Below are 72,089 nucleotides of genomic sequence, written 5' to 3'. Positions count from 1 at the left end.
ATAGTATAATTTGCACTATTACAGTGCCTCCAGCTAAGGATCCCAAAGTGCTTTTACAAACAATTCTTCTTCATCAACCCCATGTGGACTTATTGGCTAAGGTAGCTTTGTCCAACCACACTGAAGGGACACCTTTCATGAATGTACCATTCAAATAGGTTAAATTATACTATAAAAACAAACTTATGTCAGACCTCAGAAATAATGTTGGCTAACACAGCTATGGTTGCCACTAATGAGAGTATTTCTGACAGAACAAGTTCATGTATCGCAGAGTCACAAAGATGTTATGTGGAAACATTGCATCAACAAGTTACACTGAAATGTCAGTATACAGCATCAAAGGAGAAGTATATTGTTATATACTAGTAGTTTCTGACTCTGACTCTTGACTTTCATAAGTGAAATGTATTAATTTCTACACTCTGTGGTACGTGGGGCTTTCCAGAGCTTTAAAATGTGCAGCTCAGCTTTCTGAAGTGATTCTTGGCAGATACCTGCAGGAGAAGCTAAAGCAAGAAGTATGGCAGGTGGTCTGTGTGGTCCTTGGCCTATTATAATGTTTCTTTAGTCCCCTCAACATGATGCCCTGTTGGAGATAGTTTCCTGTACTGTGATATCATCCCCAAACTTCTTTACACATAAATAAAGACAACTTTGTGTATTTACAGCACAGTATCCATTACGATAGCAGTCACTCAGTCACAATCGCAATAGACATGGCTACTTCGCTGACAAACTCGTTTTCATTTTTTTCATTCCAAGGCCCTTATCCTGCAAACACTTATTGCACATGCATAGCTATTCACCTGAATAATCACACTGACTTCAATAGGGATTACTCACATGCATAAAGTTAAGAATATGAACAAAGTGGTTATATGACTGCAGCCTAAAATTGTACGTCTGTGATGGGAAAATGAGCAGTAACACTGTAAGCTACACATTCAAATACAAAAACATGAATGCAAAATACAATATTCATTACTACAGGTGCTTGAACTTTAGCAGTTCCGGACTCTTCCATTTCCACACTGCAACCTCATTATTGCATGAAGGGCCTGATCCTGCTTCACTGATATCTGTGGAAACAGTCCCATTGACTGCAATGAGTCTTCAGTTCCTAACTGAATTACCCTGTATATAAATTATATTTACAGCTGCACATATACAATTTTGCAAGCAGATTTCAGTGGTACAGTGATTAGATAAATTTGAAGGAGATCTTGAGGAGAAAACCCAGCACTTAAGAAGTAATATGTATAGACACGGAACCAAACCAGCAAACTGAACTGTGTAGCTCACCCGAGTATCAGCTCACCCTGATGTTCCTAGAAGGCTCTGCTCCATTGCTGTCTCCCCCGGTTCTCTCATATTAACTGGTAACGAAGGCAGGCATAGCCTGGAAAGACTGCTTTTTCCACAACAGACTAGTCTTTAAAGGATAGTTTGACCTCTCTTTTTAATGACTTTCTACCTCAAAGATTCTAACTTTTTCAAACTAAGGATGTAACATTGATTTTTCTATTCCTTTGTAACTCAACAGGGGTGTTATTCTGATAACAAGTAGACAGGAGATGGCCTGTCACACGAATCTCCCACTCTTTCTGCATATTGCATGGAGGTAAAGCAAGAACCTCTGAAAGCACTGAAGTTATATGATGTTGTAGTTAACGTAGTTTATGGAACACATACATTCTCTCTCAGATCAATTGTTATAAGGAATACATGTCACAAGAAAACAGACAGACATCACACATTTTCTCTGCAGACACCTGTAAAATACTACGATCTTTGCAGATTGAGATGCACCCTTTGGCTCATACTGGAGCTGGAAAGCCAAGCTATAACAAATATTGGTTCAATTGTTTGATAATTGATTATATTTTTCATTGAATTAATTCTGAGGATGCACAAAATCTGTCCATCCTTCATGAACTCCAGACCAGACCCCAACAATTGCCATGTGCCAAAGTACAGTTTTGCTTATTCAGGCTAAAACTATTGCTATAACGTATATAATTCCCTTTCTAGTGGTTACATTACTAAAAATCAAAAAGCCCTGAGACTTGAAAAGATGAGGAATAGAGAATCTAAATGATCTAACACAAAGGAAATACCTTCCATTGCCATATAAAATGTGATGCTCCTCCCTAGTTCAACATTTCTCCTTAAAGACACAAATGTATTTCAAAGTGGGTCTGTAATAATGATCAGGATAAAGCTCAACTGGAAAAGAGGTGTAAGAAGATACATACATACATACATGAGGTGTAAGAAGATATAGAAGGCTGGATGCTACTTTAATGGAGCTACATGGAGCCACCAGGTGAGGATTTGGTCCAACATCTTTTCAATCTGTCTAATTCCCAAGTATGGATGATTATGTAACACACTTTTATGAGGCTTTTAATGATAAACTATGGGTTGCTGAGTAATCTTTCAAAATAGTGTTTGTGTTTGTTTGAAAGCACTTGCAACTCCCTCAAGCGACTTCCCATATTAGTGAATAAAATACTTACTGAATTCATACAGGGATGGTAAGTAGCAAATAAAGTAAGGAGACCATTATACCTCACCTACTTGGTCCAAATGCCCATTTGATTTGAAGTTTTAAGTAATAGATTTGGGTATATATACTGCATTGCAAAAACTGCATGGTTGTCCAGTGTCTTCCATAATAAATTACCATAATAGACAACACTCCCAGAATTAATGTAGCACTTTCCCCCATACATCTTAAAGCACTTCACAAAAGTGAAAGAGCATCATTATTTCCATTTACAGGTGGGTTTAAATGACCTGTCCCAGGTCACACAGTGAGTCAGTCATAAAAGCTTAAACAGAATTAAGGGCTTGAGATCAGACCAGTTTAATTTATTTCTAGGAGGAGATAGAGTCCTTTCTCTCTGGCTGGAGTCATCTGGACTGTTAGAGGGTCCAGCAGCCCCTCTGCTTAGCCATACTTTTGCTCTTAAGATCTTCTGTTGCTCTGCCTGCATAGAATGCCTTTGAGGCCTCAGCAAGCAGGAGATCTGAATGAGCCTGGAGCTTCTGAGGTGTGTGACTGGGCTGTCGCTAAAGGAGAGTAAAAAAAAGTATGTTAATGAGCAGCAATGGGACCCTGCAGAAAGGTTGTTAGGCCTGCTTGGAGGCTGGGAGGAAAGAAATTAACTAAGGATCCTGTTATGTTTATGGGGTTGCTTGCATCTCTGTCCCCTTTCTGACTCCTCTGGGTACGTCTACACTGCAATTAGACACCTATGGCTGGCCTGTACCAGCTGACTCGGGCTGGCAGAGCTGAGGATAAAGGGCTGTTTAATTGCTGTGTAGACGTTCAGGCTTGGGCGGCAGCCTGAGTTCTGGGACTCTCCCACCCCTCAGGGTTCTAGCTCCTGGGCTCCAGCCTGAGCCCAGACATTTACACTGCAATTAAACAGCTCCGTAGCCACATAAGCCTGAGTCAGCTGGCATGGGCCATCCGTGGGTTTTTAATTGGAGTGCGCCCCTCAGGTGTTAGGCCTCTGTCTAGAGTGGAATTTCACAGTTCTCTCACTGGGATCTGGGTACAACCCACGGACTAGGTACTGTTTATTACTGACAGGATGCCTGTGTCTCTTCCCTTGGGCAGTTTGTGACCATGCAGTACCATGAGAGGCAGCACTCCTCAAACAAGTAAGTTAATCTAGTAACTAGACCACAGCTTTAGAGAATATGATTTCAGAAGGACAGAGTACACACATATCGAGACTAATCTAATCTGACTCTTACGACAAGCTAAGTTGGGCCATGTCTATCTGTACAGTAGTGCAGTTGTACTGAGGCAGCTGCACCGCTGCAGCGCGTCCGGTGAAGATGCTCTGTTCTGACAGGAGAGAGCTCTCCTCCTGGCATAAAAAAACCCCACTTCTGCAAGTGGCAGTCGCTATGTCCGTGGGAGAAGCTCTCAGTGCTGTGTGTATGAGCGCTTATGTTGGTGTAACTTCTGTCACGCTGAGGAGTGGAATAGTCACACCCCTGAGTGACATATGTTTTGTTACCCTAGGCTGTAGTGTAGACATAGCCTGAGGTGGGCTTCCCTCTTGAATTACAGGGCTAGAACAGACCCAACTTACATTCTTCCACCAAGCACTGTGTAGAGTCAGTTTTCCTTCCAGAGAATGTATTCCCTGTCTCCTTCCCCTCCCTTCAGGGAAACTTCTTTTACTCAAAGCCCACCCCGCTGTGTAAGCCTGAGTCCAGTTGCCATATATCTCAATGGCTTTTGTTACAGAGCCTAGATCTGAAGTCTGCCTTCTGCCTCAGACTGTTTTTTCCCCCGGTTGATCTGGGGGCATAATGTAGTAAAAATCTCATTGCATGGGCAAGTGTGCTTACATAAACAAACAAAAACATTGATCTTTGGTAATCCCTGGTAAATAAACCTTGACATACAGGATTGAAAACATTTATTCATCAAAGTCATCATAAGCATCATCTCTGTCTAGAGCATCACTGCTACACGTTATCACACTTATCCTCATCTGTGACCCACTTGCATATCACTGTATAAGGCAGGCTGTTAGCCAAACATTTTCAGGGTGGTGAGCAACTGGTCTTTGCACACGAACATTTGATTATCTGAAGGATTGATTTGGGAGCATATGGTATTTCACACGTAACTGGGTGTGATCAATCCATCCTCCAAGACCCATCCATGCCCAATAGGGGAGGACAGTTTTGGATGCACTTGATCATCCCAGGGCCATTCTATTATTTGATAATTTGCCCTATTGATAGCAGATATAAATGCACACCTTGTCAATGGCAATTTTTTCCATTTGTCTGCTTCTTGGAAAACATCCGCCAGCGTAGATAATGTCATAATGTTGGTCTTCAAATGATGTTCATATCCTGTGATTTATGAACTCATCAGTGACTGTCTCAGCTGTTCTGAGCACCTTCAGAGCAGGGAGATAGTATGATTGGCAGAAGGCATACACAGGTCATTTGGTTTGGCACCTTGTGTAGTGCTGAGTTAAAGGCTGACCATGCTGGAATGTACTTTTCTCCTGAAATGGTATGGTATGGTAAGCCCTGGGTGTCCCGATCATTTGAGGTACATCTTCTATCTATTCAGCTGAAGCTGTACTCAGTGATGTTTTGCTTGTGGAGTGCATCTCACTTTTGCACAATGACCAAGTGAGGTCAAGTTAGTGCACGTAGAAAACTCTATAGTTGATTTAACTGCTGCTTCACTGAAAAGTGGATGACTTCTTGGCTTTACAATTTTTGGAACTTGGTAGGAAATTGAGTGTGTCATGGGGGCAGAAAACCCCTTCAAGGAATGGCTCTTTGCTGGTCCAGACAGCATCTGAGGCTGGGACGTGTCCCCATTAATACACTTCTGATAGCAGACCATAGCAGAGGCATGAAGGGTACCTGTGCCATTTGCTGTATCTTCAAGGAAGTCTAAGTTATCGGCAAGACCTTTGAGGAGGTCTGGGGGAATCTACAACCCTTCATTCAGTTCCGTGCAGTGAAGAAGCTAATTTGTAATTGCAATCTCCACATGGAGTACTTTGTTGTAGTCAATGGAGGAGACAATGCTGTGCATAAACTGCATGAGGAATTTGCTATGGGTTTTGGAATGAATTGTTAAACCAACAGGCACCAGTAGTGGTAGATTATGCATATGCTACATAGTTGTTGTATATGTTTTGGAAACCTGTCTTTCACTCAAGCACTCATAAAATCATGGGACTGAAAGGGAGCTCAAGAAGTCATCTTGTCCAGCCCCCCAGCACTCATACATCGGGCTTTATGATAAAATGGCAGCCTTGTGCTTCACTTGCTTGCTGTTATAGGTGCTGGTGCTGAAGTCACTGCGACCACTGATGCCTCACGTAAAGTCGTAGTACAGGTCACACAGTATTTTTTTTTTTCCAGATTTGGCATCGGCTATGGAACCCTGAAACTCACATGTACTGCTGGTCAAAATGCTTTTCTGTAAAAATTTAGCAGCTGAAGAGTGTTCATCTTACGGTTGACATCAGGTTTTCTTCCACTTCTGATAGTGCCACATCTTTTGTAGCTTTTAAGGATATGTGTGTTGTGATTCATTTCTGCAGATAGGATGACTAAAAACTACACCTGATCTGACAGTTCATCTGCAATAAGTACTTTAAGAGCCCTTCTGCTAAGCATTTGTTCCTCTTCAATGCTATTCAAAGCATTTATTTCTCTGTATTTAGCCTCTGTATTGGTCATTGCCCCCACTTGCCCAATCATTAGAACTTCTTTAAGGCAATTTACAAATTCCAGCTGAGTGGCAGAATTTGCAGTAGTAAAATCAATATTGTTTCTGTTGCTTTTACCTTTTGACACATTACATACATTCTTGGTCTAGCACCCAGTGTGATATGCAATGTTGTATACAGTCCTTTGGGTAAATGCACTCCCTTTACTTTACTTTCCATGCACCAATCTCACATGTTTCATACAGTTTCTCACCTGTCTCACATGTTGACACTGTGCTTAATGGATGCCTTTGGGGTTCCAGCTTATGGCAGAAGAAGCAGGTGATTTTCTCAAAAAACATGCCATGAAACCTAGTATAAGGATAATCTTGCCCAAAGCTGGCATTTGTTCCAGCATCTTCAAATTTGTCCTGGTGCTCAATGCACTTCCTCTTCAACTTTGCCAGATTCAGCTTATGAGTGCACTTCTTACAGCATGTAAGATGCCACCAAGCATTGTGTTAAACCAGGTCCTCTGCAGTGTTGTTCTCCAAAGATTAAGCTACTAGTCAGGACTCTTTGTCTCCCCATGGTGCCTAACTATGATCAAGGCCAAACTAAAAATAAGGATTGTATGATAAATTAATTTGGGATTGTAATTCATTATGTTATGCAACTATGTGCATACTGTTTGTAGAAAGATGCCAGTAATTTCTGACTGTATGCTGATGTCTGAACTTGTGCCTCGTTACCAATGTTTTGGCATAAGAAACAAAGCTGATAATCAGTACCTCTGAATGTTTTTTTCCCCCCAATGATGACAAATCAACCTGAAGCACTCCTTCCGTTTACAGTAATCTGTAACATTAAAAAAATTAATCAGGTATCCTGTTCTGAGTATTAAATGATAACACAGTACTGGCAGTTGCGGGCACATGTGTGTTAAAATATCATTTAAAATGCGGATTTTTAAAAATTCTCAACTACATATCTACATAATTGTTCAAGGTTTGTCATGTTTGGTGCCATTGTGTTAGCTGGAGAAAGGGCTCAAACCATTTCCAACAACATTGCATTATCAAACTAGAGGGAGGACCTGGAGGTGGGATGGAGTGGGAGTGGAAGGCAGTGAGTCACCTTTGCCAGGCCACAGAGGATGATACTATTGAAATCATGATTCTGTAGATTTTTATGAATCAAATGACACCTCCCTTACCTTTCTAGCATTAACTTGCCCACGGAATTACACACATTCCCAGACTAAGTTGGCCAGCCAGGCCATCTCAGATAATGCTCCTGTAATGACTATTCAGTTGTTTGCTAGACCCATTCAGCCTTAATGTCTTGCAGTCACAGGTCTCATGGGAGAGTGAGTTGAAATGATCTTCTCCCTCTGACATTCCAACACACCACATGAGGAATTCTATGCATAATGCATTTTGGGGTCCTGATCAGTGTTCATTACCAAGCACCCCACATCCATCACAAACCCAAATCGAGAAAGTACGTAAGCACATGCCTAACTTTAAGTATATGAGTAGCCCACTGAAGTCCTCAGGGCCGATGGGGTAGGTCTTCACTAAAGCTGGGTGAACAGATTTTTAGCTTCACTGGCAATATAAAAAAGGTATAAAAAAAGAAAAGGGGGAAAAAAACAGTGTTGAACTGAATCCAAAAATTAAAAAAAAAAAAAAATGTCAGTGACTTCAAAAAATCTGTTTCAGGTTGAATGAAACATGTCCTTCAACCCAATTTTTTTTTTAGGTAGAAAAGTTTAAAAGGCTAGATTCACAAAATGGCCAGAGGAGGAGATGTCTGGTGGTCGATCTCCTTTTAACTTTTAGCCCAATGGTTAGAGAGTACTCACCTGGGATGCTGGAAATTCAGGATCAACCCCCCTCTCCCTGCTGGAGAGATTTTAAGTAGGGTCTTCCCCTTAGATGAATACCCAAACCAACTGTGGGACTATTAACTGTGGGGTGAAGGGAAGGGCTCTCTCAATCTCTCCTGTTGAAGCTGTCGTACTTTTTATAATTAAGGTTCTGTGAAAAATTGCTGAAATCATTCTATTAGCACTGTCAATGACAATGACAGCACTGTCATTTTCCCAATATTCTTTAAAAATTTAAATGAAATGGAGACCAGGGTCACATGATCTTGTCGCCTTCCTTCCATCTGCAATTTTAGGTTGGGTCTGCATTTGCACCATTTAAGTGGGAGAAAGAGGCACAGTAACCAGCGCCACCATCACCTGGAACACAAGCAGCCTCGGCGGGGAGGTGGAAGCGGGCCTCTGTGCATGCTGATCCACTGCTGCTGCTTGGAACAAAGCCACTGTGGTGTCAGCAGGAAGGTGGAAGCAGGCAACCGCATGCACCAGTCTTATGCCTGCTGTGGATCCTAGCGGGCAGCAGCGCCCTGTTAGAGCAGGAGTTTGCGGGGGGACTTGGTGACTGGTTTGATGCAAAGGAATGCAGCAGTGACCTTGCAGTGACAGCATTCCAGGCATATTCTGTGAAATTCGATAGTTAACCCAGGACAATGTTTGAATTTTTCTAAAAAAAAAAAAAAAAAAAAAGTCTGAATTTCACAAGGTCTTATTTGTAACCACTTAAACATTCGTGGGAGCTGTGATGTGAATGTGGGTCTTTCATATCCCAAATGGGTGCCATATTCACCAGGCTATAGAGCCATTCTCACTGTCTCTCTGGAGAAATTACTATTCAAGTATTTTACACACAAAGGACTAGCTTTAATAGGAGAGCTGGAGAGAGACCTGCCCCAGAATAGCCTATAACATAGGATGTGGGAGAACGAGGTTCAAACCTCAGCTGTGGAGCAGGGATTTGAACTCAGGTTTTTCTTGCTTCCTAGCAGAGTGCCCTAACCACAAGGCTGGAATTGAGCACTACCACCTCCTCTTCCTCCAGCTATTCTGTCAAAAAAATGTTTCTGGCCAAAACTATTTGGCAAATTTGCATCAAATTTGCAAATAGTTTTAGCTCAACCAAAACTGCATTCTTTGGCAAATAAACTGTTCACCTGAAAATTTTCACCCACTCTAGTACTCACTGCAGAGTAAACTAGGGTTCTTGAGTGTAGCCCCTAAATTTCTTCCCATCCTTACATAAAGTCCTCTGACCCAAAGTTCATGATGCTCTCGACCCAGGCTTGGGCTGTTTTGTAGTTAAGATGTAGGCTAAAAATCACACAAATCCTGATAATCCTCCAGTGCCTTCCCATAATTCCTCCGTGGGCACAGAGGGACAGACAAGTTCTCCCACAATTCACTGGGGAAGAAGAACAGCTCAGCTTACTGCTTACATAGGATATGCTCACAGACTAGGATATGCATAGGATATGCTCACAGAAATCTGACCCACACCAGGGTGAATGCAGCACCAGTGAGGACATAATAATTTGGGTAGGGCTTTTGCCATGTGGCTGCCCACACCTGGGGTAGTCTAACCCATGTGCTTAGATCCAGGTGCTGATCACTTTCAAGTTAACTCTGCAGTGAAGACATACCCTGTAAGTGACATGACTCTAAGTAAAGCCTGAGACTGATGCTCATTGATATGGAGGATGAGAGATGAATCAGGCCAATCCCTCCTTTACTGAGTTCTGTTTCTTCAAAAAACAAGATTTGTGATCACCACTTATATACTTCCTATCACATAAAGGTCTAATAAAACTCTCTGAACATGAAGTTCTGTTTGCTAGTTAAACTGCATCAACCCGCTTGAGTTGGTAGGGTGCGGGAAGTGGGATGTAATCAATTTGGATGTTAAAAATAAATAAATAGCACTACGAATAGATGGTTTTGTTAAGAATATTCCTGGCACTTATGGTGGTTTTTTTTTTGAGCATTGGGAAGAGAAGAGGGGAGAAGAGGGAGAGTGTGACTAAGAAACCTACATTTTTCATGGTCATTGGTAAATCTAAGATACAGGCACTTTCATGGTGATTTGCCTGTTTAATCAACTACACAGTTAATTAGGGCTCAGCAGTGAAAGTTGTAAGGGAATACCAATTAATAAGACAAGACAAGACAGAATCAGAGTCAATGACAAGACACAACAACGAAATGATTATTGTTTTCATGCCTGAAGCTTGGCCTTATAGCCTTCCAGGTTTTTTTTCTTGCCTGAAATACAGGCTCCAATCCCAAAGCCTGAACACTATGTTCTGTTTCATAGAGCATCCTGTGTCTGCAGATTCTTTTTGGTAAATCTTTCAGAAGTGGGAGGGGGAGGGAGCATATTTTATTTTATAATGCTCTGGGAAGGTTTCCAATCAGTTTCTTTTTTTCCTCCTGATGAGTCACTTATATAGTGTGGCTGTTTAAGAAGCAACTATAATAAATAGCACAGAGCTAGGATAGACTTGAACGGTGTGGAAATAGAGTGGTGTTCACCCTGTGCATCAGTTGTCACTGTTTTTAAATGCAAGACCCAAGTTCAAACCCCTAGGGACCTTTGTTCGATGGTTGATTATATCATCACAAAATCTAGTGCAAAGAAAGGAGCTGAGTTCTTTATGCCACTGTAGTTGCTAGTGATTGCAAGTGACATCAGCTATACCAGAGGAGACAAAATGTTGATGAGCCAACTGAACTGGAACTGCAGTCTTGACAGGCAAGTAAGGAGGAAATGATTATCAACAGTATGTTTTCAACTCTGTAACCTAAATGGAGACAAGGCGTCAAAAGTCAAGGCATTTTTACTACTTTCTGAAAAGAGTGAGGTGTGCAAATTGCTGATAGACCAAAACAACCAACAAGAACCTCATATTCTTAGGGTATGTCTACACTAAGAGCACGACAGTAGCACAGCTACAGCTACGGGGCTGTAGTGTAGACACTTACTCCAGTGATGGAAGAGGTTTTTCCATCATTGTAGTAAACCCACCACCTCAAGAGGGGTAGCTAAGTCAAGGGAAGAATTCTTCTGTCACCCTAGATGCACCTAATGTGCGGGCTAAGTCAACCTAACTACGTTGCACAGGATGTGAAATTTTTCACAGCTCTGAGCGATGTAGCTAGGGCAACCTAAGCTTTAATTGTAGACCAGGTCTCCGTGTCAAAGTTCAAACAACTTGAGATGGATTTGTTGAAGTCACCAAGTGGTGTTAGTTCTGAAGCAAATGTTATATGACATTTAGAAATGGAAAAGAGGACTGCAAAGGTATAACAAAACAGCATGTGTATGTGTACTAGCCAGTGGGCTGAGAAACCAGAAACAGCCAGAGCCTTAGCATTGCTACACACAGCAGGAGAGGAAGCACTAAAGATTGTAGTTCTATCCAGTGGGATCAGGAAGGTGAAGAGTTAAAAAGTGACCAAAAATTGAAATGCAGCAATTTCAGTTCCATGAAATATCTGACATGGGAGAGGCAGAAGTTCTCTAGCCGAAATAGTAAGGGTGAAACAACTGATCAACATGCAGCTGTGCTAAGAAGCAAATCAGCCTCCTGAGGGCTTGAGCAACTCAGACAGTTTAATTAGAGGCAGAATTGTTGGAGGCACAACCAATAAAAAAGTAAGAGCAAGGCTATCTGGAGGACCTAATTTAACTTTAGCGCAAGCAAATGACTACAGTAAAACTGAAGTACTAAAGCATTTGTTAAGGCTCCCAGCAACAGTCAGTGCGCTGCACTGTAAAGGAGCATTCACCAAGTTGTACAAACCAGAAAAGTCTGCACACAATGCAATCATCTGTGGTGGATATGGCAACAGCCCTATGGAAAAAAAACACATGTTGTTTGCATGTAGTTACATGAAGAACATGCTGCAAACTTAATCATTTTTTTAAAGTGTGCCATTTTACCAGTCTGTCTACACTGCATGCTTCTTTCAGTGGTGTGTAGAGTTCATACCTGCGTAGCCCCTTCAGCCTGGGTATAAATAGCCGTGTAGCTGGCTTGGGCGAGTAGAGTAGAGAGATGCCTGCAGGGCTGGGTATGTATGCATACTGCACATCACTGATGCTGACTTTCTTTCTGGGTGAGTGCTCCACCCCTGAGGCCCCACCACCACTCTGCCCCCAAAGCCCCACCCTTGCTCCACCTCTTCCCGCCCCCTCCCCTGAGGCCCTGCCCCCGTCCTGCCTCTTCCCACCTGCCCAGCATGCACCTCCCTTGCTCCACCTCTTCCCGCCCCCTCCCTCCAGCGCCTGCTGCCAAACAGCTGATCAGCAGGTGGCTGGTTTGTGCTGAGCACCCACTATTTTTGCCCCGGAGCACCCATGGAGCCAGTGACTCTGCTGCACATGCTCTCGACTCACCCAAGCTGTACCTCCCCGTCTGTCCTGCTATTTTGAGTGTCCCAATGCTTCCCACTGCTGGACCCTTTCTCCTCTCCAGTAAAAGACTCCCCCAGTGGGAAAGGTTTGAGCAGCTCTCCACTGCAAAGCTCTTCCCCCACCATGGGGAAAGGCTCTGGCAGTGGAAGGGTGCAGTGGGGGAAATGGCTCCATCGTCTGCACACTGCTGGAGCTTTCCCCTTCTGTGGGGAAAGACTCTGGAAGGGGGGGAGGCGAAAGGCTCTTCCAGCTCCCCATTGCTGAAGTCCTTCCCTGTCATTGGAAAGACTCCAGCGTTGGGGAAAGGCTCTGGCGGGGGGTAGTCAGAAGGGAAAGGCTCAGCCTTGCTTCCCTGCTCTCCCTCTGCCAGAGCCTTTTCACTGACCTGTGAAGCTACACACCACAGTGTCGACATGGCATGCTTTTCACTGCAGGGTGTAGCTATATGTACAACTACACGCTGTCACCAGTGGTGTGTAGTGTAGACATAGTGAAGGGTAAAAAGGGCTGTATCGTGCTTAGTACAATGGTGCCCTACCTTGAGGCATCACCACACCATAATAACGGAATAATAATAATTTGGTGTCACTGGTAAGAGAAGAATGACTACAAAGGCTGCTAGACTCCCAGTAAACCAGACACCTGAGAGTCTTTCCCTCCCAGTCAGGAAGGAACGCAGCTATTTTTAAATTTGGGGTTCATGAGCATAGCCAAATAAAATGCTGGTTCTTGTGCAAAAGGGCACAGGCAAAGATTTAAAATGTTATTTTCAAATTCCCTGCATCTGTCCTCTCCTTGACATGACACATTAAAAGATTATTATAAATTTAGTTTGTTCAGTTGGGGAATGGAAACAATACCACATAAATTGCATCACCAATTACATATAACAAATAAGGATAATCAATAAAGAATCAGTATTAAATCATTAGTAAAGCAGACAGATAATCATAGCACTCAATTCACAGACTATCTAGAGGCTGCCATTTGTTCACACAAATGATTCAATGAACAATAATGAATAAAGAACAGATTTTTAAAGATATCACTGTTCGTGGGCTATTCATGAACAGGAAAAAATGGCTACATTTGTCATTAATAATTCAATCAGATCCAGTTGGAAGGGTCTCCTAGAAAGGCATGTCAATTACAGTTTCTAGAAATCAGAAACTACAACCGTAGCTTAAGCTGCCATAAACACAATTATTTGGGAAAGCAGCACTGGCCTGGCAACAGAAAGGGCAATATTAGTTTGTAGAGTCTGAGATCCAAATAATCACTCACTGCCAGGATTCAACAGGTGTACAATTTATTATACTTAAGAGGTTGAAGGCACACGGTGAAAGTTGAAGATAATTCACATGAACATTCCTCTCAAGGGATATTAACATTATTTTTGCCCCAACGCCTAGAGTGCATAAAAAGAGTAGTCAGTCATATCTACATGGATCCTAAAAATCCCACCATATAAAACACCAGGACAACTTCTCATAGTTTTAAGGCAAATTATTAAGAAACAATTTGACTGCGTCTAATGAGAGTGCAGTTGAATTTAACAGACCTTACTGATTAGGTTGACAGTATAGTGACTGTGAAGAATCCTAATAAAATGTCACTCTACGCGAATCTAAAGGGCCAGATTCTACTATCAGTTTATGCTAGTGCATAATCATTGAATTCAATGGGATTGCATCGATGTAACGGAGAAGAGAATTTGGCTTTAAGAATTTAAACAGTAATTTGAAGCAAAGGGTATCCCATGAGCACTACTGAGATGTTGCTTCCATATTTCCTAAATCAATACAGTTCATGAATATAGATGCCAGTCATGGTTCTTAGCAAGTGCCAAAGTGCTGTTTTGTATATGTTTACCCACCTTGTATAGAAGTTATATGCTTAAAAACTACCATTTGGCATTGCATCATCACCAGAAATATATCAGATTATGTCAGAATTGCTGGGTGTCTGGATGAGGCAGGTGCAAGTGCAGATGCAGGCTAGAGTGGGGGCTGGCTAGCATGGAAGGGAGCATGAGCAATCTGTCAGAACTACTAGGTAACAGAAGTGTTCCTAGCCAGACAGTGACATTGACCAGACAGGAGAGACTGTTTCCCTTAGGTGCTTATATACCTGCTTTGGGATCACCGGTGGATTGGCTGAACCCTGGTTGCATGGTGTGGGGCCTATCACAAGTCCTGCAGGTAATTGCCTCTGATGATGGATCACACTCTGGCTCACGGATGACTCATCAGGCTCAAGTGGGCTCAGGTTCAGTAATAACGCAGGAATGACGCATTAGAGATTATGACTCAGATTACTTCTGATAATTTAGAGGGAGTAGAAATCATTGTGGAATACCTGCAAATATGGACAGTAAGTGACGACGCACAGAATGAAGGGCTATGCAAAAATGGACTGGGAACACAAGAAATAAAAACTGAATAAAGCATAGTGAAAAGCTGGCCTAAAGGAAGACTCCTTTGAAAGCTATAAAGAAGGGGTGAGATTCTGTACTCTGCCTCTAAGACGTGCAGCACAGAATTCACAGCCCAGGTAGGAGAAGGACTATGGTTGTTTTAAGGCACAGTTATGCCCTCCCAATCTGGGGCTGCTCTGGGCTCTGAAGAGACCCTGGCATAATTTAGACAGTCCTGGGAACTGCCTAAGTTACAGCAGCCTCCCTGGGCTGCCTTATAGGCCACAGAACTGCATTGCTGTTCTGTGCATTGCTGTATACTTTGGCCCCACCCCATATGGCTTCCATGCCTATAGCAGGGCTTGTGAAGGCTTGTCAAATGTTTCTTCTTTTTTCTCTGCATTCTGTCAACATGCTCAGCTGGCTTTTTTTTCTGCTTTTTGTGTTTTTTCTTATATGGTTTCTTTTGCTTTGCCTCGGAGTCTTCTTCACCAAGCCCAATAATAAGCCCAGAGTGGTGTTAAGAAGCCATAAAGGCCCCAGTTCCCACTAGGGGAGGATTTTCTTGGCACAGACTCTGTGGAGACTGCCATAAAGCTACCCGCCAAAGGCCCTTCCCATGTGAATTTCTGAGATGGGAACATTACAAGAAAATAGAGAACTTCAAATTTTCACAATCACATATCTTCATACATTTGTTCTAACTCTGTCACAGACAAGAATACTATTAAAAATGCTTCTTGTTATTGGGGTAAACTGGAAGAACAAGTTTCCAGGAATTTGTAAACAGCAGTGAGTACAAGTACACATGGTCTAGAAGCAGACTGAAAGTCACTGATTTCTGTGCTAACAAGTTCTATTCTACACTGTGTTCCTGTCGACTAATAAACCTTCTGTTTTACTGGGGGGGAGGGGGAAGTTACAGTAACACACCAACCCACTAGCATATGCTTCAAAAGTATTAACAAGGTCATGACAAAACCATGGCAAGAGCGAAAAAAAAATATGATTGTCTGGTTGATAAATTCTGCCAATATATTTATGGCCAAGAAAGAGCTGATGTGGAAATAGATCATAGGCTACCATAAAGGGTTTCACTAGGGTTGCTGAGGTTATAAAGAATGCTTCAGAGACTGCAGTAATAAATCCAGAATTGTTGGCTTGGAGAGGAACTAATGTTTTTAGCAATTATATTATCAAGACCTGTTTTGCCTAACACCGCTTCTGTACAGGATGACACTGATACAGACTGTGAGCTTAATGTGACAAAGATTCTATCCCTGCCTATCAAAACACACAACAAACTTAGGCATGAAACTCTTTCCCACATGGTCTTGCAATAGCTGAAAGAAATGGTTGTACATGTTTGGCTGAAATCAAGCTTTCTGAAATCAGATTTTCTGACTAGTGCGACTTCCTTTTGGATTTGCCTTGATGAAATAATTATGTACATCAGTGCAGTCATGAAACTAGAAATGAAGACTTCCAGTTGTATAGATATTCCCGGGGAAAAATGAATAGGGAGTTAGGTGAAGATGAAACAAAATGAAGGTTCTAATTCACCTGCAATGCTTTTGGTTACTGTTGGCTGGAAAATAGAAATCCCTCCCTGCAATTTTTTTTTTTTGGGTGCATTTTTCACTGGAAGGGATTTCCACAAAAATTCCATATTGGGAAAACCAAAATGGAATTTTTCAGCTTTCTGGCTGCCTACCTGGGAGACTTGTCAATTTTGCTTTCTCAGCCTCCCTGCCTTGCCTTGGGTCTCTGCACCTCTGGCAGCCAGGCTGTGGAGGGAGGTGGGGAGGCTGAACACCCTAGCTTTTTTCCTCTTCAGCAGCGATAGCTGGTAAGAAGACAGAGTTGGAGAGGCAGAGAACTGGAGTGCTCAGTCTTGGCCTGCGGGGGTGACAGGGAGACTGAAAAGGGAGAAAGTGAAATTGACAAGAGCCTTCCAGGTGGGCAGCCATCATTTTGATTCCCCCAATGGAAAATATAATTTTTTCTTCTTTTGGCAAAAGAGCAATTTTTCTGTGGAAAATTTCATTTTTGCCAAAAGGGCATTTTCCATTGAAAATCATTCCAGTTCCTCACCAGCTCTACATTTGCTATCCTTTTCCCTTGAAAGAGCACCTGACAGCTGTGCCACGTGGACACACATTCGGTTTGTTTTCATAATCTGAAGAACAAGTTTTGCTGGGGTTGTGGGGAGGGAGGAGCAGTGGCAAAAGCTTGGAAAACTGAACTGGTGAATAGAGTTCTTTTAAAAAAATGAAATAAATAAGTGGAAATATTAGTTTGCGTTACAGGATCATCTTTTGGAACAGCCCAGCTGGGACAGCCCAGCTGGGTACAGGTTGGTGGCAGAAGTGAATACCTGGAATGTGAGCCTGAATATTCTTAGACCATTCTGGAATCGAATATAATGCCATTGTAAATGAATAGGGGAGTTGGACAGTAAACTGTCCAGGGACTAAAACAAGTTATATTAGACCCTGGCATTGTAGAATAGCCTTTTACATAAAGCGCTCAAAGCACTTCGAGAACACAAATTAATTCTCAACAAACCACTGTAATATAAGTTCTACTAACTCTATTTTATAGATATGGAAACAGTTAAAGAGGGTTAAGGGCTCAGTTTTTCCTGTCTGTCTCCATAAATATGCTAGCCTGAGGAGAAGGGAAAGGAAGACCTTTACCTTAAGCACACCTATGCAGGATTACAGCCATAATCCTTGCCTTAGCCCAGGAAGTGTAAGAGATGGACCAGCTAGTACAGCCTGTATCATTCACCAGCTCCAGGGCTGAGATTGGCATGGGAAGTTATATCAGGATCTGCTCTGCCTTGTGTTGCCTTGCTCTGTGTTCAGGAGACATTATACTGCTGACATTGCTTCTCAAATTGTGAAGCTCTTCCTCTTCCAACCCTCTAACATGGCTCAGACTCACAGGAACCCTAATTGAGCTGCCCAAGGTCCCTCAGTGGGTCAGTGGAAAAGCTGGAAAAAGAACTCTGCTTTTTGACTCCCAAACCACTAAACCAACATCAAATAGAGTACATTTTACTTCATTTGCAGTGGAAAGGGAGCATGACAGGTTCCTTTGCAGATTATAGAAACATAATTTTAAAGATTGGTTTCTCTAGCAACAAGAATGAGGAGAAGATTCATGAGTTTCTCCCACCTACTCATCTTTTATGCAGTGAAGCAGATGGTTTGGATAATGCAGGTATTAGAGATTCTAATTTACTGAGCGTGGAAAGAAATATAAATACTGAAGTTTATGTGCTCCGCAGCATTCAATATCACAGTATAACAATAACTTCACATTCATGCTTCTCCAAAGTTCTGGAAGTCTGTATTGATACTCATAATACTTATACAGTGGTGAAAAAACCCCTAAACACTATATTAATGCAGAGTTAAGATTGCTTGGCAGTATGTCATCCCCTTACAGAACAGTGAATTGAGAAAAAAAAACCCTCAAGCTTCTGAAAACCAAGAAATAAACTGTTAAGGATGCCCATGCAACTTCAACTCTGCCTTCTCTCTCTCTCTCTCTCTCTCTCACACACACACACACACACTCTAAGATCCAGCAGGAGGTGAGAGGCAGACCAGTTGAAAGTCTCTGGGTAAAGCTAAGAGGGGTAAAAAATAGGGGTGACATCACAGTAGGAGTCTACTATAGGACAAAAAGAACAGGAGTACTTGTGGCACCTTAGAGACTAACAAATTTATTAGAGCATAAGCTTTCGTGGGCTACAGCCCACTTCATCGGATGCATAGAATGGAACGTATAGTAAGAAGAAATATATATACATACAGATAAGTTGGAAGTTGCCATACAAACTGTGAGAGGCTAATTAGTTAAGATGAGCTATTATCAGCAGGAGAAAAATTTTTTTGTAGTGATAATCAAGATGGCTCATTTAGACAGTGGACAAGAAGGTGTGAGGATACTTAACTTTAGGGAAATAGATTCAATAGATAGTCAAGCATGCTCAGTGTAAATATAGGATAAAGGTTACAGACCATAATACTAAACAGACCATAATATTAAAAAATGGTAAACAACAGTGACTCAGCAGTTATGTTCCAACAGTTGTGATTGGAGAACAAGAGAAGGATTAAGAAAGAAGTAGCCAATAGCATAACTGGAATGATTGGAATGCTCAGAATGGGTGTGATGGCTGGCAAAACTGTATAAAAGGGAGTGCGCCAGAAGGGATTTTTAGGTCATTAGAGAAAGAGAAGTCAAGGGCAGGAGGAGGAAAAGGAGGAGCATTTAGAAGAAGGAGAAATCAGAAGCAACAGCAGAAGAAGAAGCCACAAGGTGAGCAGCAGCAGTACGAGCTGCTGGGGCAGAGCAGAAAGAACCATGACAGAGCAGAGACTGAGAAGCCAGCAGAGAGAATAAGATTGCTGATAGATTGTTATAAGCTGGTGTGTACACATGTGTATGTCTGAGTTAATAAAGGTGTGTCTATGTATGTATGTGTTTATATTAATTGACATGTATAGAGTTTAAATTACAAGCAACTGACACCACATGCAGAACACAGCCATTTAGTATTGCTCTAACTGTATGTTATTGCGGTTCCGGTGCTTTTAGCCTGTACCCAAGGGTTGTGTTAATAAAAGGGATTTATATTTCAATTATTACATCAGAAATTACTATTTACATCAAAATAAAGAAGTGCCTTGTTTTTGAAAAATATTGGCTGGGTGTCAACCATTTCTATTTGAGGGCTGTATCCCTGACCTCTCAGGGTCTGTTTAACCCAAGATTCCTTACCAACCCTGGGAACCCATACCTGACAGAAACAGATTAGCAGACAGGTGGGCTGTCTTAGAGAGGACCCTTGGCAAACCTGGGAGGGGGCAACAAGTGAGCTATTCTGAGGGTACCATAAATCTGTTTTTGGGGTAACAATAGGAAGATTAGTAAGAGGTCAATATGGCTGCAACAGGAGCTTTTTAATGACCTGAAAAAATCCAAAAGAAATCCTACACAAAGTGGAAATATGGACTAATTGCTAAGGTGGAGTACAAAAGAATAGCACAAGCATGGAGGGACAAAATAAGAAAGGCTACGGCACAAAACATAAAGCAAGGAACATAAAAGGCAATAAGAAGAGATTCTATAAATACATGAGGAGAAAGAGAAAGAGGAAGGAAAGTGTAGGTCCTCTGCTTAGTGGGGAAGGAGAGCTAATAACTGACTACATCAAGAAGACTGAAGTTTTTAATGCCTATTTTACTTCAGTTTTCACTAAAAAAGTTAATAGTGACCAAATACTCAACACAATTAATATGAACAAGAGGAAAGAAATGCAAGCCAAAATCGGGAAATAACAGGTTAAAGAATATTTAGATAAATTAGATGCATTCAAGTCAGCAGGATTTGATTAAATCCATCCAAGGTACTTAAGGAATTACCTAAACCAATCTTGAAACTGTTAGCAGTTATCTTTGAGAACACATGGAGGATGGGTGAGGTTCCAAAGGACTGGAGAAAGGCAAACATAGTTCCTATCTTTAAAAAGGGGAACAAAGAGGACCCAGAGAATTATAGATTAATCACCTTAGCTTTGATACCTGGAAAGATACTGCAAGTTATTATTGAACAATCAATTTGTAAGCACCTTGGAGATAAGAGGGTTATAAGGAGTAGTCAATGTGGATTTGTTGAAATCAAATTATGTCAAACCAATCTAATTTCCTTCTTTGACTGGGTTACTAGTAAGGTAGATCAGGGTGGGGAAAGGAGTAGACATGATCTATCTTGGTTTTTGTAAGGTTTTTGACATAGTCCCACACAACATTCTCATAAATAAACCATGGAAATGTGATCTAGATGAAATTACTTGAAGGTGGGTGCACAACTGGTTGAAAGACCATATTCAAGGAATAGTTATCAATGGCTTACTATCAAACGGGGAGGATGTATCTAGTGGGATCAGTCAGAACTATTCAATATTTTAATTAATGACTTGGATAATGGAATGGAGAGTATGCTTATAATTTGTGGATGACACCAAGCTAGGAGACGGGTTGCAAGCACTTTGGAGGATAGGATTAGAATGCAAAATGACCTAGACAAATTGGAGAATGGGTCTGAAATCAACAAGATGAAATTCAGTGGAGACAAGTGCTAAGTACTTCACTTAGGAAAGAAAAATCAAATGCAGAACTACAAAATGAGGAATACATGGCCAAGTGGTAGTACTGCTGAAAAGAATCTGGGAGTTATAGTAGATTACAAATTGAATATGAGTCAACAGTGTGATGCAGCTGTGAGAAAAGCTAGCATCATTCTGGGTTGTATTAAGAGAAGTGTTGTATGTAAGACAGGAGGTAATTGTCCTGCTCTACTCAGCACTTGTGAGACCTCTGCTGGAATGCTGTGTCCAATTTTGGGTGCCACACTTTATGAAAGATGTGGACAGATTAAAGGTTGTTATAAAGAGGATGGTGATCAGTTGTTCTCCTTGCCCACTGAAGGTATGACAAAAGTAATAGGCTTAATCTACGGAAAGCTCTTGAATAGGCTTCCAAAGGAGGTTGTGAGAATCCCCATCATTAGAGGTTTTTAAGAACAGGTTGGACAAACACCTGCCAGGGTTGCTCTAGTTTATCTAATCCTGGCTCAGTGTAGGGGGTCTGGACTCAATGACCTCTTGAGGTCCCTTCCAGCAATACATTTCTATGATTCTGTACATTTACTTTGCCAATCCCACAGTTACTGAAATGTACAAGCTCTTCATCTCCTTTTACAACCCATTCACTTCATGTCACCTTCCCTCTACCCTCTTCAGGAATGCAGCCACTCACACTGGCCCTTGGCACTGTAAAATTCAAGATGTTCCAGATCCTGGCATACACTAATATACTTAGCCAACTCCCCAGAAAGAATACCACATGAATGATAAAATGTTACTGAAAAGTGGTTGCAAATACATCTGCCACTGGCGATTTTTGTGATTCTGTGACCTTATACTCAGGTATATTTAATTTTTTCCTCTTCCCTGTCACTGTGTGAAAGACTCACAAACACAATTAATTAACTATACAGGGGAAGCAGCATAACTCACTATGCACACAATCTTGTAAAATGCACAAGGTAACCAGATTAGAATAAATGGAAACATTTTCATTTACATTATATTAATCTTAATGTATGTCTATATCTATGGCGGCATGTAGACTTACAGACACGGCATGCCCGGCTAGCATGGGTTTAAATAGCAGCGTAGACAGTGAGGCACAGCTTAGGTGAATAGAGTAGAGTGTCCTACAGACCTGAATCCGAGTGTTTATATACCCAAGCAGTGCCTCCCACATCTACACTACTCATTTTTAGCAGTGCAGCATCCCACTGTTTCCCTGCTGCCAGAGCCTTTCCCCACCTCATTGAAAGGCTTTGACAACAAGGAAAGGCTCTGGCATTGTGGAGGCAGTGGAGAAAGGCTCCAGAAGCAGGGAAAGGCTCTATCCTCTCCCCACTCCTGGACTCTTTCACTTCTGCTGATGCCTTTTGCTGGCACCTGTAGGTACACACCGCAATGACAAGCATGGACCCAGACTGCTTTCACAGTTGCAGGTCTCTGCACTTGCAGTGCCTGTACTATACTCTGGTGTAGACAAGTCATTAAGTATTAAAATTTACTGTACTAAATACAACATGTTCAGACAGAATGTGATTTTTAAATGGACAATAACCCTTTAATCACTGTCATCATCAGTAGAAGTTAAGATCAGACCTGACCCTGTTTTTTAGATTAATGGTTTATTATATGTAATGTTTACATTCCTGCAAACCTATCCCCCAAAGAAGGATGGATACGAAAAGGATGGGAGGAGAGAACTCAACAGGAAACGTCAGTGATTTCGTTTGTTGTTTGGCACACATTCTGTTAAATGTGAGTTATGTTTTATGGTCATAAGGCTACTTGCCAGACAGTGCCTCTTTTGCCAGAGTACTTAAGTGTCTGATTCTGCGCATTGCTAAGCATTCTCAACTCCCATCAACTGTAATGGGAGATAGAGGTGCTCACATTTGGCAGGAGATAATCAGAATCTCACAGGATCCTGACCTTATGTGATCTTCCCTTGGAGAAGCAAAAAGACTCGCATCACTCTAATAATAAGTGGTCATAAAAAAATATCTGATTGCATAAATATGGAAAATGCCCAGCTCAGAGATGTCACATTGCCTAGAGTAATTGATGCCTTCACATTCTAAGCTGTCCCTATGCATCTAACCAGAAACATGTTATTACCCCTCACCAGTTATATTTATAACCTGAGCCTCATTTTCAAATGTGAACACACAAGTTATTGAAGGTGCTTGTATCCTTCATGAAAAAAAGAACCAACAGATCACTTGAAAATCAGCAAAATAAATAGATTCAGGGATATTTCAGCTTTCACCTCTGCCAGCCAGGAAAACAATTTTCGTGATTTATAACAAACTGCAAAGCAGAATGAGAGTGCACTTACACTGATGTTGCAGGAATCTCTGCAAATAGGAATGTTTTCATGCAAATGCTAAGTGACAAATAATAGAAACATCTCTGCCTTTAAAATTTCCAACAACTTTATAAATAGTTATTTTCATCTCTTTGTGTTAGGAACTGAATTGTTCAATTCACTTTCCAGTACCAAATAAGAATAATAAAAAACCTTATGATCAATAAAATATTGTCTAACTTGTGGAAATATTCAGACACAGTTAGGTGTCACAGCATGTTCCCATTAATCATAGTTGTTGCTCTAGGTTTCTAAGCAAGGCACAGTCTGTAATTTCCTTCTGATTTTACATATTATTTATTACAGGTAGGATGTTGAAACTGTGTGAAGGAGATGAGAGGATCAAGCCCATACATTAGGCTAGATTGCACACTGTACAGCTTATACCTGGTGAGCTTTTCTGAAGTCGAGTTCCTTCTAAGTGATCAATTCATTTTCTTCTAGTTACAGTAGTGAGACCCAAGATTGAAGACAAACTATTTTAAAGCTGCTCTTAACAGCAACTTCTGTAGAAAAAATGTTGCTGAAATAATATGGATGAGGATTCTTGGATTGCTTTCTGGAGATTCTTAACAAGCGATGGATGGCTATTTCTTTTCCCATGAATAAAAAATAATGCATAAGAGAATGTGATTTCTTTGCTTTGCAGATGTTCTCTAGATACCTGTACAACATGCCTAAAGGGTCTCTCTACAAATGGGAATCACAACAGCCTGATTCACATACTTGTACAAGTTCTTTACATCTTCCTAATAGAGTATTTTTTAGATATATTAAACCTCAAGAGGGAGGGAGGATATAAATACATGTTATATATGTCTGAAATGGAAAGAAGATCATGTACACATATAGAATGGCTGCAGAAAAACCAAGATAGGTTCTAATAATATTTCTGCACATAGTAAGGAGAAGAGCTAATAATAGTTTCCCACCTTATTTTCAGCAGAATGACATACAGCTAGTAAAGTCTGGGAAAGATATTTTTGGTTGATTGTTCAAGTGGCAGTATATCTGCTCTGTATAACCATCTTGTAAAATATTTATACAGACAATTGATTACTAATTTTGTGTCTGAGATTACTATGGAAAAGTTCACAAATGATAGATAAGGGATTGTTCTGCTTGATGTATCAGGGAGACTATAACCTTTCCCAGACCTATACATTGGTTTCCAAATTTAAAACAGTCTCCTTACACAATAACTCTTACTGCTGGGATACAATCCTGTTAAGTGAAGGTTGTGAATGCCTTGACAAAATCAGTATGCAGTGTAGTTGTAGCTGGGTTACTTCTAGGATATTAGAGAGGCAAGGTGGGTGAAGTAATATCTTTTATTGGACCAACTTCTGTTGGTGAACAGACAAGCTTTTGAGATCTGCAGAAGAGCTGTGTGTGGCTCAAAAGCTTGCCCCTCTCACTGACAGAAGGTGGTACAATAAAAGATATTACTTCACCTACCTTGTTCCTCAACAAAAGTTGACAGTTTTAGTGCTTAGAGCAAAATGTCTTTTGTTTATTGATATGTCAACATTTTCTAAGGTGGCCTCTGATTTTCAATTTCTCTGATTTTTATATCCAAATTGAGACATATTAGACTAGGTTTTCCAGATGTGCTGAGCAACCTCGGCTCCGATTATCTTTAAGTGGAATTATAAGCAGAACACATCCAAAAAACAACATTCTGTTTGGACACTCAAAAATGGAGACACCCAAAATGTGATTTCACATTGCAAAATTTTGACCTATGGGGCCTTGTGGATAAGACTCTACAGTGGGAGCCTGGAGATCTCATTTCTCTTTCTGGTTCTACCTACTGTGTGACGTTGAACAAGTCACTTTATTCTCCCACCCATTGTCTGTTTTGTCTACTTACTTAGGCCTTGTCTTTTATTCTTAACTCAAGTTAACCAACTTGAGATAAAGTCCTAATGAAGACAAGGCAGTTTGTAGTTTTCATATGAATTAGTGAGTCAAGTTAAGACCCAGGCTCAACCATGGTTTTTAAACTCGATCTACAAACTTGTGTGAAAATTGCAAACAGCCTTGTCTTCACTAGGGTTTTATCATGAGTGAGTTAACTTAAGTTATCAAACTCATGTTAAAAATACATGTTCTTTTCCCTAGAGAAGACACAGCCTTAAGCTATCAGTTTTCCAGGACCGCAACTGTCTCCTATTATGTATTATACAGTGCCTAATACCAAGAGGGTTTATCTCAGCTGGGACCTTTGGTGCTACTGCAATACAAGCAGTATGTCCAAAGTTACAGAGGACTTCTGAGTCAGAGCTGGAGCAAAACCCAGGTCTCTTTACTCCAGTCCATTAACCACAAGACCATACTCTCCATGTAGTAATGAGATCAAAGGACAACATTTTCAAACCTGGTTGCCTAAAACTTTGCCTCCTTAATCCATTCTTACGTATTTAAGATGGAATTATGCTCCTAAATCACTTAGATCATTTTGAAAATTCTACCCTGGATGCATAAGCATGTATTCAGGAAGCTAATTTTTAGGCACCCACATCTAAATATTCTGGCCAAAAGATCCATGAGAGTGTATTATGCAATGAGTTGTAACCTGAGAGGATATCTCATAAAAGATATTTACTACCTATTCTTTTATACACACCTGCTAATGATACAAAGAAACTTCAATGCCCCCCTTCTCCATTTTAAATTCCTGTGATTTATTTTTTAATTTAAAAAGTTTCTTATAAAAGCCATTAGTAAAAATGGTCCTGTGAAGTAGAGAAAAGAATTGGAGCTTCAGAATTCAACCTTCTGCAATTTGTACAGTTAGTCATTATGAAATGTATCTGAGTAACTGTGCAAAGTGCATTTCTCAGCTTCAGATATCTGGGCATGTAATTGGATTCACAAAAGAGGGGGATGGGAATGGAGGGATAGTAAAACTGACATAATGAAATTACTACAAAGAGCTACACTGATACAAGTATCCTTTTTGCTCATCCAGTCCCCTGAAGAGAATGAATTTAGAATCTTGCATTGTTGGGTTGTACAACTCTACAGCTAGAATGTGTCAGTTTTGACCTGGAAACATTAAACAATAAAACTATGTGGGTTGAACAAAATGTATGTTTCTGCAGACCAAAAATAGCACTACTGATTAGGCTGGTTTTAAAATGTTTCATTTAGCCTTGGGATGTGTTTTGCATTCTAATGTAATACCACTAGGCCTTTAAAAATGCTTCAGCCTTGAAATTTGCTACAGATCAATAAACACAAAATTTGGGGAGAGGGGTGTCAGCCTTAACCTTTTTATCAAAGATACCATGGATGAAATCCTGGCCTTATTGACGTCAGTGGGAGTTTTGCCATTGACTTTTATGGAGACAGGATTTCATACCTAGCCTTTTCACTTGTTTGTTAGTTGCAAAACAGGATACTTGCCAACTCTCCAGGGATTTTCTCAGAACCTCCCTTTTGGTGCTTGTAGCCCATACTTCTATCCATTTTCACATGATTTCCAGGAACACTGGTCTCTGCACTAAAAAACCCAAATAAAATCTCTTTAGATGCAGCAATTTAATATATATATATATGTTTTTATAAAATGTTTAAACTCTAATGTATCTTTATAGATGCAGGAGAAAATGCAGGGTGCAAGAGAAAATGCTCTCTTCAGAAAATTTTTATACAGATCCACAACTTTTCAAACCAACTGAGATCTATTGCTTGTATGTGTCGTATTTTTGACAAAGTAATATCTACAGAACTGGATATTGGCATGATACACGATGGAACAATGTGTCAGCAGGCAAGTATGAGGAAATGTCTGTAGAGACATAACATTGTTCCAAAACAAAACAAACAACAGCCTGTATTTTTAATGTATTTTAAAATTTACTCAGAATAGCTTAGTCCCATGGATTCTTCAGAGTGTTACTATGTGAGTGAACTGAGTTTAGGTGCATGATATCTGTTACTCACAAGATCAAAGAAGCTCACTAGGATGGATGCTTGAGCTTTAGGGTAGGATGGATGTAGGAAAGAGGCTGACTCCTGTTGATCAGTAGAAGAGTCCTAATGGTTTGGGTGTAACGGGGAATGATACAGCCTTGCCCAGGGTAGCTATGTAACATCATTCATGTTAAAAATCACTCATTTAAACTTGCTGCATATTTAGTTCTACTGAAAATAGATCAATTTTGCATTTGAAATGTCATATCACCATAGCATCTGCTTTACACTTTAAGTATAGACTCATAGAAGATTAGGGTTGGAAGAGACTGCAGGAGGTCATGTAGTTCAAGCCCCTGCTCAAAGCAGAACCAACCCCAACTAAATCATCCCAGCCAAGGCTTTGTCAAGCCAGGCCTTAAAAACCTCTAAGGATGGAGATCTCACCACCTCCCTAGGTAACCCATTCCAGTGCTTCACCACCCTCCTAGTGAAATAGTTTTTCCTAATATCCAACCTAAACCTCCCACACTGCAACTTGAGACCATTGCTCCTTGTCCTCTTATCTACCACCACTGAGAACAGCCTAGTTCCATCCTCTTTGGAACCCCCCTTCAAGTAGTTGAAGGTAGTTCTCTTCTGCAGACTAAATAAGCCCAGTTCCCTCAGCCTCTCCTCATAAGTCATGTGCCTCAGCCTCCTAATCATTTTCATAGCTCTCCGCTGGACTTTCTCCAATTTGTCCATATCCTTTCGGTAGTGGGGGCCCCAAAAGTGGTCTCAATACTCCAGATATGGCCTTACCAGTGCCAAATAGAGGGGAATAATCACTTCCCTGGATCTGCTGGCAATGATCCTACTAATGCAGCCCAATATGCCATTAGCCTTCTTGGCAACAAGGGCACACTGTTGACTTATATCCAGCTTCTCATCCACTGTAATCCCCAGGTCCTTTTCTTCAGAACTGCCACTTAGCCAGTTGGTTCCCAGCCTGTAGCGGTGCATGGCATTCTTCCATCCTAAGTGAAGGACTCTGCACTTGTCCTTGCTGAATCTCATCCGATTTCTTTTGGCCCAATCCTCCAATTTGTCTAGGTCACTCGGGACCCTATCCCTACCTTCCAGCATATCTACCTCTCCCCCACAGTTTAGTGTCATCCGTAAACTTGCTGACGGTGCAATTCATCCCATCATCCAGATCATTAATGAGGATGTTGAATAAAACTGGCCCTAGGACGGACCCCTAGGGCACTCCGCTTGATATCGGCTGCTGTCATAAATATAAAGGGAAGGGTAAACCCCTTTGAAATCCCTCCTGGCCAGGGGAAAGCTCCTCTCACCTGTAAAGGGTTAAGAAGCTAAAGGTAACCTCGCTGGCACCTGACCAAAATGACCAATGAGGAGACAAGATACTTTCAAAAGCTGGGAGGAGGGAGAGAAACAAAGGGTCTGTGTCTGTCTGTATGCTGGTTTCTGCAGGGGATAGACCAGAAATGGAGTCTTAGAACTTTTAGTAAGTAATCTAGCTAGGTATGTGTTAGATTATGATTTCTTTAAATGGCTGAGAAAAGAATTGTGCTGAATAGAATAACTATTTCTGTCTGTGTATCTTTTTTGTAACTTAAGGTTTTGCCTAGAGGGGTTCTCTATGTTTTTGAATCTAATTACCCTGTAAGATATCTACCATCCTGATTTTACAGGGGGGATTTCTTTATTTCTATTTACTTCTATTTTTATTAAAAGTCTTCTTGTAAGAAACTGAATGCTTTTTCATTGTTCTCAGATCCAAGGGTTTGGGTCTGTGGTCACCTATGCAAATTGGTGAGGCTTTTTATCCAACATTTCCCAGGAAAGGGGGGGTGCAAGTATTGGGAGGATTGTTCATTGTTCTTAAGATCCAAGGGTCTGGGTCTGTAGTCACCTAGGCAAATTGGTGAGGCTTTTTACCAAACCTTGTCCAGGAAGTGGGGTACAGGGTTTTGGGAAGTATTTTGTGGGGAAAGACGCGTCCAAACAGCTCTTCCCCAGTAACCAGTATTAGTTTGGTGGTGGTAGCGGCCAGTCCAAGGACAACGGGTGGAATATTTTGTACCTTGGGGAAGTTTTGACCTAAGTTGGTAAAGATAAGCTTAGGAGGTTTTTCATGCAGGTCCCCACATCTGTACCCTAGAGTTCAGAGTGGGGGAGGAACCTTGACAGCTGCCAACTAGACATCGAGCTGTTGATCACTATCCATTGAGCCCAATGATTTAGCCAGCTTTCTATCCGCCTTATAGTCCATTCATGCAATCCATACTTCTTTAACTTGCTGGCAAGAATACTGTGGGAGACCATATCAAAAGCTTTGCTAATGTCAAGGTACATCACGTCCACTGCTTTCCCCATATCCACAGAGCCAGTTATCTCATCATAGAAGGCAATCAGGTTGATCAGGCCTGACTTGCCCTTGGTGAATCCATGTTGACTGTTCCTAATCACCTTCCTCTTCTCCAAGTGCTTCAAAATGGATTTCTTGAGGACCTGCTCCATGATTTTTCTGGGGACTGAGGTGAGGCTGACTTGTCTGTAGTTCTTTGCATTCTCGTTCTTCCCTTCTTTAAAGATGGGCACTACATTTGCCTTTTTCCAATCGTCCAGGACCTCCCCGATCGCCACCAGTTTTCAAAGATAACGGCCAATGGCTCTGCATGCACACCAGCCAACTCCCTCAGCACCCTCGGATGCATTTCATCTGGCCCCATGGACTTGTGCATGTTCAGCTTTTCTAAATAGTCCTTAACCTGTTCTTCACCACTGAGGGCTGCTCACCTCCTCCCCATGCTGTGCTGCCCAGTGCAGCAGTCTGGGAGCTGACCTTGTTAGTGAAGACCGAGGCAAAAAAAGCATTGAGTACATTAGCTTTTTCCACATCCTCTGTCACTAGGTTGCCTCCCTCATTCAGTAAGGGTCCCACACTTTCCCTGACCTTCCTCTTGTTGCTAACATACCGGTAGAAACACTTCTTGCTACCCTTCACATCCCTTGCTAGCTGCAACTCCAATTGTGCTTCTGATATAATTAGAAATGTTAAATCTAACCTCGTTAGGATGGATATGGCTGGCAATGGATCAATTGTCTGGGTTACTGAGGCACATGAAAGTGTATCGGTTGCTCATCTGGCCCTACTGTGCTTGTTGGCATTCTCACCGGCGCCTTGGACTGTAATGGGTACATCCCATCTTTTACTTACAAACTAAAAGTTGCCCCCTTTCAACCAGCTGCATGCAGTCATTTTTATAATGTAAATGTGCGTTCTGTAGTCTCTTCGCTGACTTCAAATCTGTGATACACAGAAATGTAAATAAAACCAATAAAATGCTGATTTAACCAGATCTTACAGTTTAAATGTACTTTTCATGATAGCACTATTTTTTTGGCACTCTGCTCAGACTGTTTTTCATGTCTCAGCATCACCCTCTACTAAATCATGACATGCTGCATCTTACTACTTATGACATCTTTTGTGGGAGCAGCAAATCCTTGTGACCCCAGTGGCACCCCATTGGTACTCTGATTTTTCCCTATGCTTTTTCCAGGAAAAAAAAGTTAGGGTGGAGTAATTCCTTTAACACTGCATTTCTCACATTTTTAGCTTTTAACCACAGCCCTGCATGTATTTTGAACTTAGCCCTGTTTGTTTAGATTTATAACTCTCTGGGAATGTGTATTTTTGAAATCATTCATATTGTGGCATTTATCCCAGAACACTTATCCTCTGCCCACAAGAATCCATATACAGTAGTGGACTATCTTGAAGGGTCACTACTCCTCGAAGTTACAGGACAGACCTAGATACCGAATATTGGTTCTCCCACACATTCTATGCTTTTGCTGCGGAGAGAGTGTGTATGTGTGTGTAAGAGGGTAGTTAAAGAGCCAAATCCCCAGTTGCTGTAAATCAACACAGTTCCATTGATTTCAAAGGAGCTACATTGATTTACACAAGCTTAGAATCTGGCTCAAAGAACTTTGTTTGTAACAATGCAACTGATATATGGATGTATTTTTGGAGGATTACTGGTAGAGTTACTGTGCTCTACAATGAATCTCTTTTTGTGGGGGAAGACAAGGGATTTTCTAAAATTGCCTCTCTCAGGTACTAAATTACTAGAAAGTAAGACGATTAAGTGAATTGTTCAGATTGCACTTGATAGATGGTACAATTACAGTAACCCAAGAGCCATCTCTATATAAAACTGGCTATAAAACCAATATTTGATTAAATATTTTCAAGACTGCATCCACAAACTTCAGACTTCTTGCAGCCCTTGAAAAGTTTCTATCAGAAGTATTGGAATCTGGCTGAAAAAGATGGAAATAATAGAAAGCTCGTTCCCCACCCAGCACATAGCAGACTAGAAGTACTAAAGGGGCAGAATTAAAGTGTTTTAGGGAGTTAATGAGAATCTGCATAAAATTTCAACAGATATAAATTCTTAGAATTTTATGCACTAAGGCATATTGTTATGTTACATAAATTAATCATGATGAGTTACGCTGTGTGACATCAAGACAGCATAAAATCTAATTCAGCAGTATACCTTATGGCTCACCATCACAACACAGCTAAATATATCAACTGTCTACAAGTATCAAGGCCAAGTCATGGGCAGCTTGCCTAGTGGCTACACCCAAGGCCAAATGTCAGGAATCTGCATCATTTGTCAGTTCACGATCAGGAACCAGAAGTAGAAACAAGGCCAAGTCAGAAACCAGGTATCAAAGACAGGAGACAAAGGCAGGGCTCAGGAATCACAATCAGAGCAAGAAAACAGGGCCTTTAGCAGCAACTGGCTGAGGTTCTGCTCAGTTGCACAAACAAACTTCCTGCAGCCTCCAAAGATTTAAACAGGATTTACGGGCCAATAGAATCAGGAATGTCCTGTCAATCAGGGCCTCGTATGAGTGGCACATCCTCTGTGTGTGTGTGTGTGTGGGGCGGAGCGGGTTCCCCTAGGGCTCATGACTCCCTGACTATAACTGCTGCTAAAGCAGTATGGTGGTGTCATGGATGTGATTGCTACACAAGGACTCTGCAAGTCCAGGTTCTAGACCCCCCTGTGCCTTATAACAAGTGTCTGACAGGTGTATTACTGAGAAAGGAAAAGAATTGTTTTAGGTGGTAAAAGAGAGCATGACTAGGACTAACATGTCTACAGCAGGGGCTTTGGTAGAGTTTGCAATCATAAGGCATTTAGTTCCTGACAGCAAACTACTGGGGAGGGGCTTTTCTTACATGAGTCTCTGCACCAAGCTGTGTTTGGGGTCAGAGCTGACTGGCAGCCCCACAGCAGCTGTGAAGATAAAAAGGTCTGTAAGGCAGGCAGGCAGAGTGGCTACTAGAGAGGCAGAAGGATTCCAGAGAGTAGCTTCTGCCAACAAACTGATGAGAAGTCAATCCTTCAGAGAGAGAAAACAGAATAGGAGGTTAGAAAGTCCACAGAGGTAAGAAGCAACTCAGGGAACAGCAAGGAACTTGAGACCTTGAGACAGGGTTAACTCTGGCTGCTTTGAACCAGGGCCCTGAGCTGGAACCCAGTGGCATGGGGGGACCTGGTTTCCTTTACCTTTTTCCCAGACTAAGAAGGGAAAGAGAAAATGATCAAAGACTATAAGTAATATACAGAGGCCAGAGGAGAGATTCTGAGATGGTTGGACTTTGAGTTCCTTATTTTTGGACTCTTCTGTGCCTGTGAAAAGGGACAGACAGAGCAGGGACTTAGACAATGACAGATTGTCTTGATTCCAGAAGTGCTGGAAGACATGTTGGACTGAATGGACCACTAGGGTACTATGCCCAGACACAGAAAGGTGCTTTAGAGGTGAGCGTATGTCCCTACACCATGTGAAAGTGACATATCCCCTTACTCCCTGAGAGGACCCCTATAACGTAATCCATAACTATCTGTTGCCAGACTCACCTAGACAACTCACCCCAGTGCTCAGACTGCCCATAAAGAGAGCTCAACCCTATTTCTACTCTCCCAGCAGAGAAGCTCAGCCTAAGCCTCATCTGTTCCTGCACTTCAGGTCAATGCATACTTTATAAAGCATGAGTGTGCTTCCTAATACACTTGGAGTGAAATCATGGCTCCATTAAAGTCAATGGGAGCTGTCCCATTGACTTCAAAGGGGCCAGGATTTCTCCAGTTAAGCTCTAAGTATTTGAGAATATAATTTAATAAGTAATGTACTCCACTCCAAAAACTCATCAACAGTACCAGTGTTAACCTGGGACAATTGTAATGAGGCAAAGTGGCCTCGTTCCAGCACAGAGGGGGTTAACTCACCTTGTTGGGCTCAGCTAATCCTGCCAGAAACCGGTAGGTAGTAGTCCAGGGAAATGAATCATTGACTTGGCTATGTTGCTGGGAGGCAAGGTAGCAACCCCACGCTTCTCCATGATGGGACCACCTGTTGCTTCTAGTACCATGGGCTGGGACCCAATGGAGCAGGGTGGGCCCAGGTCCCCTTCCCCCTCCCTGCACTTGGGGCTGGATGAGCACCAACCCCTGTGCCCAAACGCCTGAGCCACTGGCTGTTTATTTGCTCAGCCCTCAGGCAGGGGGCCTGAGCCACAGATAGCTTGAGTATTTAATCCAGAAGGCCTGAGCCACTTACTGTTTGTCTCCTCCACCCCCATCTAGGAGGTCTGAGCTAATACTTGTTCAGTGGCTCGGCTGCATGACAGGATGCCTGATTGACCAACCTGGCATAAGCACTGATTCCCTACTACCTCCAAAGGGGGACCCTCCTGACCCTGAGACCCAGAAACCTTACACAGCACATTAAAACAAACTGGGAGATCCTTATTCCAAAATTAATAAGTAGTTTAGGAAGTCATTCTAAAAGGGAAAAAAACCCATATCTCCCAAATACCTTTTCCAGTTCCTCTCTAGCTTCCCAGGAGATGTTTACCTCAAACTAATTTCACCCATTTAAAGTTCCAAGCACATCAGTTTTGGTCTGGCAAAGTTAGAGATGTGGTAAAAATTAGGGTCATAATGGAAGACTTACCTCAACCCTAACTGTGGGAGAAGCCTTCCCCAATGAATCTGGGATACATGTTGAAATGTCTCTCCAAACCAGCAAAGGCCCAGAGATCATTACTATTTCCATGATTATTTTAAGAAGTTTTTAGCTCTAGATGTTAGAAATAAAATAGCCTCAGACTAAAAGAATCAACAACAAGACACGCCTGCCTCAGTTCTCATTGTGGGATTCAGAAAGGCCAGTTTACCAGCAAAACATCTGCTGCATCAAGTGTGGTTGACAAGATCAGCAATGTTTAGGAGGTTTTAAATGGTGTGTAGCGAGGTTCTTCTAGGGATTTGCAAATCTGGCATCTCTGTCCAGTATAAACCAAACACTGTTATTATTTTTACTTTCCCTGTTTTTTCTGGCATTTCCTCGAAGCCCTGATTTAGCATCCCTGATTCAGACTGCTGAACTCAACTGACCTTGGAAAGGTCAGGTTATTATTTACACAAGACACGGTGGAATTGTATATACAAGCCAAGATGATTTACAGAAAACAAAGTCTTCTTTCAGCATAGAACAAGATGTATGTTTTGATGATTTGTGCCATTCGTTGACTAAACTGGCCGAGTCACAAATTAAGCAGTCTTACCATCATTCTCAAAAATGTTTTGAGAGTTCTTAGTTTATCATGACTTAGTATGCAAACCACTCAGTCCGCACAGAATCCAGAGAACTCACTAGCACCTCAGCATCGCCCCTGCTCCATTACTAATCTATTAAAGTATGCCTTGCCCTATTTCGTGTTGTAAACCTCTACCCCCTCGCCAACCCCAAAAGAAGATGAAACCTGCAGGTGGCTGTTTTACTTTTGTAAACCAACCTTAGGCAGTAAATATTCAGCATGGTGCAGACTGATTTAGAAATCAGACTCCTTTTAATGAAGTTATTTAATTAAATCCCTAGGCTGTAAATTGAAAATGCCTCCCTAGGTTTTTTGATGCAACATGTAAGTCTCAGACACTAGGGGACACATTTTCTGGGAATTGCAAGTTACATTATGTGGGTACCCAATTTGCCATGAATGACTTTAAGCTTTGGTTGCCTTTCTTGGGTCATATTTATGGCTGTCGATTAATTGCAGTTAACTCAAAAGATTAACTAAAAAAAGTTAATCACGATTTTAAAAATTAATCGTGATTAATCACAGTTTTAATCACACTGTTAAACAATAGACTACCAATTGAAATTTATTAAATATTTTGGATGTTTTTCTACATTTTCATATATATTGTATTCTGTGTTGTAACTGAAATCAAAGTGTTTATTATTTTTTATTATAAATATTTGCATTGTAAAAATGATAAAAGAAATAGTGTTTTTCAATTCACTTTATACAAGTACTGCAGTGCAATCTCTTTGTCGTGAAGGTGCAGCTTACAACTGTAGTTTTTTGTTGTTGTTACATAACTACACTCAAAACCAAAACAATGTAAAACTTCAAAACCTACAAGTCCACTGAGTCCTATTTTTTGTTCAGCCAATCACTCAGACCAACACAATTATTTATGTTTACAGGAGATAATGTTGCCCGCTTCTTATTTACATTTCTTATCTGTCACTAGAAAGTGAGAATGGGCTTTTGTATGACACTTTTTGTAGCCGGCATTGCAAGGTATTTACGTATGCCAGGTATGCTAAACATTCGTATGCCGCTTCATGCTTCGGCCACCATTCCAGGAGACATGCTTCCATGCTGTTAAAAAAAAGTGTTAATTAAATTTGTGACTGAACTCCTTGGGGAAGAATTGTATGTCTCCGGCTCTATTTTACCCGCATTCTGCCATGTATTTCATGGTATAGCAGGGATCGGCAACCTTTGACATGCGGCCATCAGGGAAATCCGCTGGCAGGCCGGGACACAGGTTCAGCCGATTGCAGCTCCCACTGGCCGCGGTTCAACATTCCAGAACAATGGGGGCTGCAGGAAGGGATGTGGTGGCTGCCACTTCCCGAAGCTCCCATTGGCCTGGAACAACGAACCGTGGCCAGCGGGAGCAGCGATCGGCTGAACCTGCAGACACTGCAGGTGAACAAACTGTCCCTGCCCGCCAGCGGATTTCCCTGATGGGCCACATGTCAAAGGTTGCTGATCCCTGTGTTACAGCAATCTCAGATGATGACCCAGCACATGTTGTTCATTTTAAGAACATTTTTGCTGCAGATTTGACAAAATGCAAAGAAGGTTCCGATGTGAGATTTCTAAAGATAGCTACAGCACTCAACCCAAGGTTTAAGAATCTGAAGTTCCTTTCAAAATCTGAGAGGGATGAGGTGTGGAGCATGCTTTCAGAAGTCTTAAAAGAGCAATTCTCTGATGCGGAAACTACAGAACCCGAACCACCAAAAAAGAAAATCAACCTTCTGCTGGTGGCATCTGACTCAGATAAGGAAAGTGAACATGTGTTGGTCCGCACTGCTTTGGATTCTTATTGAGCAGAACCCGTTATCTGCATGGACATGTGTCCCCTGGATTGGTGATTGAAGTATGAAGGGACATATGAATTTTTAGCGCATCTGGCATGGTAAATATCTTGCGATGCCGGCTACAACAGTGCCATGAGAACGCCTGTTCTCACTTTCAAGTAACATTCTGAACAAGAAGTGGGAACAATTATCTCCTGCAAATGTAAACAATCTTGCTGAGCAATTTGCTGAACAAGGAGTAGGATTGAGTGGACTTGCAGGCTCTAAAATTTTACATTGTTTTATTTTTGAATGCAGTTTTTTTGTACATAATTCTACATTTGTAAGTTCAACTTTCATGATAAAGAGATTGCACTACAGTACTTGTATTAGGTAAATTGAAAAATACTATTTCTTTTGTTTTTTTACAGGGCAAATACTTGTAATAAAAAATAAATATAAAGTGAGCACTGTACACTTTGTATTCTGTATTGTAATTGAAATAAGTATATTTGAAAATGTAGAAAGCATCCAAAAATATTAAAATAAATGGTATTCTATTATTTTTAACAGTGCGATTAATAGCACGATTAATTGCGAATAATTTTTTAAATTGCATGATTAATCGTGATTAATGTTTTTAATCGCTTGATAGCCCTAGTCATATTGATATCAGACAGAGAAGGAAAGACTGATGTAGAGATGGATTTGGACAGATATATCTGATACATATGGTATCCTTCAAACAATTCGTATACACATACCTAATTACTACATTCTGTATTGTTTTCTGTTGTTGCAAAAAAGAAAAGAACTGCTGCCAGTCTATAATATTTAGCCAGCTTTTGTGGTTAAGGCTGTAGTATTTTAGAATACCTAATGTTTAGATGCACTCTATTTTCTGTCTCTTATAGGAAAAGACCTTTAGATGAGATAGGTGCAATAAATAGTGTTCAGAGAGATTTTTATTTGAAATGGTTTTAGAGAAGCTAACAAGAGAAGTATTCTACGCAGAACTAATCACAATAGATGGTTGTGCAATTTGCATACCCAACATTCTGTTCATACCAATGGGCACCCATCACGTTTCAAGACTGATGTGCTAGAAAATTTGGATTAGCTAATATCTAGGAGTTTATTCCCTGATTAAGAAATTTCCCTCCCTCACAGTGAAATAGCACTTTCTCTCAGTCATATTGTAATAGCAGAAGAGACTAAATTAAGTGACAATAAACCTTTTCAAAATAAACAGTGTTAAGGAAATTACCAATTAATTTAGTTAGTAGCTTTCAAGCAAATTACTTCCTGAATTTCTTAGAACAGTTTGTGAAAAGAACATCGAGTGCAATGTTATTAAATATACATAAAGTAATTGTATAATAATCCCTTACATTTATGTTGCACATGATCCTAAAGAGCTTTACCAATTTACACTGAAATATAAACTATGTGCAAAGATCCTCTCATTAGCCACTTCTGGAGTGGAATAGAGTAACATTTTGCACACAAGGTGAGAGAGGTAATATCTTTTATTGGACCAACTTCTGTTGGTGTAATACAAGCTTTCGAGCTACAGAGTGCTCTTCTTCAGGTCTGGGAAGGGTACTTAGTATCACAACTAAATACAAGCTGGAACAGATTGTTTAGCATGTTTAAAGAAGCTGGTCTAATAAAAGATATTACCTTGCTCACCTTGTCCTCTACTATCCTGGGACCAACACGTTTACAACACTGCAAACAATTTCCAGGCAGAACATCTGCCAGTTCTAAGGGGACTTTGATCAGTCCCCTAGGACAGGAAGAATAGTATCCAGTGGGAAGGGTGTGGAGAGTTTATATAGGCAGAATGTAATTACTTGACTTGATTAGGGAAGAATTCTGGTTCACTGAAGTGAATAGGAACTTTGTCACTGACTGCAGTGGGGCCAGGATTTCATGCATAATTTGCCTAGGAATCCAGGGTTGATATTTTTATTTAGTTTAAAAGTGCCATTGGATTTTTAATGACAGCAAGTCGAAAGGGCTTCAATTTTATAATACAAAAAATGAGTACATCCATCTTGGGGGGCTCTATTAAGGCTACAGAAATGTTTGCATTCTGCACTTGGCCAATAGGTAGGTGCTGAAATGATGGGAGATGTTAAAGTCTAGGGAATGTTGTTTTATGCAATAGGTGTAGAATATTGCACCACTCTTCAGAGATGGGCAATATTAGAGTTGCCACCTGGAGGAGGACCTCTCTCTATTGCTTCTGGGTACAGAAACCTCTGGCTAAGATTTTTTTAAAATGGGTGTGTAAAGTCTCCTAAGTCCATATTTAGGCCCTGATTCAACAAAGTACTTAAATATGTGTCTAACATTCAGCATGTGAGCATTTCCATTGGCTTCAGTGGAACTACTCCTGTGCTTAAATATAAGCGTGTGCGTAAATGTCTTGCTTCATTGGAGACTTAGCTGTTATAAATGTGTTGTCATTTTCAGAAGTAGGGAGCACCCAGCAGCTCTCACTGAAGTCGAAGAAGAAACAAATAAAATCGGAGTGGGAAGGAGAACTTTGGAGGATGCCTGCTCCCATTGTGGAAATGGAATTGAAACATGCACTGGTTAAAGTATAAAATAAAAGGTTAACCATAAAAATTAAACCCAGACTTTTATCCTCTATAAATATTTGTATGTATTTTAACACTTAGAATTGTGGGAGAGAATAAATTCAGCACAAGATGGACCATCAGGAGAACCAAATTAAGCCATATCTTTCACTTCAGTTCATTTTCCTGCCTTATTCCCTCCCCCATAGAGTCCTAGTAATCTTCTTCAGAGCCTCAAATCCTCCTCATTTAAGGTAGTACGCCACCTTCTTATGATAAAGAAATGGAGGGCTGGAGGAGACTCACGCCAGAGTCTGTCAATGCCGCTCCTTCTTGAATCTTAGCAGTCATTGTTAAATGCTGTCAGGAATCTCCTCTTTAGGGCTTAGCATGCTGACTGTAATATTTCTTACCAGCTCTGGGAGTGAGCCCCAAGGATAAGGTATTAAAACTCGGTTTCCAAATTTGTCTCTTTCTCCTTCCTTCTTTTACAAGAGAACATGCATTTGATATTATCTATTGTCCATCCTAATTAGGCAAGGCATAGAAAAGAATACGCTCAGTGGAGATGTGCAGCAGTAGACGGCAGGAAGTCCTGTAGAAAGCCTTTGAGTCTCTTTGCAGTTTGTGCTGTGGAAAAGGCACAATATATATTTTTCTGTAGAAATGTTTAAATGTCATTATTAGCTATCACCTTTTTGAACCTCACTTATTCTTCGGCATCAAAGTATTTTCTCTGACAGCATGTTTAGCTCTAAGAAGCTGTGCATGAAATCTCTTTATGTTGCATTGAAAGTAATTATCAGGCATATAATGAATTCTCCTTTATGTCTCCAAGCAGATGGGTTCCTATTATCAGGGTCTCAGAACAAACTGATTGTGTGAAGGTGTTGTGTCATATCTAATTCCAGGAGCCACAGGGGAAAATAACCTCATTTATTAATGAATCTCTCATACTTTTCCAAATCATTATCTCACACTTATTTCCTGTAATGGAACTGATTTTTTTTTCATTTTCACTAGCATGAAGGGGGAGCTCACACAGTACAGAAAGGTGGTTTGCAATCACATTAACATAAAATGAATTTGTGTTTGCTTTGTGATCTGCTCTGGAATTCATGAAGAGTGCAGTCTGGGGAAACGAAGGATTTCAAACATTTGAATGACCACACAGATTTATTTGTCTACACCTTTAACATAAAAAGTGTACATTTATATAGGATCTGTGAACAACATGGTCCAAATTTATCCCTGGTGTAAGTCAACTGAATTCAATGGAATTACACTACTGAGTTTAGCCCAATGGGTTTCACATGGGGAAGATTCAGGTAATTTTATATCAATCATCTTAGCACCAACTGATTTGAGGGTAGACTGGTACCCACATTATTGCATATTGACAGGAAGGAGGGTCTGCTAAATTTACTGTGCTTCTCATCCCTGTCAGCTTTTCAGAACGGTATCCCAAACAGCATTTCTAAGACTTTGCCAGTATTAGAAAATAGCATCACTTTAGACTAAATAATTTAAAAATTAATCTAGTTGAACTGGTGCAAACCCCGAATGCAGAAATACTTGAATTGGCTAAATTTACTTAAGCAAGGTTTAACCTCATTTAAGTGCATCTCTATCAGGGTTTGCACCAGTTTAAGTGATAGATTTTTATATCCATTTAATTAAAATGGTGCAACTTTCTTGTGTGGACAAGGCCTGTTTGTTTGTTTTTTTCTCCCCCTAAAGTTGACACAGATCTTAACAAACCTGAGGCAGCTTAAAAAATAAAGAGCTTGCTCACAATAAATTCCTTTTAATTTATCTAGCCCTAATTTTAAAGATCATTTGTGTGATTGACTTGCTGGTGGTCTGATTGCTCAAAAACAGGAACCTAAAGGTAGGTCTTTAGATTTGTACTTCAAGGAGCTAAATAAGCCGTCAGGTTTTCAAATCAACTGAGCACCCATTGAGTATATTTACACTGCAAAAAAACAAACACACACACAGCAGTATCTCTCAGAGCCTAGCTCAACTGACTCAGGCTTGTGCCATGGGGTTAAAAATAGCTCGCTAGACATTCAGGCTGAGACTGGAACCTGGGCTCTGAAACCTGGCAGAGGTGGGTGGGAGGGGATTAATATAAAAGCCTGGGTTCCAGCCCACTGTATAGCACCCTACACTGCTGTAGCTGCCACCGGTCTCTTTTTGCAGCATCGACATACCCAGTAACTCCCCGCTGACCTCAGTAGAAGACGCTGATGCTCAGGTCTTTTGAAAACTGACCACTTCTTTAGATGCCTTAATGTGGAGCCTGTCTTATGATTATTTCTGAAAATCTTGAATTCAAGGCTCATTCTTTGTGTAGTTTCTGCATTCTGTATAGTTTATAATTCCGTTGGAACCGTATGATCACCTCTTCATTGTGAACCGTCATCTACTAAAAAAATACAAGCTCTAAAAATAATTTTTTCCAAGCTTCATCTTATACATAGAAGCTAAACAATACACCGTTCCGAAAGCTGTGTATTTTTGTAACCCTATTCTCAGCTGCAGTCATCACTTTGCTGGCAACCATCTCTGTCAACCTGTTTCTTCCTTCCCATTCTCCTCAGATGAAATGAAAATAAATGGACAGAAATAACTTATTCAGGGAAAGTGAAAAAAGAAAGTTAATAGAGCAGCGGGACTTGCCCTAGAAGCTTGTGTGTATTTTTGAATGTTAAATCTTACTTGTATTCACAATAAATAAACCTATTTCTTTAAAATCAAAGCAGCAATGCAACCACAACATTTTTACTTACAAAAGGAAAAAAGCTATAGAAATCCTAACAGGCCCAGCATCATGTGGCCACTTCATTACAAAATGGCATTTCTTGTTGGGAACACATGATACCAGTGTTCTATGATCTTCATTGCCTAACTGATGGCTTGTGGGTGGACTTTTACAGGGTTTGATTTTGCCATGTAAAATCTAAATTTGGTTTGGGACTTGCCTACATGAAAGACTGCCTCAAGCCCACAGTCCACGAACATTCAGACATGGATCCAAACTTCTTTCTGGTCTCTATCTATATAAACAAATAAGCCCACCACATCTGAACATACTGGAACTCATGGATGATAGGAATCGTTAAGGCATTTGCTGATATCTTGTGGGCAATGGTCATGAAATACCTCAAACTTTTTGACCTCTGAGATTTCAGTGTGCATCTTGACAAGGCCACAGATGGAAAAGCCCAAAAGCTTATCTCCTCAGCTGCCTCCCTAGGATATTCACAGGTCACCTCTGGTCCAATACATGCAGCCAGACCCATCCTGGTCCTGATCTTTGGCCTAGGTCAAGATTGAGGACCTTCACCCCCCCCAGAGTAAGTCTGAGTGGATTGGGTCAATCAGCACTTTCAAGCTGTCACCCTTATGTACCCCTGGTCTCAATAGGCTGGGCCAAGCAGCACTTTCAGCTGCCTTCCCTTATATGTCACAGGTTTAACACGTCCCTATCCCCACTTTCACGTCACAATTGTACTGGTAGTAACCCACTGGATGAGCAAACCCCACAGTATTTTTGGGTACTACAGGGATCTTTAGCTTAGGGAAAAGAAGCATTGCTGCAGAGTGAATGGGGAATCTAAAAACACAGAAGAGTAAAGTTCAGAGAGAGACAGAAGCAACCAGCTTAATCATAAAAGTTATTTATTGAATAATAATAACTACACAAGGAGAGCCTAAACCAACATAACAGTTACATTATTAAAGGTTAATACCTGAGGTAGAAAAGAAAACAGAGTGAGAGAGAGAGAGAGGGAGGGATCTCACCCACTCCATGAGGCTTGAACTGGTCGGGGTTCCCAGGCGATGGTGGTAGCTCAGGGTCCTGAGTGCTGGAGACAGGCAGAGCCCCCAGCACGATCAGTCAGGAGATGGAGTGCTAGTGGAACTGATGCAAAATTTGGATCCATGTAGCCGGAACACTGACTGGAGAGTGAGTAGGGATTTTTGTAGAGAAAATACAATGGTTCAAGGGAGAACGCTAGATTTGTTTATAGGTAAACTGATGATTCAAGGGTTTTCTTTAGGCTAGACCAGTGGTTCCCAAACTTGTTCCTCCGCTTGTGCAGGGAAAGCACTGGGCCGAGGGACATACCGGCCACCACTTTCAACAGCTCCCATTGGCCTGGAGCAGCAAACTGCGGCCACTGGGAGCCGCAATCAGCCGAACCTGCAGACGCGGCAGGTAAACAAACCGACCCGGCCCGCCAGGGGCTTTCCCTGCACAAGCGGCGGAACAAGTTTGGGAACCACTGGGCTAGACAATAGGAGCTGATCACTCTTGGCTATGGGTGGTGTTTTCTTCCAGGGAGCTCACAATGCAACTAGGCTGCTTCAGTATTTTGGATATCAATCAAGGATTTATCACTAGAATTGATCTGATAATTGCTAAGCTGGGTGTGTGCAGGTGTAGGTTCATTAACATCTGGAATAGAGAGCCCCCATGATGCCATGCTTCCCTGCTTTTCTGGTCCCAGAGTTCAGTGTGGTTCTCTGTTCTCCATTCTGTATGCAAATTGAGATGTCTCCCTGTCCCATCTTTCATGCAGATGAGGCTAGGGGAATTGTCTCTGTTTTCCATTCTGTATGCTACTGGAGATGTCTTCATCTTGTCACCCTTGTCAGGAGGGGTCTAGGTGTGTCTCCCATCTGCCCTTCATTGCTCTCTGCAAGTCTTTTTTCTGATGGGTTTTGGTGTAAGCAGAGGCTGTGTGGGGGTGTCTTTCATGAGTCGGACAGGCTAGATACTGAGCCCTGGTTCCCCAAGAACACAGATCTGACTGGTATCAGAAGCATCAAGGAGCTGGTCAATCATTTCCATTCTATATTGGTGCTGAGATGGCCTCCTTCTCCCCATGGGCCACACATAACACCTTGGTTTGCTAGCTTCCTGCTGCACCAGATTGGAGAGGTGCAGAAACTCAAGTACTCTTTGCAGAGAACAAAGGCCGATACAGACTGAGGAAACACAATAAATTCCTAAAAGTCTATGCTAAGGCTATTTTACACTTCAAGAGACCCTTCTTATCAGCCTCTATTGAGGCTTCAAAATTCCATCCCAAAGAGCTATCCAGAAATCAAGTGCCTTTATCCTGCACCAGTACCCATCATGAAGAACTGTGAAGGCCTATTGTACTACTTCACATTTGGGAAGGCTTTCCAAATAACTTCAGTCCACCCCGCCTGCCTTCACCAACCAATAGCCCTCCTGCATTGCCAAAGTTCAACACATCCACTCATCAGGAAGTTTGACATCCTAAAGGAATCTCAACCCAAGATTTACAAATCCAACCTGTGCCCTTCCTTGCTTATGAGAGAGAATCATGAGCAACTGATGCCACTCCTGACCAAAATAGCAAATGCTTCATTAACAACTTAAATAGAGATAAACTTAGTATTATACACCATTATGCACCACTTAGTAAACTAGTCAGATGACATGGACTCAAGTGCCAACAATATGCAAATGACACAGCTCTACCTATTCTTCACCACATCTGACCACACCACTACCACAAAGATGGTCTAGGGCTTGGACCAGATCAGCTCATGGATGATGCTGAACCTGAACAAAACAGAGATGATGCTGGTAGACAGAAGAAAAGCTTGGAGCTTTGGTGCAACTTCCATTGGCTGAAGCGATGTACCCATAATTGGTCAATTCTACCTGTCCAGGAGTACTCCTGGATTCCTTGCTGATGCTGACATCAGTGCTTTCTATAATCAGTGGTTGGCTAGGATACTCCCTCCCATCCTAATGAATAATGACTTGGCCTCGTTATTCACACCTTTGTCACCTGTCATCTAGACTACCACAATGATGTGTGTATGAAATCTTCAGTGTTTAGGAAACTTCAACTAGAACAGAACACTACAATGTTTCTCCTCGGGAACACAGGCTATGGCGAGCACATTAAATCTGTTCTTTGCTCCCTACACTGGCTTCCTATAGAATTGCAAATAAAGTTCAATATCTTGGTCCTTATCTTCAAGGTGCTCCATGTCCTGGGTCCAGGCTATCTCAAAGAACATCTAAAACTCCAGGATGAAGACTGTGGTCAACGTCATTTGTCTAGCACAATGGAACTTTTGATACTAAAAATAAAGCACTTCTGTGTGGGAGACAGAATTTTCTTGGAGGAATTAAGGACCATCAGAAACCTCACTGCCTTGTGCTCCAAGTGCACTGTCATCTCCGTGTCTTTTCTAACTTGAATACATAGCCATGGTTGCATGTATATAAATAAAATAAAAACAAAACAAAAAAAAAATCCTACCAAAATACTGCACGTTTTCCCCCACTGGGAGGAGATGAGAACAAAATAACATGTGACAGATGTTAATCACGTCACACTTCATGTACTACTGGAAGGTGCTTAGATTTTACAGTGATAGGCATGGTATAAGACACAGACACACACACTCCTATTTTATGTAGGGTGTGTGTGTTTGTTCCCAGATGGATTTTATGGGTTGGACCCCATGTCTCCAAGAATTGAAGCATTATTCTAGCTACAGAACTAGTTTATGAATACATGCAGTGATTCCTAAATGAAAATATAATTTAGGACAAATTTTTAAAGGGAAGCTATAAGAAAGCTACACTGATGGAACTAGCCAGTATTCAAAGCTTCTTCTCTCATGGTTACTATGATGATGACAAAAGCTTTCACGTGTGCTCTAATGCCTCCATGACTTGCACCAGGAATTTGAAATTTTAACTGGCGATATTTCTGGAGTCAGAGAGGTGCTTTTTTTTTTTTTGCCCTCAAGAAAGTCTGCTCAGGTTTTGCTTAGCTATAAACCATTATAAGTCACCATTCTAGTCTTCTTGCACAACTTGATACAGGACTACTGATAAATTCTCTGAATATTTTGTCTGTATTGAGCATGCTTCAGATCCACTGAACACCCTTTACAGTTCCAATCAGAAAGCACTGCCATCAGCATCTCCAGTCTGAAGCAGCCACACAGAAAAATACTGAGTAGTAGGGTGCTCTAGAAAAAGTGGAATGTGACTGTGTCATTAAAGATGGTATCAAAATGTATATCCACACGGGGACAGAACTAAAGTTGCACAGTGTTACCTTCATTCTGGAGTTTCCTGACATATGAGTACTTGACCTTGCAACCTTAATAACATTTCTTTTAACACAGGTTGTGTGTGCATGGTGAAATCCTGGCCCTACTGAAGTCAATGGGAGTTTTGCCATTGATTTCAGTGGAGCCAGGATTACACACACAGATAATAAAATGTAGAAGACTGTACTAACTTGTATTTATCATATACCTTTGACTTTCCTATCTGAAATCCTCCCACCAATTGATCTTGGCCAAGATCTTACATGCCAAACTTTTGAGTAGTTTTAAAGCAGTCTCCATTTAAAATATATATAGTTTTTGTTTCTCCACTACCCCTTCCATGTATGGAATTTCCCACCAAAATGACACTGGCCCCGGGCTGGCAATTGACAATATATTTAAGGTCCAGAATCTTTTTGCCCATCAGAGCATGAAGGCAGATTTTTATCATCAGAAGTCCAGCTCATTTTAGAGGTTCCCCAAACTTACTAGTTACACTTTCTCCCTCGAAAGATCTATTCATTTCAAAATATGGCATTAATGAAATGGTGATCTGAACTTATAGAGAATTCATTCTCACTTTTCCATCTCAAAAGCACGCTAACCAACTTTGCTCCAATTTTAACCCTTAGGCTGAGACCAACTGTGGAAAATTTCAGCATAAACAGAGAAAGTCAGGAGTGCCTGAAAAATGATTGTTACAATGCAAACTGTGCTTAACTCAGCCACTGTTAACCTAAGAAGGCATGGCTTAGTTCAGTCCAGCTCTAGATGAGTTCAACAAAGCAAGCCAGTTTTGAACTTTCTATAGTCTGGTATCCATGCACAAAGTTCCGTTCACAAAATTTCATACCAGGGGACATTTTACTTTCTTTACTTACACAAGTCACATAATGTTACTCAAAACTTTTAAAAAAATAATCTCTGGGTTGAAACAAAACATGAAAAATCCCTGCACAAAAGAAATTTTGTTTGAGAAAGGCATAAGCAATTTTAAATGTGGGGTTTAGAACAAAAAATTAGCAATCACTGTGTCAAGCTGTCTGGGTGGCTCATGAGCAAGAGTGCCAACCTCAGGGCAGACTGTCAAAAGCAGGGCAGACACCCCAGACTGGTTGTGTGTTCTATAATTAGATTTGACCAACCCAGTAATAAATGTGAACTCCTGGGTCACTGTAACAGTCTTATGCTGCAGCTCAAGAAAGCTCATGCTCAAATAAATTTGTTAGTCTCTAAGGTGCCACAAGTCCTCCTAGTCTTACCATAGAGTCTCAAACAGTCCCCTTGGGCGCTCCAATCTATCTTGCCACCCAGGCAAGTGATAAATGGTTACTTACATCAAAAATCACAAGATAGGTTGCTCCCAATCTGAAGAGACCAGTCACTTACTCCAGATCATTTTGTACCTTAGATCTCACAACAAAGACAATCCTGGTCACCAGTTCTATAGTAAACTAATTAAGGATTTGTTAACTAGGAAAAAGAAATGAAAAAAATATTTATAGGTTAAAGCCCACAACATATATACACAAATGAGTTCAGTCTATGGTTTCAAAAGACAAAGATGTAATAATCTGTCAGCAGTGAATATCTTTTTAGGGCTGACCCAGGTTGACCCTGGGGAATCTCTACTTTTTGTTTCTTAGCTTCAGCTGTTGTAAGCAATCAAACAGCAAACAAATGAAAAATCTTCATGTCAGCTACCTTTATTTCCCTCTTCCAGAATTCAAGATGATGGAATGAGCCTCCTTGCTCATAGCACCTTCATTGGTGTTAGAGGGCCATTAACTCAGCCATTGTATTGTGATATTCTACAATGGCCCATTTAGTCTTGATAGTTCTTCTGGATGGGTGTGGGAACCACTTTTCCTGCCTGGGTTCACAAGTTCAGAGCAGGCATTTTTTATAGTTATAAAGCAAAACTTACATATTACCTTATAGCATGGGATGCAGACATTACAAGTAAGATGAATTCAGGCAACAACTGCCAAGCATTTTATAGAGTCTAAACACATTCTTACAAGTTCAACCTCTATCTTGAACAATATTAACATATAGGTGAGCTGGTCTGGTTTCCGGCTATGAATTTGTCAGTGCTCAGCTGATGCCTACAGACTTGGCAAGAGCTGACTCCTGGTTTGCCAGTCTCTAAGGTGCCACAAGTACTCCTTTTCTTTTTGCGAATACAGACTAACACAGCTGTTACTCTGAAACAGTGTCACACACTGTCTCACCCCTTAGAATACACAATAGGTCAAACCAAGAGAGATTTTGAGAATCTGCAACTGCCATTGATTTTGGTGGAAGCTGCAGTTGCTCAGCAGCTCTCATTATTATTATTAGTTATTAGTCTTACAATAGGGGCTAGAGGCCCTGATTCCAGATGGACTCCTTATGCTGGATACTGTACAAGCACATGGCATGGTAAGAGTCCGTCCTTGCCCTGAAGAGTAGAAGAAAGGAAATAACATTATCTCCATTTGCCAGATAGGGAATTGAAGCACCCAGAGATCACATGACTCAGGGTTTGGGCTAATATGTACACTCAGAACAGCACGAATGATGAGCAGTTATATCTGTTACACGGCATGCATTGGTTGTGGCAAGAAAATGGCAGTCAGCCCTCCTAATAGAACAGGTGTTTAGCCACTTGCCATGTTATTTCAGAATAAGACAATAGACGCATGTATTGCAACATGTGATTATACTGCATACACACAGCACCCAGCTGGATTTGTGATCCGATTCTGCCTTTCACCCTGCTTGCTTTATACAAATACATGCACACACAACCAGCTCCCTCTGAATATTACACACAAGTGCTAAAAAAATGAAACAATTTTGTTTTTGTTTCCATTCATTGTGGACGCTTTTGCCTTCAGTCCAATTTTATTCACTGTGATTGGTTTGGATCAAATATTTAACATAAAAAAATCTACCACCTGCGCTCTATTCTCTGGGCTAAAAATAACCCCATTACTAGGGGAAGAAGTTCTGAGAGTTTCTGCATAGTTATTGCTGCAAGGGAAATCCCTTCTGTGGAATCTTGTGTTCCGCACATCTGTTCCACTTTTCTCTGGCATTCAGAGAAGATAACATCGTAAGATGGCAGGAAGGCTTAAAAGTATGTGCAGCAGTGAAAATGCACCGCTTGCATAATTATTTCAAGATCATTCAGGAAGGGTAAAGAGGATAGCACAATTGTGTGCATTTGGACCCCATGTCATTAAAGTATTTAAGTACATGCTGGGGAGAAGCCACTGGCTGGGGGAAGCCTGGGTACTGCAACTTCGTTGCAGCCTTGCTCCCAAGGAACGACTATTCCAGGACTGGAGATCTAGAGCTTCCACACAGAAGGATGTGTGCTTCCACACAGAGCTTCCACATAGAGCTTCCACACATGGAGCTTCCACACAGAAGGATGTGTGCTTCCACACAGAGCTTCCACATAGAGCTTCCACACATGGAGCTTCCACACAGAAGGATCCCAGGGGGATCAGCACAAGGCCAGAAGCTGTTCCCCATTGCAATTCTCTTCCAAATGGGGAACTGGCACATCCCTTCTTCCCTTCCTCCCACCACATATAACCACACCCCTTCCTGCCATAGAATGACTGGGGAGAAAACTCTGAGGAAAACCTTTCAGAGATTTCCTCCCTTTCTTCCTCTCTGTTTTCTCCATCAACATTAATGCACTGGAGTGGGAGGAAGGGAATGTTTGCTGAAAAAAAACAATTTATTTACCAAAAATTACTTTACCGGTTTTTCCACCAGTATGGCTCCATTTCATAGGTATAAAATGGTTTGAGCTCAGTGGAGAATCAGGCACCTAGGCTTTCTGCTTAAAAATAAAATTCACACATAGCGTGCATATGCATTAGAAGAGCTGGCCGATGAACTCTCTGGAGCACTGATCTTGATTTTCAATAAGTCTTGGAACCCTGGGGAAGTTCCAGAAGACTGAAAGAAAGCTAATGTGCCAGTATTTTAAAAGGGTAAATGGGATGGCTTGAGTATTTATAGGCCTGTCAGCCTGACATATAAAATAGGAACAACTTCCTATGGGTTATGATGGATTCTCTCTCACTGGATATCTTAAAATCAAGATTAGGTGTTTTTCTACTATAGTTCAAACAGGAATTAATTCAGAGAAGTTCTATCACCTGTATTATGCAGAAGGTTATCTTAGATGATTACAATACCCGCTGTTCAGTTGAAATATATTTTTGCTTTCTCTGTGTCTACAGCCTTCCATTAAAGTATTTAGTTTCCTTGTGATTAGGGAAATAAAAATACATGCACTTTTAACAGTTATGGAACAGTGCTACTTTTTTAGTTGCTTATTTAGTGTTCTCTAATGACAGCCATTTCTTCAGCACGTCAGATTAGATAATGTGGGTAACGCTTATTGATTTTTCCATTTTTCTCCTATGAGGTTCTTCTTACTTACAGTGGTGACTCATTAAATGAGCATAGCGGAGCCATTTGCAGTGTAGGATTCCAGGGTATTCTTTCCCCTTTCCTTTGGAGAATTGTTCTTTAGGTAATAAGAAAAGGAGTACTTGTGGCATCTTAGAGACTAACAAATTTATTTGAGGATAAGCTTTCATGAGCTTGCATCCGACGAAGTGAGCTGTAGCTCACGAAAGCTTATGCTCAAATAAATTTGTTAGTCTCTAAGGTGCCCCAAGTACTCTTTTTCTTTTTGCGAATACAGACTAACATGGTTGCTACTCTAAAACCTGTCTTTAGGTAATGTTATCAATGGTTTTAAATGGCCTTTAAATCATAGTTGATACACTACATGGCTCCAAATATATTTCACACACTTTGTTCCATTGACTGGTATTCTGTAATATAAGTAGTTTTTCTATGGAATGCTGAGCTTGCAGCTGAAAGTTAAAAATTAAAACACCCTTGCATTCTAATTATTGTTAATAAGCCTATTTTTAAAAGCATTGCCAGTCCCATAATTTCCCCCTGCTTGCACCAGCAGTTACCTTGCTAAGTCTTATTGCCACTCGAGTGTGTCTTTGTATCTGATTTGGTTGTGCCCCTTAACTTTCAAACCTGCCAATGTGTGACAAAAGTAGGCAAAATATGACAAATAACCAAAATATGGAATATTTTGTTTCTGTGATGTGTTTCCATTGTGTCATAATTGACAGTTTATATTTTTTTAAACCATTAAACCCATGTTAAGGATGTTTTCTCGCTGTGTAAATTAAATCAGATTTTTAATAAAAGAAAACTAGAAAAATACAGATTTCATAATGTCCAACACTGGGACCTCTATTTGGGTCATCAGGAGAGCAGGACAGGGAAAGGTTTTCTTGTCCCATGAAACTTTTCAAGAGTCAATTTTTTTCCCCATTCTGCATTGGGCTGAATGCAAGACCTGAAATTTTTCATGAAAAATGAGAGACAGAGATCCCAACCCTGTCCCCAGAAATGCCAATAGCAGGGTGGTGAGGGTACTCAGTTGGAATGTGGGAGTATGCTCACCCTCTCACACGAGGAAAGCAGCCTTCCACCAGGAGGAGCCTATACACCCTTCTACATATTATCTCTCATCTGTCCTCCCTGTCTCTCATGAGAAGAGGTTTTTTTTGAAGGTCACAGGCAGCCCTTAATTGGACTCAGGTGTCCCTAGTTGGCCTGAGGTAACCTCTTTTCAGCTCACAGGGTAAAAGGCCTTTACCATTCTAGGGCTAATCTCTCTGCCTTCCACCGCTCTCTGGTAGCTGTCTGGTCTGACTTTGTCACAGAAGAATATAAACAACTGAAAACAGGAATTGGAAGTGCTAGGCAATGTTAATATGGGGTCATCAACAACATCCAAATATTATCATGGGGCCCTCTTTCTCATATTGATTAGGGTTGCCAACATTTCCGGTTTTGCCAGGAGTCTCCTGGAATCAGGCCCTATCTCCTGGAAGCTACTGACACCAAACCAGGAGATTTTAGGTGCTAAAAGTCTGGCAGCGCAGTGGGGCTAAAGCAGTCTCCCTGCCTGCCCTGGCCCTGTACTGCTCCCAGAAGTGGCCAGCATGTACCTGTGGCCCCTGGAGTTGGGGGGCAGGGGGGGGTCTCTGCACGCTGCCCTCTCCTCAAGCGCTGACTCTGCAGCTCCCGTTGTCTGGGAGACCCCGGCCCCCCAGCCTAGGAGCCACTGCTAGAGGGGTGTGCTGGTCACTTTCGGGAGCCTCCTGAGGTAACTGCCACCCCCCTCACCCCCTCCCACACTCCAATCCCCTGCCCCAACCCAGAGCCAGCACCTCACACCCAAACTCCCTCCCAGAGCCTGAACTCCACACCCAATCCCACACACAAACTCCCTCTCAGAGCCCACACCCCCTCCTGCACCCCAACTCCCTGCCCCATCCCTGAGCCCTCTCCTGCACCCCAACCCCTGCCTCAGGCTTAGCCAGAGCCTCCTCCCATACTCCAAACTCCTCAGCCCCACCCCCCAGCCCAGAGCCTGCACCCCCTCCTGCACCTCAACCCCCTGCCCCACCCGGTGAAAGTGAGTGAGGGTGGGGGAGAGCGAGTGATGGAGGGAGGGGGCTGGAGTGAGTGGGGGGTGGAGCCTCAGAGAAGGGGTGGGGCAGTGGTGTTTGGGTTTGTGTGTTAGACAGTTGGCAACCCTAATATTGATTAGTTCCTTATTGTGAAAGTAGCTCCATTGAAATCACTGGGACTACTTGGGCAGTAAGGTAGTACTCACAGGAAGGGTGGTAGTATTGAGCCAAGGAATGGTTTCATTTCTATGCATTGTATAGTACTAAGTATGCTGTCAGCAATAACATAACAAGAGTCAGGTGATGATTTCACTGGTAAGTTTTATGAAAATACAATTCTTCACTTAGAAAAATGAATAGTTACAAGTGGAATGTCTTTGAATAGGGGAACAAAGAGCATAATTCAGATAACATCAACAAAATATTGTTGGTGGTAGTTCCTGTAGTCGGATCACTTTTCCAACAGAAGTGTTCATCTGAAAATAAGTCTAATATGGCCTTGAACAATATTCATATAGGTTATATGATGCTAAGGTAACTCCTTGCTTTTTCATTAACCAAGTGCTCTCCCTGGTCTCCCTTCAGCATACAATCACACCAACATCTGTGTGTTCATAACCATGATCTTTTTACACATTTGCTCAGTAAGGCGTAACATTAAGTAAACTTGAACAAAGAATGCATAAAGAAGCATCAACTACATCCAACAGGCAATTAAACAAGGTCCCAGTGAAATGAAGTGGATTCAGTGTTTGAAGATTGGGATGAAATGAAATAATGAAGCTAGAAAAAAAGTCTCTTTTTTAAAAATTTGGCAACAATTATGTAGTTTGTCATGTGGGTGGAATATTTCAAATTGAATTGAAAAATGTATGTGTGAGTGTCTCTCATGTCAAAATGAAGGTGAAATTCACACTCCTTGGTGATGACCTGTATCAACACCGCTGCCATTGTTATACTTCTGCATTCTCTGAGAGTAAACTATCCTTGATACTGCATGATTATTTGTTGCAATTTATCAGAGGAAGCTATAGAATGAACTAGAAAGACTTCCTTTTTTATTTTGTCTAACCATTTTTCAGAATAATGCATAATGCAAATTCTAAAGGTGGATCTTTTCACTCATCAGAAAGGTCTAAAATGAATACATAAAAGAAAACTAAATCCCTATGACCATATTGAATTCTTGTTCTTCAACACATCTTCCATAATCCTTGCCACATACCAGTAAGTATCCTTATATTTTCAGCATCCTAAGAAGGCAACTGTTGTGCATGGCATGAACTCCTTGAGCTGTGTAGAAGATAGATGCACAGAAGTCAAAAGGATCTCATTACAACCAGTTCCTAAGAGAGATACTTTATGAGAGAGAGACTGCAGTTTTCTTCTTCTCAAAAACATCAAAATTGTAATTAGTTTCATTTCCATGCTCAGCAGCTAGTATTTGATCTCTGATGAAACCTCTGGTTATTATTTATCATGCTGGGTTAAAGCAAATTGCTTGGATTTTATTCTAAATTTACATGTACTTGTGGTAACATATAATTGAGTGAAAAGTCTGGAAGGGAATATTTATTATCTTTAAGTAGAACCTAATTAAGAACAAAAGTTCTTGTCAAGATAGTCACCAGGGGCCTATCAAAACTGTTCATGATCCTCTTTAGAAAATACAAATAAGTTAGAGATGGCGGCAACAAAACAAAAACAAATGTATTACATGTTGACACATTATTGAGCCCCTTTGTCTGCTTTAAGACAGAAACTGATAAGAAAGAAAGGAACTAGAGCCATGATAATGGGTACATTGGACTTGTCATGTCAGACCACTGATCCAGCCAATCGAGCATTCTGCTTCGCTGGCAATGGCCAGTTCTATGGAAGGTTATTCCTCCTGCCTGGATTAGTACATCTAGCTCATGGTGAAATGCATTACTGAGATAAAAGTAATTCCTGAATCCCTACCTCTGCAGGCAGTTTACAACCTGAAACAAGAGATTTCATTATCCTCACCTTAACCTTCCTAATGCAGACAATCTTCAGGTCCAGCCAAACTCTGAATGGTGCGGCACCCAAAGCAGCGGGAAGAACAAAAGTGACCTCCTGCCATTTTTGTGTTTCCCTGAACCTGGTAGCTGGCTTGGCCCACAGCCTAAGTTAGCCTGCCCTGGGGCAACTGTATGGGACTTCTACCTACAACAGTCCCAAGGAGCCATTTACACTGGCTCTATGCCTCTTAGATTAGAGAAGCAGTGCAAATAGACTCAGTGAGGGTAAGTGTAACGCCAACAGACCCCGGTCACTGTGGGCCGGAATCAACCCTAGTACCTCCAGAGCTTAATGCATAGGGTGACCAGATGTCCCTATTTTATAGGGACAGTCCCGATATTTGGGGCTTTGTCTTATACAGGTGCCTATTACCCCCCACCCCATGTCCCGATTTTTCACATTCGCTATCTGGTCACCCTATTAGTGCATGAGCCTCTACTGCATGAGCTAAAAGACACATCTCACTTAGCTAAGGCTGTAGCAGACTCAAAAATCTCTAGCTGTCACTAGAGAGGGATAGAGGGCACAGGTTACACAAGGATCTGGGCCGATGTTCTGGGCAGGGCAAGGGAAATTCATTTTGCCTGACTTCAGAGTCATTTGAACACTGCAAGTTTAAACTCAAGGACTCCAATCCAGAAAACATACACATGAATAGCTTTAGGAGTAGTCTCACTGAGTTCAAAGGGACCAGATAAATAGTGTTTGCTGAATTATTGTATGTCAACAGTTGACCTGGGACTCTATGGGACAACTCACATGAATAAAATAACTTACATTTGAAAGTGTTTTCAGGAGTGGGGCCTTAGTAGGTTAAAGGTGTGCTAAGCAGAAATAGTGAAAAAGTAGCTGAGAGATATAGGTAGGCCATTAATGTTGTGTATAATTAGTAAACACTTGTTATTTGAACCCACTGTGCCCATGTGGTTCTTTCACATTACATTTGTTGTGTTAAGAGCAAAAGACACAATGGGAACAGAAACAGGCACAATGAGAAGAAAAAATAATACAAACAGTGGAAAGAAAGAACACAAAAGGGGAGAGGAAATTCTCCTGTAAAAAAGACATTCGGCCTATAGAGCATGTACAGTACTCCCCAGCTTTTGTGGGTTGGTTTTCTATTAATTTATAGCATATGCTTCCCATTGACTCAAGAAAGCATTTTTTTTAAAAGTTGAATCACACTGGAAAAAAACAAATAATTTACTGACAATGAGATGTCAACTTAAGGTAGTTTTTGGAGTTTGCAGGGTCACAAAAACTTTATGAAAATCTCAAACCCATAAACTCTATGAGGTTCACCAACCCCTAGGTTCTGAATCCTTATAGTTTACTTTAACTATATAGTTTAACTTTAAGATTGTTTAAATTAATCTATACAGATATCCAACAAATGAGAATACAGATTCCTCCTTTCAGTCTGTGAATAAAAAGCAAATTAATGACACATTCTAGCCAATAAGAACTCAGACTGTGATCACACAAAGTCAATATTTATCAGCAGGTTTCTCCCAGTTACTACAATTATTTCCTAATACAGCTAAACTAGTCCACACTTTACTTAACTGCATACATTATAATCCACACAAGTTGGTGGTTTCTTCCCATAATTCAGGAAAGCTAAGGTTTATGCCCACTTTGTCCCAAGGGTGGAATTACAGCCCTGAGAGCATAAGAGATGTTTGTACCAACACCCTCTTTTAAAGAAGTGCAGATGTAAGTATTGCTTAAGTAGGAATAAAGAAAAGGAGTCCTTGTGGCACCTTAGAGACTAACCAATTTATTTGAGCATGAGCTTTCGTGAGCTACAGCTCACTTCATCAGATGCATACCGTGGAAACTGCAGCAGACTTTATATATACACAGAGAATATGAAACAATACCTCCTCCCACCCCACTGTCCTGCTGGTAATAGCTTATCTAAAGTGAGCAACAGGTTAGGCCATTTCCAGCACAAATCCAGGTTTTCTCACCCTCCACCCCCCCACACAAATTCACTCTCCTGCTGGTGATAGTCCATCCAAAGTGACAACTCTTTACACAATGTGCATGATAATGAAGTTAGGCCATTTCCTGCACAAATCCAGGTTCTCTCACTCCCTCACCCCCCTCCAAAAACCCACCCCCATACACACACAGACTCACTCTCCTGCTGGTAATAGCTCATCCAAACTGACCACTCTCCAAGTTTAAAACCAAGTTAAACCAGAACATCTGGGGGGAGGGGGTAGGAAAAAACAAGAGGAAATAGGCTACCTTGCATAATGACTTAGCCACTCCCAGTCTCTATTTAAGCCTAAATTAATAGTATCCAATTTGCAAATGAATTCCAATTCAGCAGTTTCTCGCTGGAGTCTGGATTTGAAGTTTCTTTGTTTTAAGATAGCGACCTTCATGTCTGTGATTGCGTGACCAGAGAGATTGAAGTTTTCTCCGACTGGTTTATGAATGTTATAATTCTTGACATCTGATTTGTGTCCATTTATTCTTTTACGTAGAGACTGTCCAGTTTGACCAATGTACATGGCAGAGGGGCATTGCTGGCACATGATGGCATAAATCACATTGGTGGATGTGCAGGTGAACGAGCCTCTGATAGTGTGGCTGATGTTATTAGGCCCTGTGATGGTGTCCCCTGAATAGATATGTGGGCACAATTGGCAACGGGCTTTGTTGCAAGGATAAGTTCCTGGGTTAGTGGTTCTGTTGTGTGGTATGTGGTTGTTGGTGAGTATTTGCTTCAGGTTGCGGGGCTGTCTGTAGGCAAGGACTGGCCTGTCTCCCAAGATTTGTGAGAGTGTTGGGTCATCCTTTAGGATAGGTTGTAGATCCTTAATAATGCGTTGGAGGGGTTTTAGTTGGGGGCTGAAGGTGACGGCTAGTGGAGTTCTGTTATTTTCTTTGTTAGGCCTGTCCTGTAGTAGGTAACTTCTGGGAACTCTTCTGGCTCTATCAATCTGTTTCTTTACTTCCGCAGGTGGGTATTGTAGTTGTAAGAAAGCTTGACAGAGATCTTGTAGGTGTTTGTCTCTGTCTGAGGGGTTGGAGCAAATGCGGTTGTATCGCAGAGCTTGGCTGTAGACGATGGATCGTGTGGTGTGGTCAGGGTGAAAGCTGGAGGCATGCAGGTAGGAATAGCGGTCAGTAGCTAACCTGGTGGCTGAACTTTGTGACTTTGTCCTTACCCATAACTATTTCACATTTGGGGACAATGTATACCTTCAGATCAGCAGCACTGCTATGGGTACCCGCATGGCCCCACAGTATGCCAACATTTTTATGGCTGATTTAGAACAACGCTTCCTCAGCTCTCGTCCCCTAAAGCCCCTACTCTATTTGCGCTACATTGATGACATCTTCATCATCTGGACCCATGGAAAAGAAGCCCTTGAGGAATTCCACCATGATTTCAACAATTTCCATCCCACCACCAACCTCAGCCTGGTCCAGTCCACACAAGAGATCCACTTCCTGGACACTACAGTGCTAATAAACAATGGTCACATAAACACCACCCTATACCGGAAACCTACTGACCGCTATTCCTACCTGCATGCCTCCAGCTTTCACCCTGACCACACCACACGATCCATCGTCTACAGCCAAGCTCTGCGATACAACCGCATTTGCTCCAACCCCTCAGACAGAGACAAACACCTACAAGATCTCTGTCAAGCTTTCTTACAACTACAATACCCACCTGCGGAAGTAAAGAAACAGATTGATAGAGCCAGAAGAGTTCCCAGAAGTTACCTACTACAGGACAGGCCTAACAAAGAAAATAACAGAACTCCACTAGCCGTCACCTTCAGCCCCCAACTAAAACCCCTCCAACGCATTATTAAGGATCTACAACCTATCCTAAAGGATGACCCAACACTCTCACAAATCTTGGGAGACAAGCCAGTCCTTGCCTACAGACAGCCCCGCAACCTGAAGCAAATACTCACCAACAACCACATACCACACAACAGAACCACTAACCCAGGAACTTATCCTTGCAACAAAGCCCGTTGCCAATTGTGCCCACATATCTATTCAGGGGACACCATCACAGGGCCTAATAACATCAGCCACACTATCAGAGGCTCGTTCACCTGCACATCCACCAATGTGATTTATGCCATCATGTGCCAGCAATGCCCCTCTGCCATGTACATTGGTCAAACTGGACAGTCTCTACGTAAAAGAATAAATGGACACAAATCAGATGTCAAGAATTATAACATTCATAAACCAGTCGGAGAACACTTCAGTCTCTCTGGTCACGCAATCACAGACATGAAGGTCGCTATCTTAAAACAAAGAAACTTCAAATCCAGACTCCAGCGAGAAACTGCTGAATTGGAATTCATTTGCAAATTGGATACTATTAATTTAGGCTTAAATAGAGACTGGGAGTGGCTAAGTCATTATGCAAGGTAGCCTATTTCCTCTTGTTTTTTCCTACCCCCCTCCCCCAGATGTTCTGGTTTAACTTGGTTTTAAACTTGGAGAGTGGTCAGTTTGGATGAGCTATTACCAGCAGGAGAGTGAGTCTGTGTGTGTATGGGGGTGGGTTTTTGGAGGGGGGTGAGGGAGTGAGAGAACCTGGATTTGTGCAGGAAATGGCCTAACTTCATTATCATGAACATTGTGTAAAGAGTTGTCACTTTGGATGGGCTATCACCAGCAGGAGAGTGAATTTGTGTGGGGGGGTGGAGGGTGAGAAAACCTGGATTTGTGCTGGAAACCTGTTGCTCACTTTAGATAAGCTATTACCAGCAGGACAGTGGGGTGGGAGGAGGTATTGTTTCATATTCTCTGTGTATATATAAAGTCTGCTGCAGTTTCCACGGTATGCATCTGATGAAGTGAGCTGTAGCTCACGAAAGCTCATGCTCAAATAAATTGGTTAGTCTCTAAGGTGCCACAAGGACTCCTTTTCTTTTTGCGAATACAGACTAACACGGCTGTTACTCTGAAACCTGTCATTAAGTAGGAATCTTTCCTTTGGAGGATACCAGGAAATGTGCTGAATCAATGCATTTCCTAGAAGCCTTGGTCATGCCTTTTCTCTGGCCAGTACTGTCCACTTTTGGGGGCCATATTAGCTGTCTGCAGGCTCCTTAGAAAAGGGAGAGATTATTTTTGACTCCTGTTATATTCTGTACATGTTCATATTTTGCCCTTCTCACTGTAGTATCTGAGAGCCAACATGATTAACATCTCTCGCATGTGGTTCATCCTTTCTGCAGTGGTGGAATTGTGCGTACAGTGGAGTGCTTTGTTTCGGTAGAGTTTTTGTTTTGTTTTGTTTTAATATACACACTGCTATATGTTTGTGTTAGAGAAGGCAAGGTAGAAAAAGTGCACACTGTATTTGTAGCACAAGGTGAAGTTTGTGATGGTCTCCATTTCCTCTGGAAGTTCATTCCAGTGTCTTGGACCAAGAAAGCTCTGTCTCTGCAGATAGCCTAATGGTGGGAAGTACCATTGTATCTTTGGAATGGAGTTTTCAGCCAGGGTCTTCTCCACCAGAGATTAGATTTTTTTTTAGATATTCTGAGCCCAGATCATTGAGCACCTGAAAGATAAGAACTGAGACCCTGAACTTAAAACCAACCAAATCTCCCTCTGGGCAGGCTTTCTGCTATTAGGGTTCTAATATAGTTTACACTGAGGGCTTGTCTTCACTACCGGGGAGATTGACGCTGCTGCAATCAATGCTGTGGGTGTCGATTTAGTGGGTCTACTAAAGACTTGCTAAAATGATGGCAGAGCAAGGAAGGACAGAACAGGTCATGCTGGTGGGGGAGTGGCACTATATGTGAAAGAAAGTGTAGAATCAAATGAAGTAAAAATCTTAAATGAACTAAATTGTACTATAGAATCATTATGGATAGTAATTCCTTGCTTGAAAAACAGACCACTGACCAGGATGGTGTTAACCCTGGTCTACACTAGGACTTTAGGTCGAATTTAGCAGCGTTAAATCGATGTAAACCTGCACCGGTCCACACAATGAAGCCCTTTATTTTGACTTAAAGGGCTCTTAAAATCGATTTCCTTACTCCACCCCTGACAAGTGGATTAGCGCTTAAATCGACATTGCCGGCTCGAATTTGGGGTACTGTGGACACAATTCGATGGTATTGGCCTCCGGGAGCTATCCCAGAGTGCTCCATTATGACCGCTCTGGACAGCACTCTCAACTCAGATGCACTGGCCAGGTAGACAGGAAAAGAACCGCGAACTTTTGAATCTCATTTCCTGTTTGGCCAGCGTGGCAAGCTGCAGGTGACCATGCAGAGCTCATCAGCACAGGTGACCATGATGGAGTCCCAGAATCGCAAAAGAGCTCCAGCATGGACAGAACGGGAGGTACGGGATCTGATCGCTGTTTGGGGAGAGGAATCCGTGCTATCAGAACTCCGTTCCAGTTTTCGAAATGCCAAAACCTTTGTCAAAATCTCCCAGGGCATGAAGGACAGAGGCCATAACAGGGACCCGAAGCAGTGCTGCGTGAAACTGAAGGAGCTGAGGCAAGCCTACCAGAAAACCAGAGAGGCAAACAGCCGCTCCGGGTCAGAGCCCCAAACATGCCGCTTCTATGATGAGCTGCATGCCATTTTAGGGGGTTCAGCCACCACTACCCCAGCCGTGTTGTTTGACTCCTTCAATGGAGATGGAGGCAATACGGAAGCAGGTTTTGGGGACGAAGAAGATGATGATGATGAGGTGGTTGTAGATAGCTCACAGCAAGCAAGCGGAGAAACCGGTTTTCCCGACAGCCAGGAACTGTTTCTCACCCTAGACCTGGAGCCAGTACCCCCTGAACCCACCCAAGGCTGCCTCCTGGACCCAGCAGGCAGAGAAGGGACCTCTGGTGAGTGTACCTTTTCAAATACTATACATGGTTTAAAAGCAAGCATGTGAAAGGATTACTTTGCCCTGGCATTTGCGGTTCTCCTAGATGTAGTCCTAAAGCCTTTGCAAAAGGTTTCTGGGGAGGGCAGCCTTATTGCGTCCTTCATGGTAGGACACTTTACCACTCCAGGCCAGTAACACGTACTCGGGAATCATTGTAGAACAAAGCATTGCAGTGTATGTTTGCTGGCATTCAAACAACATCCGTTCTTTATCTCTCTGTGTTATCCTCAGGAGAGTGAGATATAATTCATGGTCACCTGGTTGAAATAGAGTGCTTTTCTTCAGGGGACACTCAGAGGAGCCCATTCCTGCTGGGCTGTTTGCCTGTGGCTAAGCAGAAATGTTCCCCGCTGTTAGCCACAGGGAGGGGGGAAGGTTGAGGGGGTAGTCACGCGGTGGGAGGAGGCAAAATGCGACCTTGTAACAAAAGCACATGTGCTATGTATGTAATATTAACAGCAAGGTTTACCCTGAAAGAGTGTAGCCACTGTTTTATAAAATGTGTCTTTTTAAATACCGCTGTCCCTTTTTTTTTCTCCACCAGCTGCATGTGTTTCAATGATCACAGGATCTTCTCCTTCCCAGAGGCTAGTGAAGCTTAGAAAGAAAAAAAAACCACACTCGCGATGAAATGTTCTCCGAGCTCATGCTGTCCTCCCACACTGACAGAGCACAGACAAATGCGTGGAGGCAAATAATGTCAGAGTGCAGGAAAGCACAAAATGACCGGGAGGAGAGGTGGCGGGCTGAAGAGAGTAAGTGGCGGGCTGAAGAGAGTAAGTGGCGGGCTGAAGACAGGGCTGAAGCTCAAATGTGGCGGCAGCGTGATGAGAGGAGGCAGGATTCAATGCTGAGGCTGCTGCAGGACCAAACCAGTATGCTCCAGTGTATGGTTGAGCTGCAGCAAAGGCAGCTGGAGCACAGACTGCCACTGCAGCCCCTCTGTAACCAACCGCCCTCCTCCCCAAGTTCCATAGCCGCCACACCCAGACGCCCAAGAACGCGGTGGGGGGGCCTCCGGCCAACCAGCCACTCCACTACAGAGGATTGCCCAAAAAAAAGAAGGCTGTCATTCAATAAATTTTAAAGTTGTAAACTTTTAAAGTGCTGTGCTTAAAGTGCTGTGTGGCATTTTCCTTCCCTCCTCCACCATCCCTCCTGGGCTACCTTGGTAGTCATCCCCCTATTTGTGTGATGAATGAATAAAGAATGCATGAATGTGAAGCAACAATGACTTTATTGCCTCTGCAAGCGGTGATTGAAGGGAGGAGGGGCGGGTGGTTAGCTTACAGGGAAGTAGAGTGAACCAAGGGGCGGGGGGCTTCATCAAGGAGAAACAAACAGAACTTTCACACCGTAGCCTGGCTAGTCATGAAACTGGTTTTCAAAGCTTCTCTGATGCGTACCGCGCCCTCCTGTGCTCTTCTAACCACCCTGGTGTCTGGCTGCGCGCAACCAGCAGCCAGGCGATTTGCCTCAACCTCCCACCCCGCCATAAACGTCTCCCCCTTACTCTCACAGATATTGTGGAGCACACAGCAAGCAGTAATAACAGTGGGAATATTGGTTTCGCTGAGGTCTAAGCGAGTCAGTAAACTGCGCCAGCGCGCCTTTAAACATCCAAATGCACATTCTACCACCATTCTGCACTTGCTCAGCCTGTAGTTGAACAGCTCCTGACTACTCTCCAGGCTGCCTGTGTACGGCTTCATGAGCCATGGAATTAAGGGGTAGGCTGGGTTCCCAAGGATACATATAGGCATTTCAACATCCCCAACAGTTATTTTCTGGTCTGGGAATAAAGTCCCTTCCTGCAGCTTTTGAAAGAGACCAGAGTTCCTGAAGATGCGAGCATCATGCACCTTTCCCGGCCATCCCACGTTGATGTTGGTGAAACGTCCCTTGTGATCCACCAGAGCTTGCAGCACTATCGAAAAGTACCCCTTGCGGTTTATGTACTCGGCGGCTTGGTGCTCCGGTGCCAAGATAGGGATATGGGTTCCGTCTATAGCCCCACCACAGTTAGGGAATCCCATTGCAGCAAAGCCATCCACTATGATCTGCACATTTCCCAGGGTCACTACCCTTGATATCAGCAGATCTTTGATTGCGTGGGCTACTTGCATCACAGCAGCCCCCACAGTAGATTTGCCCACTCCAAATTGATTCCCAACTGACCGGTAGCTGTCTGGTGTTGCAAGCTTCCACAGGGCTATCGCCACTTGCTTCTCAACTGTGAGGGCTGCTCTCATCTTGGTATTCATGCGCCTCAGGGCAGGGGAAAGCAAGTCACAAAGTTCCATGAAAGTGCCCTTACGCATGCGAAAGTTTCGCAGCCACTGGGAATCGTCCCAGACCTGCAACACTATGCGGTCCCACCAGTCTGTGCTTGTTTCCCGAGCCCAGAATCGGCGTTCCACAGCATGAACCTGCCCCATTAGCACCATGATGCATGCATTGGCAGGGCCCATGCTTTCAGAGAAATCTGTGTCCATGTCCTGATCACTCACGTGACCGCGCTGACGTCGCCTCCTCGCCCAGTATCGCTTTGCCAGGTTCTGGTGCTGCATATACTGCTGGATAATGCGTGTGGTGTTTAATGTGCTCCTAATTGCCAAAGTGAGCTGAGCAGCCTCCATGCTTGCCTTGGTATGGCGTCCGCACAGAAAAAAGGCGCGGAACGATTGTCTGCCGTTGCTCTGACGGAGGGAGGGGCGACTGATGACACGGCTTACAGGGTTGGCTTCAGGGAGCTAAAATCAACAAAGGGGGTGTCTTTACATCAAGGAGTATTTCAGGCAGGACTTCACGGAGGGTTCCAATAAGAAATGGTGCACCAAAGTTATCATTCTTATTGGAACAAGGAGGTTAGCCTGGCCTCTGATTGATACATGGCTAGATTTATCTCGCTGCACCTTCTCTGTGAGTGACTGCAGTGTGACCTAGAGGAATGAGTCCCCTAGACAGGGGAGGAGGCAAATGAGTACAAAACAAATCTGGTCTATTTCTTGTTTTGACCCACTCCATCTATCTTTTACATCTTTGGCTGGCAGCAGACGGTGCAGAAGGACTGCATGCCATCCACATCTCATGGCTGCTCGGCAGAAGATGGTACAGTACGACTGCTAGCCATCCTCATCTCTTGCCTGCCTGGCAGAAAATGGTACAATATGACTACTAGCAATCCTCATCTCTTGCCTGCCTGGCAGAAGATGGTACAGTACGACTGCTAGCAGTCCGTATCGCCTGCCCGCTCACCATAAGACGGTTCAATAGGACTGACTGCAGGACTAAAGAGAATGACCTGGTCAAGTCACTCCAAATTTAGTCCCTGTGCCCATGTCTGCCCAGGCGCTCCCAGCCGACGTGGCCAGGAGCACCTCGGACACGACGAGGACGACTACCAGTCGTATTGCATCGTCTGCTGCCAAAAGGCAATGGGTTGCTGCTACTGTTTAGCAATGCCGTACCGCGTCTGCCAGCACCCAGGAGACATAGGGTGACGGTTACCTGAGCGGGCTCCATGCTTGCCGTGGTATGGCGTCTGCACAGGTAACTCAGGAAAAAAGGCGCGAAATGATTGTCTGCCCTTGCTTTCACGGAGGGAGGGAGGGAACGGGGGCCTGACGATACGTACCCAGAACCACCCGCGACAATGTTTTAGCCCCATCAGAGTGCTCCATTGTGACTGCTCTGGACAGCACGCTCAGATGCCCGATTGTTTGCCGTTGCTCTGACGGAGGGAGGGGCGACTGAGGACACGGCTTACAGGGTTGGCTTCAGGGAGCTAAAATCAACAAAGGGGGTGTCTTTACATCAAGGAGTATTTCAGGCAGGACTTCACGGAGGGTTCCAATAAGAAATGGTACACCTAAGTTATCGTTCTTATTGGAACAAGAAGGTTAGCCTGGCCTCTGATTGATACATGGCTAGATTTACCTCGCTGCACCTTCTCTGTGAATGACTGCAGTGTGACCTAGAAGAATGAGTCCCCTAGACAGGGGAGGGGAGGAAGCAAATGAGTACAAAACAAATCTGGTCTATTTCTTGTTTTGATCCACTCCATCTATCTTTTACATCTTTGGCTGGCAGCAGATGGTGCAGAAGGACTGCATGCCATCCACATCTCATGGCTGCTCAGCAGAAGATGGTACAGTACGACTGCTAGCCATCCTCATCTCTTGCCTGCCCGGCAGAAGATGGTACAGTACGACTGCTAGCAATCCGTATCGCCTGCCTGCTTACCATAAGACGGTTCAATAGGACTGACTGCAGGACTAAAGAGAATGACCTGGTCAAGTCACTCCAAATTTAGTCCCTGCGCCCATGTCTGCCCAGGCGCTCCTGATCGACCTCATAGAGGCGACCAGGAGCACCTCGGACATGATGATGACGGCTACCAGTCATACTGTACCGTCTGCTACCACAAGGCAAGGGGTTGCTGCTACTGTGTAGCAATGCCGTACCGCGTCTGCCAGCACCCAGGAGACATAGGGTGACGGTTACCTGAGCGGGCTCCATGCTTGCCGTGGTATGGCGTCTGCACAGGTAACTCAGGAAAAAAGGCGCGAAACGATTGTCTGCCCTTGCTTTCATGGAGGGAGGGAGGGAACGGGGGCCTGACGATACGTACCCAGAACCACCCGCGACAATGTTTTAGCCCCATCAGGCATTGGGATCTCAACCCAGAATTCCAATGGGCAGTGGAGACTGCGGGAACTGTGGGATAGCTACCCACAGTGCAACGCTCCGGAAGTCGACTCTAGCCTCGGTACTGTGGAAGCGCTCCGCCGAGTTAATGCACTTAATGCACTTAGAGCATTTTCTGTGGGGACACACACACTCGAATATATAAAACCGATTTCTAAAAAAACGACTTCTATAAATTTGACCTTATTCCGTAGTGTAGACATACCCTTAGTGACTGTGAAATGCTCAGGGAGATTAGAGAGGCTATTAAAATAAAAAAACTCAATAATAATAATGGGGGATTTCAACTATCCCCATATTGACTGGGTACATATCACCTCAGGAAGGGATGCTGAGATAAAGTTTCTTGACATCTTAAATAACTGCTTCTTGGAGCAGCTAGTCCTGGAACCCACAAGAGGAGAGGCAATTCTTGATTTAGTCCTAAGTAGAGCACAGGATCAGGTCCAAGAGGTGAATATAGCTGGACCACTTGGTAATAGTGACCATAATATAATTAAATTTAACATCCCTGTGGTGGGGAAAACTCCACAGCAGCCCAACACTGTAGCATTCAATTTCAGAAAGGGGAACTACACAAAAATGAGGAGGTTAGTGAAACGGAAATTAAAAGGTACAGCACCAAAAGTAAAATCCCTACAAGCTGCGTGGAAACTTTTTAAAGACACCATAATAGAGGCTCAACTTAAATGTATACCCCAATTTAAAAAACATAGTAAGAGAACCAAAAAAGAGCCACCGTGGTTGAACAACAAAGTAAAAGAAGAAGTGAGCAGCAAAAAGGCATCCTTTAAAAAGTGGAAGATAAATCCTAATGAGGAAAATAGAAAAGAGCATAAACTCTGGCAAATTAAGGATAAAAATATAATTAGAAAGTCCCAAAAAAGAATGTGAAGAACAGCTAGTCAAAGACTCCAAAAGTAATAGCAAACATTTTTTTAAATACATCAGAAGCAGAAAGCCCGCTAAACAACCAGTGGGGCCACAGGACGATAGAGATGTTAAAGGAGCACTCAAAGATGATAAAGCCATTGCGGAGAAACTAAATTAATTCTTTGCATTGGTCTTCACTGTTGAGGATTTGAGGCAGATTCCCAAACCTGAGCCATTCTTTTTGAATGACAGATCTGAGGAACTGTCCCAAATTGAGGTGTTATTAGAGGAAGTTTTGGAACAAATTGATAAACTAAACAGTAATAAGTCTCCAGGACCTGATGGTATTCACCCAAGAGTTCTGAAGGAACTCAAATGTAAAATTGCAGGACTACTAACTGTCATCTGTAACCTATCATTTAATCAGCTTCTGTACCAAAAATGACTGGAGGATGGAGCTAAAGTGATGTCAATTTTTAAAAAGTGCTCCAGAGGTGACCCTGACAACTACAGGCTAGTAAGCCTCACTTCAGAACTGGACAAATTGGTTGAAGCTATCATAAAGAACAAAACTGTCAGACACATAGATGAATATAATTTGTTGGGAAATAGTTAACATGGTTTTTGTAAAGGGAAATCATTCCTCACCAATCTACTAGAATTCTTTGAGGGGGTCAACAAGCATGAGGACAAAGGAGATCCAGTGGATATAGTGTATTTAGATTTTCAGAAAGCCTTTGACAAGGTCCCTCACCAAAGGCTCTTAAGCAAAATAAGCAGTCATGGGATAAGACGGAAAGTTCTCTCATGGATTGGTAACTGGTTAAAAGATAGGAAACAAAAGATAGGAATAAATGGTCAGTTTTCAGAATGGAGAGAGGTAAATAGTGGTGTCCCCCAGGGATCTGTACTGGGCCCAGTCCTATTTGACATATTCATAAATGATCTGGAAAAAGGTAAACAGAGAGGTGGCAAAATTGGCAGATGATACAAAACTACTCAAGATAGTTAAGTCCCAGGCAGACTGCAAAGAGCTACAAAAGGATCTCACTAAACTGGGTGACTGGGCAACAAAATGGCAGATGAAATTTAATGTTGATAAATGCAAAGTAGTGCACACTGAAAAACACAATCCTAACTATACATATACAATGATGGGGGTCTAAATTAGCTTTTACCACTCAAGAAAGAGATCTTGGAGTCATTGTGGATAGTTCTCTGAAATCATCCATTCAATGTGCAGCAGCAGTCAAAAAAGTGAACAGAATGTTGGGAATCATCAAGAAAGGGATAGATAATAAGGCAGAAAATATCGTATTGCCTCTATAATCCATGGTACGCCCACATCTTGAATACTGCGTGCAGATGTGGTCACACCATCTCAAAAAAGATATATTGGAATTGGAAAAGGTTAAGAAAAGGGCAACAAAAATGATTAGGGGTATAGAATGGCTTCTGAATGAGGAGCGATTAAAGAGGCTAGGACTTTTCAGCTTGGAAAAGAGGTGACTAAGGGGGGATATGATAGAGGTCTATAAAATCATGAGTGATATAGAGAAAGTAAATAAGGAAGTGTTATTTACTCCTTCTCATAATACAAGAACAAGGGGCCACCAAATGAAATTAATAGGTAGCAGGTTTAAAACAAACACAAGAAAGTATTTTTTCACGCAATGCACTGTCAACCTCTGGAACTCCTTGCCAGTTGTGAAGGCCAACTCCTTGTTCTGAAGGCCAATACTATAACAGGGTTCAAAAGGCAGCAAGATAGATTCATGGAAGATAGGTCCATCAGTGGCTATTAGCCAGGATGGACTGGAATGGTGTCCCTAGCCTCTGTTTGCCAGAAGGTGGGATTGGATGACAGGGCATGGATCACTTGATGATAACCTGTCTGTTCATTCCCTTTGGGGCACCTGCCATTAGCCACTGTCAGAGGACAGGATACTGGGCTTGATGGACCTTTGGTCTGACCCAGTATAGCTGTTCTTATGTTTTTATGACTCTGGTACTCTAGCTCCCCGAGAAGAGTAAGGTAAGTTGGCTGGAGAGTGTCTCCAGTCAATGCAGCACAGTGAAGACACCTGGGTAAGTCGACCTAAGCTATGTCAACTCCAGTTACATTATTCACAAAGCTGGAATAGCATAACTTAGGTCAACTTACCCCAGTAGTGAAGACAAGCCCTGAGACACTGAAAAAAACAGCATCTCTGACAGCTGAATCTACACTCTGAAGTTTTACTCATCATATAGGACAAAAAGTGCACTACTAGTTAGCAAAAAAAAAAAAAAAAAAAACCAAAAAAACCCAAACAAACCAAGAACCAAACAACAAAAAACCTATTGCATTATTTATTAGAGATGGTGGTATTTTATGGCCGTGATGCCACCATGATGATTATACAGAAGAGAATATATTGTAAAGTGCACACATAGTGTCATTGTTTTTACCAATAATGATGCAGTGAAAGATTTATAAGGAAAAAGTAGTTGTTAATGATAAATATTTCATATGTACTGCAATACAATAAGCTTAAGGCCCTGGACAAACTTGGAGTTTTATCTTTACCTTAAAATTTCCTAGCTATTATCACATGAAGTCTTAATTTTTTTACATCACTTGAATTAATTTTTCTGAGATGTAATTTCGAACTGTCTCTTCTCTCTTCTTCTCCAGCCTTTCAGAGCAAATGAAGATGTTTGTACCATCAGCAGTAGTTTCATTCAAAATGAAGTGCTAAAGCTTGCATTTGTGCAGATGAGCATGCAAGACTGTTTCCTGTAAACAATCCGTTGACATCCTTAATATTTCTCTTTATGCTTTATTTCCTTTCCAACTTGACAATGATTAGCTATGTGAGTGCAGGATTTGTGAGCTAATCAAAAGAGTTCTTATCTTTACCTCTGCTATTTTTTCTGTTCTCTCCTAAACTAAGTTTTCCCCTCCTTTTTGCGCCTTTAAGGATACTCTTATTGTAACATTATTTAGAATAAATTGAATCTCTACATTCAATTATACACTTGTAAGAAAGAATCCTCTGATGTGCCTTAATTTCTTGGATGCCACGAGTGTGAATTTAAGGGACTTTAGATTGGAAGACACCCCCAAAGGCTCTGTACTTATTTAAAATTTTGCTCATTAGCATAATCTCAGGAGGCATAACATGCAGTTTCCTAAGGGAATGCTGATAAACTTATATAGGACCTGATTCTCCAGATTGTGTTGCATCTTGTATTGTCATGTGCATCTATCCAAAGTGTTTGTAAATGGCTTCCAAATCAGTCTGGTGCTATTTTACATTCACTTTGCACTCTTATAAATGCAAAGCAGTGGGAGGAAAAACAGGCGAGAGTCCGTGGCTAAAGGTATACACTGATGTTGCTAGTTTTCTACTAACAGCATACTAGCAACATGAAGGGAAGAAATCACTGCTCAGAACTCACAAGTTTAAACTGTAGGCACTAAAGGAGTAGGTCTCACTAGCTCAGCTAATTAGGGGAATAGATAACTTCAGGGAAGTGCATACACATAATTACAACACCTTTGAAACATTAATTCTCACCACACCCTTGTGATAGCTCCCTAATTTGCAAATAGGAAAAGAAGGTAGAAAGGTTACACAACTTGCACAACACAGTGAGTTATTGTGAGAACTGTGATTAGAACTCAGGACTCCCACATGTGTTATTTTTGACCATACGGGCTCTCTACTTAAGTCACTATGTTACACACAGTTCAGGTTATGCACACACAAGGCCAGAACATCCCTGGACCTAATGTGAAGGTAGTGGGGCTGAATCATAGATTTCAAGGTCAGAAAGGACCATTTTGATCGTCTAGTCTGACCTCTATATAAAACAGTTCATAGCACTTCCCCAAAATAATTCATGGCATATATCTTTTAGAAAAACATCCAATCTTGATTTAAAACTTGTCAGTGATGGAGAATACACCACAACAATTGGTAAATTGTTCCAAAGTTTAATTCCTCTCACTGTTAAAATGTATACCTTATTTCCAGTCTGAATTTGTCTAATTTCTACTTCCAGGCATTGGATTATATAACTTTCTCTGATATATTGAAGAGCCCATTGTTAAATATTTGTTTCCCATGGAGATATTTATAGACTGTAATCAAGTCACCCCTTAACCTTTTCTTTGTTAAGATAAATAGACTGAGCTCCCTGAGTCTATCACTATAGGGCATGTTGTCTAATCCTTTAATCATTCTCATGGCTCTCTGAATCATCTCCAATTTATCAACATCCTTCTTGAATTGTGGACATCAGAACTGGACACAATTATTCCAGTAGTGATCACACCAGGGCCAAATTCAAGGTAAAATAACCTCTCTACTCTTACTGGAGATTTCCCTGTTTATGCATCCAAGGATTACATTAGCCTTTTTAGCCACAATGTTGCACTGGGAGCTTATGTTC

Source organism: Eretmochelys imbricata, chromosome 1 (genome assembly GCF_965152235.1).
Source record: "Eretmochelys imbricata isolate rEreImb1 chromosome 1, rEreImb1.hap1, whole genome shotgun sequence".
In the NCBI taxonomy this organism is placed as follows: domain Eukaryota; kingdom Metazoa; phylum Chordata; order Testudines; family Cheloniidae; genus Eretmochelys; species Eretmochelys imbricata.
This window is presented reverse-complemented; position numbering follows the sequence as displayed.